The sequence below is a fragment of the Thalassophryne amazonica genome, chromosome 14 (genome assembly GCF_902500255.1).
Source record: "Thalassophryne amazonica chromosome 14, fThaAma1.1, whole genome shotgun sequence".
NCBI classification, from domain to species: domain Eukaryota; kingdom Metazoa; phylum Chordata; class Actinopteri; order Batrachoidiformes; family Batrachoididae; genus Thalassophryne; species Thalassophryne amazonica.
This window is the reverse complement of record NC_047116.1, coordinates 57,746,071-57,818,159: the sequence shown is the minus strand read 5'-3', so window position 1 is coordinate 57,818,159 and position 72,089 is coordinate 57,746,071. Positions and strand designations below refer to the sequence as shown.

Here is a 72,089-nt window from a genome sequence, read left to right as displayed (position 1 = left end):
CTTTTTGCTCTGTATGCACCACTCTGCATTTAATCATTAGTGATCGATCTCTGCTCCCCTCCACAGCATGTCTTTTTCCTGGTTCTCTCCCTCAGCCCCAACCAGTCCCAGCAGAAGACTGCCCCTCCCTGAGCCTGGTTCTGCTGGAGGTTTCTTCCTGTTAAAAGGGAGTTTTTCCTTCCCACTGTAGCCAAGTGCTTGCTCACAGGGGGTCGTTTTGACCGTTGGGGTTTTACATAATTATTGTATGGCCTTGCCTTACAATATAAAGCGCCTTGGGGCAACTATTTGTTGTGATTTGGCGCTATATTAAAAAAAAAATTGATTGATTGATTGATTGATTATCTTTATGAAATGAATACGTTCATCATGATTATACAGTTGTATTTATCAATAGCTCTGCAACCAAATAAAAGCTCATCATATTTTTATTCTATCATATATGTCTATTAGTGGATCCACAAAAAATATTCATAATTAATCTAGGAGCTCCATAAACAGTTTATAATTATACATACCTTATTACTTCACATGCAATTTCCCTTTTATCATATGGTCATAACAATAACCAAAGAAACTTGCATACTATTCTACATAATAACACTTCAATGAATTATATTGATAATAATAATCATCATCATCATCAGTAATCGCATTCTCTCATCATAACTGTAACTCTCTTACCACAGTCCATACTTACCAATACTTAGCATTTCCTTCAGTTTGTTTGTCAGGCTCTTTGTGTTGTTTCCTCAACACCCAGACACAGGTGTTGGTCACACATTAAAATGGATCCTGCAACAGAAACTTAACAACCGCATTAAGCAATGCCCCTCTCATAAGGACGTAATCTCGTTGTTATTGCACTTGTAATGACAATGACAATAAATCCATCCATCCATCCATAAGATTATATGAGTTATGAGTGAAACTTCCTGTTACCGTACCGTTCCCTTTATTGTCATTTTGTGCATTCCTTCCCATTTTGGCCTCTTCCCACAGATTTTGAATCATCCCACAAAAGTGGGATTTCCAGATTAGTACTGTCCTTCTCATAACGACTTCTCTCTGCACCCACCCTGCTCAGAGTGCCTCTCTCATTGGACCGACACCTCTGCTATTTTGGCATTGTGGGATAGCTCACCCACAGGTAGAGCTCGCCGGACTACTTTCGCCACCCTGCTCAGTGTGCTGCTCTCGTTGGAGCGACAACATACAGAACGTGTCTCTTCCCAGTTAGATCTCTTTCAGTGCAGCTTCTTGTTCTGTCTTTAACACTTTAAAGTTAACAACCCAGTCTTTCATCGCCAACTGTAAATGGCAATCAAACCATTCTAATCATATCTTTCTGAACTCTTCTGCATCAAACCCCATTGTGTCAATGTTTACAATGTACCCGAGCAATACAAGGTGACGTTGCTCATAAACTTCAAGTTTCTTAAATATTTATTACGGCCACTCTTAAAACTTCAGTTATCTTTATCATTTTATTACTGGTAAATTTTAGAATTGATTTAGATGAGATATACTCATTATCTCACAGGAATATATCACACTTATCTGGGAACTACTTTTTGCGCAGGAATTCATCAAGCACGTCACAGCATCCCCAGAAACTGAACAGTTGTTCAGCCATAACGAGAGTGCCCCCTTTTAGCTTGCCATAAGGTAAGCTAGTGGCACTCGTGAGAGTGTGCTCTGCACCTATTATTTGTTAATCACTTTCCTCTTCTGTTCTTTTAGCTGCTTTTAGCCACTACTTGCTCTCTGCTTTCCTCTTTCCCTTTTTAGCTCTCTCAAATACCTCCAGTTAAGGAGGTCCTCATATTGAGCTTTTTCCCAGTGCCATCTTTATTATTATTATTATTTCTTAATCTCTATTTTTTTATATTATTTTATTTATTTTCATTTTAATTTTTAGCACGTAACTGTTTATTTTATGTTTTATTAATTAAATTTCTTAATTTTAAGCACCCAGTGTCAGGCACGGCGGGTGCCAGGCACCCAATGTGTTAGGACCCATAATGCAAACTCTCAGACTAGGCTTGGATGTAGAAGAAATCATTGTCTTTAATTCAGGCTCTGGTTCGGTACACAGATGATCAATCGGCAAGGCAGAAACACAAACAGGGTCAGGCAACAATGCAGTCATGGGAAAGCAGGGTTCAAAGGCACGGGCAGACACGGACGAGGCAAAAGGCATAGTCAAAAAAAACAAAGCAGGATCTGGATACACTGCAAATCAAAAACAGGACTAGATACAGAGTTGATAAGAGTACAAAGACAACAAACAAGCAAGGGTGTGGTGGCTGGGTGGAGATTAAATAAGACAGGAGTTAACAAGGTGCACCTGAGGAAGAATCAAGAAGGGGGCGTGGCTAGTGAACAAAGATATTACATTGTGCGAGACAGAGAGGGAGGACAACACAAGGTGGAGTGAAGAAAAGACAAAGATATGTGAACAGGTGCGCAGAGCGTAAGCGAAAGGAAACACAAAGCAGACAGAGTTAAAGTGAGAGACAAAAACATGATGGGAGGTGCAAGGCAAGAGTACGGTGATCAGAGGGAGACTGATAACAATGAAGCTCAGTGTGAGAACTGAAATGAGTGCAGACAAAGACAGGATGAGACACACAGGTGTAAATTAGCAATGAAAAGAATTACTGACATGAACACTTATGATCAAATAAACATGAATTGGCAATACAGACTCAAACAGGACAGAAAAGCTAAATCAGAAGATAAACTTGATAAAAACTAATCAGAGAATTATACGAAATTAAACACAATGACAAAACTAAACTGGCACAGGCAGACATAAACTCTAGGTAGAATAGAATCTAAGGGCCCTGTCCCACTGGCGTTTAGGAGGATTTGCGTATGGATTGCGCCCAAAATTGGCCCATATTTGCCAAACATCTGCAATATCCATGTAACATGCCTGTATGAGTCGGCCGTCATCCGAACATGTCCATGATCATCCACAGAGGCACGCATGTCCGCAGCCAGGATGTTTGAGCTGTTCAAAAATCTGGATGCGGATAATATCCACCTTACATACTCCATATATACTCAATTCATACACAATACATACTCACTCTATGCGCTGTATATCTGCCGTTAACCGCTGATATCCGCAACTGACAGGGATTTGCGGCTTGGCAGCGGACTGGGACAGTGTGTAAAACAGATATATATCGTGCCTATCATGTCCACATCACAAACTAAAATATGTTGTAGCGAATGCATACAGTTTGGCCACAAAGCGTTTTTATTACATCTGCTTTGCAGCTGAGTTGCAGACAATCTGTGAATGCATAACAAACACGTCACGTAAACCCAAAGTATTATATGTGGCAGAAAGTGACATACCTGCCAGTCAGTGCCGGTCCGGCTGTGTAAATCCACAAAGACGTAGCTGCTGCAATCCAGGACTTTTATATTTAACAACAACAAAAGGAAGAGTTGCTGTTTAGCCACGACTCACGCTGAAGTCTGTTTTCTGTGACACTCTCAAAAAAAAAACAAAAAAAAACCATCTCACACCCTGAGCGGCTTCCCCCTCCCGCTCCCCAAACTCATGAACAGTTAACCCTCGCATGACAAAATGAACATTGACTCTGTGATCAACTTGTCCAAGTCCAGCAAATGCTCCAGAGGCTGTATTGTTGGTGTGAATAGTGATGCCGACGACCCGAGTGCGCTTCTTTTATGACCGCAATGCAGATGCCGTGCACGCACAACACATGCTGCCGTGATAATCTCAATGTGTCGGATCAGTTTCCTCACTACATATGTTATATAACCGTGATTGTTCATCATATACTCGCTATATATTATTAATATATCAGTAATTCATACTGGGACATTTGTCATTTTTGGCCATTTTTGTTGCGGACGACAACGAACGCCCGCAATTTGTATACTCAATTCATCCTCTCCCCAGTGGGACAGGGCCCTAAGTGATAACAAAACCTGACATTAAAGTGCTATTAATAATGAACAGAAATGAAAACAGCAAAAATAAGCCTGTTGTGTGGGCCGCTGAAGAGGAGGTACTGCTGGCCCACCACCACCAGAGGGCGCCCTGCCTGGAGTGCGGGCTCCAGGCACCAGAGGGCGCTGCCGCATCATGGGAGTAGCCTGGGTGACAGCTGTCACCCATCACCAGACACAGCTGTTCCACTCAGCACAGAGGTATATCAGGAGGACGGCGTCTCCACCTCAGTGCCGAGATATCGCCTAAGACTAAGGTAGTATTCTCTGCATTTATATATATTAACCAGCTAAACCTATTAAACCTTTTCAGGACTGGTGACTACAGATAGCTTCACTGTTTTGGATAAGTACTCACCTTCCTGCTGTTCTTTGAGAAGAGGTGGAGGCGGCTTCTCCCCTCTCCGTTACTGGGTGCGGTCATCCACGCCTGTGTGTTGTCGCTCTCTCCTGCCAGCAGTACCGGATCCGACGAGCGGAGGCAGTGGCCACCTGGGAATTCGGGACTTGGCGGTTCCAGTATTTCCAGGGTTCGGTGGCAGAGGAGATCTGGGTGGTTCCGGTTCGACTGAGACGGACGTCTCCTACCTTCGAGCCTGCCCACACGACACCAGCGGATTCGACCCCAAATTGTGTTTGTTATATTAATTGTGCCTGTTTCACAGAAGTAAATCTTGTTATTTACCTTCTCCATTGTCCGTTCATTGCGCCCCCTGTTGTGGGTCCGTGTTCCAACACTTTCACAACAAAGCCGATGATAACTAAATGATAAATTAATGAACAATAAGTGAAAACAACTGACTGAAGAAAACTGGAACAGAACAAAAAGGCCAAAATAAAAAGCAACAACATAACAGAGAATAAACCAGCATGAAAATAAGCAACTGATAACAAAACGGGTCGAACGAGAACAGAAAGGGGGAAAAAATGGGCACAATGCCCAGATTAGGCCAAAACCATGACACCCAATCCTTTCTAGGAATATAAACCTATTGTTTTTTTCAAACCAAATAAGATGTGCTTTTACTTACCTCACCGACAAAGGGCTGCAAACACCAAGTGCAAATGATACTACAGTGAGGAAAATAAGTATTTGAACACCCCACGGTTTTGCAAGTTCTCCACTTAGAAATGATGGAGGGGTCTGAAATTTTCATTTTAGGTGCATGTCCACTGTGAGAGACATTATCTAAAAAAAAAAAAAAAATCCGGAAATCACAATGTATGATTTTGTTTAATAATTTATTTGTATGTTGCTGCTGCAAATAAGTATTTGAACACCTACCAACCAGCAAGAATTCTGGCTCACACAGACCTGTTATTTTTTCTTTAAGAAGCCCTCTTATTCTGCACTCTTTACCTGTATTAATTGCACCTGTTTTAACTTACCTGTATAAAAGACACCTGTTCACAGACTCAATCAATCACACTCCAACCTGTCCACCATAGCCAAGACCAAAGAGCTGTCTAAGGACACCAGGGACAAAACTGTAGACCTGCACAAGGCTGGGATGGACTACAGGACAACAGGCAAGCAGCTTGGTAGAAGACAACAATTGTTATGATTATTTATTAGAAAGTGGAAGAAACACAAGATGACTGTCAGTCTCCCTCGGTCTGGGGTTCCATGCAAGATCTCACTTTGTGGGATAAGGATGATTCTGATAAAGCTCAGAACTACACTGAAGAGAGCTGGGGCCACAGTCACAAAGATTACATTAGTAACACGTGATGCTGTCATGGTTTAAAATCCTGCAGGGCAGCAAGGTCCCCCTGCTCAAGCCAGCACATGTCCAGGCCCGTTTGAAGTTCACCAGTGACCATCTGGATGATCCAGAGGAGGCATGGGAGAAGGTCATGTGGTCAGATGAGACCAGAATAGAGCTTTTTGGAATCAACTCCACTTACCATGTTTAGAGGATGAGAACATCCCCAAGAAGCCATCCCAACCGTGAAACATGGGGGTGGAAACATCATACTCTGGTGGTAATCTTCTGCAAAGGGGACAGGACAACTGCACCATATTGAAGGGAGGATGGATGGGGTCATGTATTGTGAGATTTTGGCAAACTACCTCCTTCCCTCAGTATAAGCATTGAAGATGGGTCATGGCTGGGTCTTCCAGCATGACAATGACCACCAACACACAGCCAGGGCAACTAAGGAGGGGCTCCGTAAGAAGCATTTCAAGGTCCTGGAGTGGCCTGGCCAGTCTCCAGACCTGAACTCAATAGAAAATCTTTGGAGGGAGCTGAAACTCCAAACCTGAAAGCTCTAGAGAAGATCTGTATGGAGGAGTGGACCAAAATGCCTGCTGCAGTGTGTGCAAACCTGGTGAAAAACTACAGGAAACGTTGTAGAGAAGCTTGAATCTTCAACTGGACTGGGTTGCTTGACGCGAGGACGTTTCACTTCAAATCACAGAAGCTTCCTCAGCTAAAATTCTTGCTCTGGTGGTCTGACTTCTGTCTTGACTCTTGTAGAGAAGAATAATCAAGAAGTCAGAAGAAGAAGAAGACTAAGCAACCTTTACACAAAAGGCTATACAAGCACCGCAGAGAGGGCGCCCAGTGGACCTCAGTCTGCAGTTCATCTCCACCTTAAAGACACTAACCACACATTTGAGGACAAGGAAGTTAAAATATTAGCAAGAGAGAAGAAATGGTTTGAGAGAGGGGTCAAGGAGGCACTCTTTGTGAAACGTTTGAAACCCAGCCTTAACCGGGGAGGGGGTCTGAGACACGTTTTATCCCCTGTTTACAATGGGGTACTCAGGTCAAAGCAGTTTCAGTCTTTTGTTCATGGTAATGAGTCATTCACGTCATCAGCAGAGTCGTCAAGGGAGCCATCAGGAGAGGGTCTGTCCCATCATTAGGAGGGACAGCTGCCCTGTCATTAGGAGGGTGCTAACTAGAGCACAATAGGTGCTAATTAAAGCTATTGTTTAGTCACTAGCCTATAGCAGTATGCCTTTCGGTAGGAGGGGTCTGGTTAGGTTTAAAACTCCAGCTTTTGTGACTTCTTGATTATTCTTCTCTACAAGAGTCAAGACAGAAGTCAGATCACCAGAGCAAGAATTTTAGCTGAGGAAGCTTCTGCGATTTGAAGCGAAACGTCCTCGCGTCAAGCAACCCAGTCCAGTCAAAGATTCAAGCTTCTCTACTATGGAAACCACCTGGACAACTGAGAGTCTACACAGATACAGGAAACGTTTGTCCTCTGTAATTGCAAACAAAGGCTACTGTACCAAATATTAACATTGATTTTCACAGGTGTTCAAATACGTATTTGCAGCAGTAACATACAAATAAATTATTAAAAAAAAACATGCATTGTGATTTCCGGATTTTTTTTTTTTTTAGATTATATCTGTCACAGTGGACATGCACCTAAGATGAAAATTTCAGACCCCTCCATGATTTCTAAGTGGGAGAACTTGCAAAACCGCAGGGTGTTCAAATACGTATTTTCCTCACTGTATATTGCCAAGAGATGGCAGCAGCTCATGCAATTGTTCAAGAAATTAAAATGGCGAGGAAGATGTCCTACGACACTTCTTGTTTTTGTTCTCACTGACGATGAAGTGTCCGAGGAAAAAGATTGTTGGTTATTTTTTCATGTGAATGTTTGTGACTTTACTGGGTCAGATATGGCTTACTTGCATGTGTGGCTTACTTATATATATAAATATATACAGTAGTGTTCAGAATAATAGTAGTGCTATGTGACTAAAAAGATTAATCTAGGTTTTGAGTATATTTCTTATTGTTACATGGGAAACAAGGTACCAGTAGATTCTCACAAACCCAACAAGACCAAGCAATCATGATATGCACACTCTTAAGGCTATGAAATTGGGCTATTCTCCATGTAATGTGGAGTTGCGTCAGGAAGGGCATCCGGCGTAAAACTTGTGCTAATTCAACATGCAGATCCACCTTGGATTTGCTGTGGCAACCCCGACTGCAAACAAGTGAGCAGCCGAAGGGACTTACTAGTAAAAAAAAGTAGAAAAGGGGGTGTTCACAATAACAGTAGCATCTGCTGTTGACGCTACAAACTCAAAACTATTATGTTCAAACTGCTTTCTAGCAATCCTGTGAATCACTAAACTAGTATTTAGTTGTATATAACCACAGTTTTCATGATTTCTTCACATCTGCGAGGCATTAATTTTGTTGGTTTGGAACCAAGATTGTGCTTATTGACTAGTGTGCTTGGGGTCATTGTCTTGTTGAAACACCTATTTCAAGGGCATGTCCTCTTCAGCATAAGGCAACATGACCTCTTCAAGTATTTTGACATATTCAAACTGATCCATGATACCTGATATGCGATATATAGGCCCAACACCATAGTAGGAGAAACATGCCTATGTCATGATGCTTGCACCACCATACTTCACTCTCTTCACTGTGAACTGTGGCTTGAATTTAGAGTTTGGGGGTCGTCTCACAAACTGTCTGTGGCCCTTGGACCCAAAAAGAACAATTTTACTCTCATCAGTCCACAAAATATTCCTCCATTTCTCTTTAGGCCAGTTGATGTGTTTTTTGGCAAATTGTAACCTCTTCTGCACGTCTTTTATTTAACAGAGGGACTTTGCGGGGGATTCTTGCAAATAAATTAGCTTCACAGAGGCGTCTTCTGTCACAGCACTTACAGGTAACTCCAAACTGTCTTTGATCATCCTGGAGCTGATCAGTGGGTGAGCCTTTGCCATTCTGGTTATTCTTCTATCCATTTTGATGGTTGTTTTCCATTTTCTTCCACGCGTCTTGTTTTTTTTTTTTTGTTTTTTTTTTTGTCCATTTTAAGGCATTGGAGATAATTGTAGATGAACAGCCTATAATGTTTTGCACCTGCGTGTAAGTTTTCCCCTCTCAAATCAACTTTTTAATCAAACTACGCTGTTCTTCTGAACAATGTCTTGAACGTCCCATTTTCCTTAGGCTTTCAAAGAGAAAAGCATGTTCAACAGGTGCTGGCTTCATCCTTAAAAAGGGGACACCTGATTCACACCTGTTTGTTCCACAAAATTGACGAACTCACTGACTGAATGCCACACTACTATTATTGTGAACACCCCCTTTTCTACTTTTTTTTACTAATAGCCCAATTTCATAGCCTTAAGAGTGTGCATATCATGAATGCTTGGTCTTGTTGGATTTGTGAGAATCTACTGGTACCTTGTTTCCCATGTAACAATAAGAAATATACTCAAAACCTGTATTAATCTTTTTAGTCACATAGCACTACTATTATTCTGAACACTACTGTATATGGGCAATTCCAGCGTTACTCACATTTACTGGAAGTTGCACTTGAATAAAGCTGACTCCCTGTTTTGTGATGGGACTGAACATTCTTATTTCTACACCATGGAAACCTTTAACCATTGCAGAGGTCCGCACATGATAACCTGAGGAAAATCTCTCTTAATTGTTCTTGTAGACCATTTTTTGTCAGCGTTACTCACGTTACGCAAAAGTCTCCAAGCATTTTTTCAAAGAGTCAAAGACTCAAAGAGCACATTTAGAAATGTGCTCTTTGATTCTCGTTGAACTACAAATGACAAAACAAAATTGATTAATAACATTTGAACCTTTATTACCTAACTATAACAGAACCAAGCTATAGACATAGGTCACTGACCTGTTGTCACAGGAGACACAAGGGAAAAAAGAGACACGTTACTCACGTTATATTACCTGTTGTGTGGGCCGCTGAAGAGGAGGTACTGCTGGCCCACCACCACCAGCTGGTGCCCTGCTTGGAGTGCGGGCTTCAAGCACGAGAGGGCGCCGGAGCCACTGGGAGTGACAGCTGTCACTCATCATCAGCACCAGCTGTCACTCAATCAACTCATCACCATCACCATAAAGGCCGGACTGCGACTCCACCTCCTCGCCGAGAAATCAGCTACCTTGGAGGTAATTTCTCTGCTGACTTACAACATTGAGTAATAATCAACTTCTTTGCAGCCGTTTTCCTGTGGTGTTTTCCTTATCTGTGGGATTGGCATTTGGTGTGATCAGCGACGGCTTCACTTCACACCCCAACCAGATAAGTGGTTAGACAGGAGCTGCACGAGTGTGTGACTGGAGGTGGAGGTGCTCCCTCCCAAAAGAACACAGACTGTGGGATTACTGAGTGTGCGTACTCACACTCACCTGTGCTGTTTCTGTTCTCTGCCGGCAGTACCAGGTCTGACAGCTGGAGACGGTGACCACCTGGGGACCCAGGACTTGGCGGCTCCGGTGTTCTTCAGATCCGTTGGCGGTGAGGGCCATGTGGGATCCGGCTTGGTTCTGGACGGGCGTCTCCTATCCTCAAGCCTGCCCACACGTCACCCAACGTGTAATTGACTATAGTCCCAAACTGATTGTTGTCTGTATTCCGTTGTGCACAATTTACAACATTAAATTGTTACTGTTTGGCTTATCCATTGCCCGTTCTTTTACCCCCCCTGTTGTGGGTCCGTGTACCTACACTTTCACAACATTACTTACGTTACAGGTACATGAATCACCTCATGTATAATAAGACTTCATCTTACCATGAGAATATCAGGTTTTTGTTCTAAAGAGTATCACTAATAATTATTTAGAGTTCTTGAGTACTACACATGCAAGATGCACTTACTAATCTTGGTTTAAGGTGCACTGACACTAGCTGCACGCACATCATTGTGATGATCTCACCTGCTGTGATCTCAGGTGGACACTGTGCTTTGTTCCACTGCCTGCCACGTGCTCTGTGCTGGATGCTGTGTATATAAAATAATTATTTAGTAGTGCATTAATCATTTTCTCTGCAAGTTGTCTGTTGAAAATGGCCCTAATCGCTTCCTGAATCACAGACGACCACTCCAGCAGCGCCGTTCACGTGAGCTGAATGAGCTGGAGAAAGCATTTGGAGCCGTCTAAAAAGATAATTATTTATAATGTTTACATTGTCATGGCTTGGTAAAACAGTTGCATGTTCCTTCCTTCTTGTCAGCAGGCGTTAAAGTATATTTATGATAGATTTAACATCTCCTTATAATCCTTCAGATGAGCTATGCTCTGATGCGATCCGCTGATGCAGCTACTTGCTCTGTTCATTTCTTCTTTACTCCACTTGATGAGCTGCACGTCGTGTTGGTGAGCAGATCGCGCCACATAGCACAACATTTCAAAATTCTCTTTGCACAGTTGCAAGTGCCGGCGCCCTTCTCATGTTCAGTTTGCATCCACCAGTGGCTCTGTGACTTTCTGGTAGAAGCTCCTGAGCTTCTCTCACAAAATCATTGAAGCACAGCAGGACAGACAGATCGTCACCTTTAAGTTTTGCATTGAACATACTGATTGTGTTTTCCACAGTGCTAATCTATACAATGAGAGCAGCGATCATGTCTTTCATCTGCTGGCTCTTCAGCTCCCCTTCCTTCTTTAGTGCAGCAATTCTGGTCACTTCCTCTTGCTGTAAAAACTGGTGAAGCATCTTGATTTCCTTCTTTATCACTTCCTCTGTGTGTTGGACTTGACTGTTAATTTCTTCTTCTATTTGGTATCAGTTATATTTTACAGCCCTGAAACCATTCAGTTTGTCATGTAAGGGCTTCAGGTACTAGGTCTGGAGTTTCATCCTGTAAATCTCAGCAGCTTCATCAATGGGTCTAAACTTGTGCATTCTGTGTTCCTCAGAGTCACTGCAGATTAGGCATACTGGCTTCTGGTGGTTTAGACAGAACAGTTTGAGTTTCTCAGTGTGAATGCTGCACACATTTGAGTTTCTCTCCAGCAGGAAGACCTCACACAGGTTTTTCAAAACCAAGTTGCAAGGCTGTTTATTGGTTACATAGACTCAGAATTACAGACTGGACACAGCAGGATGGGTTTTGTTCCCTGCCACTGCTGCAGACACGCATTAATGAAACTGTGGCTGCATGAAAGCAGGACAGGATCTTTGAAAATATCCTGACAGACAGGACAAAAATTATTCCCCCCTGATGACGCGGTTCATGGATTAACACCTCGTTTTTGCTTCAAACTGCTCTCCAGTCATCATCTATCTATCTCAGCGACAGATATCTGAAACTTTTGTACAACAATCATTTCCACATAAATTCAGCATTAGTTCATCATAAAAGATGGAGGAAACGATCAGAGCACCACGGCTAAACGAGCTGCTAGCTGATGTGTTCACTGCGCATCGGTCATTTCAAAGCATCACAGAATTTCAGAGTTTCTGCTTAAAATAGCCTCGTTTCTGCTTAAAACTGATTTTACAATGATTTAAAAGGTTTTACCTTTATCATCTGATGATTAATAATCCCATTAGTCCATTTGATTGCTTTGGGTGAAGAGCCTCTGTCTCAGACATGCTGCTGTGGTCTGAAATGACGCCTGCGCAGTGAAGGTGGATCGATTTGTGGGGGGGGGGACTATTCGGTCTGTGAAACCGGATCACCTCCAAAATTCAGTGGAGTCTTCCATTCCCTAATATCTATGCATGGTGCAAATTTGGTGAGAATCCTTAAAGTAGTTCAGAAGTAATACTTCAAAGCCTATATAAAGTGAAACTTGATCCTGAATCCAGATCTGGATCTGGATTACCTCCTAAATTTAATGGAGTCTTCCATGGCCTAATATGTATCTGTCTTGAAAATGTCATCAAAATCCATGGAGTAGTGTTGATATAATCCTGCTAAAAGTAATCTTTCAAAGCCTATATAAAGTGAAACTTGATCCAGAATCCAGATCCGGATCCGGATCACTTCCAAAATTTAATGGTTTCCTTCCTTGGCTTAAAATATATCTGTGGTGAAAATTTTGTCAAAAACGGTGCAGTAGGTTTGACGTAATCCTGCTAACAGTCAGACAGACAGACAAATAATTAAATAAATAAATGCCGATGAGAGCTGAGTAGGGGGGCAAAGCTCTCGATTTACCGACCGATCTACGTTCCGATCCTCACCTATGGTCATGAGATTTGGCTCATGACCGAAAGAACGCGATCGCGAGTACAAGCGGCCGAGATGAATTTCCTCCGCAGGGTAGCTAGGCACTCCCTTAGAGATAGGGTGAGGAGCTCGGTCACTCGGGAGGAGCTCGGAGACGAGCCGCTGCTCCTCCACGTGGAAAGGAGTCAGTTGAGGTGGCTTGGGCATCTTTTCTGGATGCCTCCTGGACGCCTCGCTGGAGAGGTGTTCCGGGCACGTCCCATTGGGCATGCTGGAGGGACTACATCTCTCGGCTGGCTTGGGAACACCTTGGGGTTCCCCCGGAGGAGCTGGGGGAGGTGTGTGTGGATCGGGAGGTCTGGGCGGCTTTGCTTGAGCTGCTGCCCCCGCGACCCGACTCTGGATAAAGCGGAAGAAAATGGATGGATGCCGATGATTTTATTACATCCTTGGCAACTAATAATTAATTTGATAGGCAGTTTTCTTCAGACAAGTCAGGAGATGGATACATGAACATTTCCAGGTCACTGAATATGGCTTGGACTTTATTTACATCAGTTATGAAGAAATACAAACAGTATGGCACTCTACATTGAAAAAAGAACCGACTTAATTACCTCCGCCAAGGATGTAATAAAATCATCTGCATATTTATCTATTTGTCTGTCTGTCTTTTAGCAGGATTATGTCAAAATTACTGCACAGATTTTGACAAAATTATCACCACAGATACATATTAGGGCATGGAAGACTCCACTGAATTTTGGAGGTGATCCGGATCTGTATTTTGAATCAAGATTTCACATTATATAGACTTATTATTACTTAATACTTTTTTGCCTCACTGTATATACTGTGTTGTATATACAGTGTACCATGTTCGAGCACAAGGGTGTCCATAAGTGCACGTGGCACCAGGACACCCTGAGCCGGAGGTCGATGATCGACTTTGTAGTCGTATCATCTGACCTTCGGCCATGTGTCTCGGACACTCGAGTGAAGAGAGCTGTCGACTGATCACCACCTGGTGGTGAGTTGGATCCACTGGGAGGGTAGGAAGCCGGTCAGACCTGGCAGGCCCAAACGTATTGTGAGGGTCTGCTGGGAACGACTGGTGGAACACTCTGTCAGCGAGGTCTTCAACTCCCACCTCCAGGAGAGCTTCTCCCAGATCCCGGGGGAGGTTGGAGACATGGAGTCCGAGTGGACCATGTTCTCCACCTCCACTGTCGATGCAGCAGCTCGTAGCTGTGGTCGCAAGGTCTCTGGTGCCTGTCGCAGCGGCAATCCCCAAACCCGGTGGTGGACACCGGAAGTAAGGGATGCCGTCAAGCTGAAGAAGGAGTCCTACTTATCTTTGTTGGTAGGTGGGACCCCAGAGGCAGCTGACAGGTACCGGCAGGCCAAGCGTGCCGCAGCCCGTGCAGTCGCAGAGGCAAAAACTCTGGTCTGGGGGGAGTTCAGGGAGGCTATGGAGGAGGACTATCGGTCGGCCTCGAAGAGATTCTGGCAAACCGTCCGACGCCTCAGGAGGCGGAAGCAGCTCTCTACCAGCACTGTTTACGGTGCAGGTAGGGAGCTGTTGACCCTGACCAGGATGTTGTCGGGAGGTGGAAGGAGTATTTCGAGGATCTCCTCAATCCCATCATCACGTCTTCCGAAGAGGAAGCAGAGACTGGGGACTCAGAGGCGGACTCATCCATTACCCAGGCCGAAGTCACCGAGGTGGCTAGAAAGCTCCTCGGTGGCAAGGCTCCTGGGGTGGATGAAATCCGTCCTGAGTACCTTAAGTCTCTGGATGTTGTGGGGCTGTCTTGTCTGACACGCCTCTGCAACATCGCGTGGCGATCGGGGACAGTGCCTCTGTCTTGGCAGACCGGGGTGGTGGTCCCTCTGTTTAAGAAGGGGGACCGGAGGGTGTGTTCCAACTATAGGGGGATCACACTCCTCAGCCTCCCCGGTAAGGTCTATTCCAGAGTACTGGAGAGGAGAATTCGACCGATGGTCGAACCTCGGATTCAGGAGGAGCAGTGTGGTTTTCGTCCTGGTCGCGGCACACTGGACCAGCTTTACACGCTGCACGTTGGCCTCCACCAGGGCTGCCCTTTGTCACTGGTTCTGTTCATTATTTTTATGGACAGAATTTCTAGGCGCAGCCAGGGTGTAGAGGGGGTCTGGTTTGGGAACCACAGAATCTCGTCTCTGCGTTTGCAGATGATGTGGTTCTGTTGGCTTCGTCAAATCAGGACCTTCAGCGTGCACTGGGGCGGTTTGCAGCCGAGTGTGAAGCGTCCGGGATGAAGATCAGCACCTCCAAATCCGAGGCCATGGTTCTCGACCGTAAAAAGGTGCTTTGCCCTCTTCAGGTCGGTGGAGTGTCCTTGCCTCAAGTGGAGGAGTTTAAGTATCTCGGGGTCTTGTTCACGAGTGAGGGACGAATGGAGCGTGAGATCGATAGACGGATCAGTGCAGCATCTGCAGTGATGCGGTCACTGTATCGGACCGTCGTGGTGAAGAGAGAGCTGAGTAGGGGGGCAAAGCTCTCGATTTACCGATCGATCTACGTTCCGATCCTCACCTATGGTCATGAGATTTGGCTCATGACCGAAAGAACGAGATCGCGAGTACAAGCGGCCGAGATGAGTTTCCTTCGCAGGGTGGCTGGGTGCTCCCTTAGAGATAGGGTGAGGAGCTCGGTCACTCGGGAGGAGCTCGGAGTCGAGCCGCTGCTCCTCCACGTCGAAAGGAGTCAGTTGAGGTGGCTCGGGCATCTTTTCCGGATGCCCCCTGGACGCCTCGCTGGAGAGGTGTTCCGGGCACGTCCCACTGGGAGGGGGCCCCGGGGAAGACCCAGGACACGCTGGAGGGACTACATCTCTCGGCTGGCTTGGGAACGCCTTGGGATTCCCCCAGAGGAGCTGGGGGAGGTGTGTGTGGATCGGGAGGTCTGGGCGGCTTTGCTTGAGCTCCTGCCCCCGCGACCCGACTCCGGATAAAGCGGAAGAAAATGGATGGATGGATGGATGGATGTATATACTGTGATCAAGACTGTCTGATCCCAGTGGAGAGTAACATTTTAGTGCCGTCTCCATGGAAACAGTTTGCGGCTGAGTGAAGTTGTAAAAGTGTCCCTTTAGGAAGGACGGAATTTTATGTTCTATTTGATTATGCTAAACTGGAAGATGTTGGATGTTACATTACCCGAGCCTTGTATCAGTTCCACTCAGTGACAGCAGAAATGTTGGTGGTAAAATAATTTCAATTTCTGAAATCATTACTCCCCCCAATTTTATAGATACATACACACATACATACATACATACATACAGGTCCATACGTATTTGGACACAGACACAGCAGTTTTTTTTTTTTTTTTTATATAATTTTGCCTCTGCATACCACAACAAAGGATTTGTGCTTGTGGTGCAGAGTTCCAGGTTTAATTGAAGGAGTCTAACAAAAATATTTCAGTTACCATGCAGGAATTACAACCATTTTTGTACAAAGGCCCTCCATTTTCAGAGGCCATAAGTAACTGGACAAAATAAATATAAGGATTATTTTCATTCAAATGAGCACTTAGTCATTGTAAGGACGCGATGGCTGAGAGCAGTGATTCCCAAAGTCTGGGCTGTGGCCCCGTGGTGGGCCATGAAGGCACTACTGATGAGTCAGGAGAGGTCATTAAAAATAAATAACTAAAAATTATGTGATAAAGTTTTAAATGACCAAAAATACTTATGATTTTAAAAAGGTAATCATAAAGACATATATAGTCTTCATTTAACTGACCAAATTTAATATACATATCTATGGAAATATTTCATCTTAGTATCATACATCAATCAAAATTGTAATTAAAGGTTTGGATTGGAAGATTTTCAGGTTTCAAAGTGGGCTGCAGCTTTCCTTAAGGTTTGAATGTCGGGCTGGTGATCAGGGGGATCCTGTTTGAGTCCCCATCAGACCAAAAAATCACAGAGCAACCTTTGAGCAAAGTACATAATCCCCAAGTCAGTCCAGGGGTGCAATTGAGCACCTTGCATGGCAGCATCCTAACATTCACGATTGTGTGTGTGTGTGAGAGCGAGAGAGACAGCGAGCACATCAGTCTTTAAGCATCTGCATCAGATGGACAAAGACATCCATAACTTTTACAGACAGTTTCCTTGAGACAAGTCAGGGGATGGATACATGAACATTTCCAAGTCACTGAATATGTCTTAGACTTTATTTATTGATTATGAAGAAATACAAACAGTATGGTAGACAGTTCTCAAAAACTGAGTGACTGTACAAGAAGGACACGAGTGAGGAGGAAAGCCACCATGAGACAACCCTGAAGAAGTTATTGGCTTCTGTGGCTGCAACTAGAGAAATTGCACATAGTGCAAGTTTTCAAATTTGCATCACCAGTGATACAGCTTCATGATGAAGTGGAGAAGGATTTAAACAAAGAGAAAACTTCAGCTACAATTTCACACAGAGATGCAATCCTGGATTTGATCTGTTTTGTTGAAAGAAAATTCTTCTCTGCTCCACTCCACTATGGATCTATGAGTGGTAATGCAAAATGCAAAACTTACACTATGCACAATTTCTTCAATCACAGCCACAGAAGTCTATAACTTTTTCAGACTCATCTGGGCGTCTTTCCTCACTCGTCTCCTTCTTGTACAGTCACTCAGTTTTTGAGAACTGTCAGCTCCACACAGATTTACCATAAGAGTTCCATACTGTTTGTATTTCTTCATAAGCAATGTAAATAAAGTCCAAGACATAATCACTGTCTTGGAAATGTTCATGTATCTATCCCCTGACTTGTCTGAAGAAGACTGAATGTAAAAGTGATGGTTTAGATGTGTTATAATAAAGGGTGCAATTACTTAGTCACACCACTATTTTGACAATTAGATTTTTATTTCTTTTAATTCATGATGTAGATATTACATTTTACTGTGAGTTTAAAGGGCATAAATTTAGAAATTTTAACATAAAAAGTATGAATTTTTGTTTTGTTTATTGATGTCCTAAAAAATTTCAAACATGTAAAAGCTGAAGGGGTTCACAAACCTTCAAGCAGCACGGTATAACGCTTTCAGAGCTGTCTTGGGTGTCTTGGAGGAATCCCTCATGCGCCTCCTTCTGGGATGGTCACAGTTTTTGAGAACTGCCTCCTCCAGACAGATTTGCCACACAGTACCATTTGTATTTCTTAATGATTGATGTAATGAAGCCCAAGACATTTGCATTATTAATAATCCTTATACAGTATTTACATTTTGTCATACAGCTTATAGCTTCTGAAAATATGAAGTATGTATAAAGATTGCTGTCATTGTAACAAGTCATGTATCATTAAGCAACAGTAAATTAGGTGTGTTAGCACTGATGCAACAACACACAAAAGACTGTGCACAGGAACATAGCTATAATTTTCAAAAGGGGAGTGGCACAACCAGCCAGTATGATTATGTAAGCATGATACAGTAGATATTATCACTTTGTAGCACCAGAGAATTTTGTCAGGCAGCCAAAAGAAGATCTAATACGAAATTATGCCCCCCTCCAAAAAAAAAAAAAAAAAAAAATGCATTCTGACATTCATTTTGTGTTTCAAGAAAGAAATTGAAGAAGCAAATCAATTATCAGATATTATTTTTTTATTTATGTGTGTATCTATCTATCTATTGCATGATCCCTTTAAAACCAGCAAACTGAATTTAAGCACTTCTATTATTTTTATTATTATTACTATTATTAATTTGCCTACTTCTGTTAAAGTTACAATAAATATGATGATGGAAATAACAATTATGACAATAAAGCTTTTCCGTTTCTCAGAAACGTTGGTTACAAATGGATAATTTGAAATAACTGTCCCTTTAAAAAAAAGGGGGGGGGGGGGGAATAAATAAAAATACCTTTGTCGTCCATAGAGGAATAGTCCACTTAACTACACGGGGTGGGGGGATTCTTTAATTTTTTTGCCATGATTTGAAGATTTTAAATTAGAAGTACCATTCTATGAGAAAATAAGCACATCATCATTAATTTTCTTCTACCTCTGATCACATATTCCACTAAAACAACCACATTTATTGATGCAATTTGGGAAGAAAAACGGCGCTCACCCCTTTGGGGACGTTCTATTAATAGCATCTGCTGTTGCAATACAAAGCTGCTCGCCGTATTGTTCGGCGGACGTGGAAAAGCAGAAACAGACAATCCCGTCTGTGGCGAAAGGGCGGCGGTGGCTTAAAGGAAAGAGATAAAGGGAGAGATGGTGTCGACGTGACGGCTTCATTCCGTGTTCACGGCCGCAAGGCTCGTTTCGGTAAGTCAGCTTTGCCGCCGGGAGGGAAGGCGTCGTGAATGCGGGGGTTTGTTACGACCGTCAGCACGGGAACCCCCCCCCCCAAAAAAACCCAACAACAAAAAACTATTTACCCCGTTGCACATCCGGGAACTCTGCCCGTGGGGTCTTAGCAATGTGCTTAGCAACGCCGACTGGTGTGTAAACAATCCATAGCGGACAATGTAAATTGATGCGTTTTTTTTTTTTTCATTTTCACCGCTTTTTATCCCAGAAGCCTTTGCGTGCTGGGGAGGGAGCCTTGATAATGGCTCAACTTAATGCTAACTTTAACATTGAAAATGCCATAGACATGCTAATGCGTTAGCATCGGTCCCGTTTTTAAGTTATAAAGTACATCTATCAACTGTTTCAGAAGACCATAACAGGTCGGTTTAACATGAAAAAGGTAAATATTACTCACAGACATATGCTCTTTAGGTGTTCAGCAGGGAAAAATTAAGATAAAGTGAAATAAAACAAAGAACCAATGAAGCAGCAGATTGAAGATCCAAAGTTCAAAGCAAAGCCTTGCTGCAGAAACGGTTGATGATACAGACCCACTGCAGGGTCTGTAATCAATGTAGAGAAATGATAATTTTCCTGACAACCACCCCCAAAAATAACAGGCACTTTGAAGGACTGATAAGGGGATCGTTAAGCCTAAAACTGAGTGGCTATACACCCAACCATTGGTTCAATAAAGTAAATACATGAGCATATAGAGGGTTTTCACGTGACGTATCGGCCACGTCATTTTGTGTCCTGCGGCCATTCTGGATTATGACGCGGTGGCCACTGTGATACGCTATGTGCATTTGGCGAACAATTGCAGAAGCTTCAACGTCTGTGTAAAGAAGCCTCACGTTACCGTGGTGCTGAGAGATCCGCTGCTACCAGAAATCCACTGCTCCCAGAATTTTATTTTATTTTATTCGGCAATAAAAGTATATAAGAATACATAAAAATACTGCTGAGGATAACACAAGAACGCTTCCAATACGGATGCTTATTTACATTGTGGTCCTTGAGCACCGAGCTGCTGATCCGCAAGCTGCCCTTCTAGTGCCCGGTGAGAGAAATCTCTCAGGACTTCAAGACGACCTCCGCTTTCAGAGCTCCGCCGTGATGCTCTGCAGGAGGCCGGCGAGGCTGACCTGTTCGGCTGCTTCCTAGTTCACAATATCGCAGTGTGACACTGTCGGACAGTTCGTTACATCACCACTAAATTCACTGTCTGGTATAAGATACGGATCCACTGAACCAACTGCTACACATCTATCACGATAATTAGCTTTATCTCGAGGGTTTAAAGCATTGTAATAACTGTACATTCTCTCCATTTTTCTATCATGCGCCAGCTCCTTGTAATCCAGAATGGAGACGGCACCTGTCCTGCAGCAAATTGGTCACGTGATTGAAAACCCTCTATACGCCCAACCACAACCAACCAATGAGTGCGCTTGTAAGTTCACTTATGGTTTCAATGTGGGGGGGGTGAGGGTGGATATTTTCATGCCGGCTGTGGGAGGGTTCGCAGTCCATGGAGGGGCTGTGATCTAAAGCAGTTCTGTTTGGCTCATCGCTGTGTCAAACTAACATCATCTTACAGGCAACAAGCAGCATTTTGTTCATAAAAAACATTTTGTCGTTGTTAACAGGCTTCCATTCAAAATGCTTGTGAAGTTTGTCTGCTTTCATCCATTGAGATTTTTTTTTTCACAGTAATTAAAGACGGTGCCATTAAATGTGTCAAACATACGCCACTTTTCACGCCGCAATAAAAAAGTGGTGTAAAAAAACATAGTTTAGATGCACAAAACGTGTCAAATACACGATCACAGTTGGGCAAATAAGGTAAGACATTATATTTATCTGCCCAACAGTTGGGCATGTAATGTTCAGTGTATGACTTACCTGCCCAATGGTTGGGCGAATAGCCTTTTGCCTAAGCAAACATGCTATTGATGTCGATGGATCAAATCATTTTTTAAGGATACCCGAAAAGAACTGGTTCCCGACATGCAACCCTAACAGCAACACTTTTTTTTTTTTTATGAAACTCACATTAAAGACTTACGATTATCTTAGTTAAACACCTAAATACATGTTTTGGTTGAACTCCCTCCATAACGACGCAGCATATCTGCGGCTTCCATGAATGCTTCTTTCACAATCTCACTATCCTTGAAAGATTTCTTTCCTTTTGCCAGAGCACGGCTGACATGATAAGAAGCTATGGTTGCAGCTTTACTTGTGGTATTTGGCCGGTTAAAAACAGCTTGTGCTGCAAGCTGGCTTTTCAACTCCTGCACTTTTCGGGCGCGAAGATTTAGCCGGGAAGCTAGTATCATAGCTCTTGTGGATCGTCTTAAAATGCTGCTCTAAATTCCCTTCCTTAGTAATGCCACATTTGCATTGCAGATAAGGCAGATGGATTTGCCATTCGAATAAATGAAAAAATAATCTTCCTCCTACTCTGGATGAAAATGATAAGTTTTGGATTTTTTCACCAGCGCCATTGTACTCTCGCTTCGCTCTTCACTGTAGCTCCTCATGACCTCTTGACGCTCCGCATGTGCAGATGGATAGAATCGCGTGAGATTTTTTTGTCCACCCCCAAGCGATCGACTGGAAGCCAACACGTGATCGATCGACCGGTTGGGCATGCCAGTATCATGCGTTAGTTTGGGGGAAATAATCAGCAGTTGGCCGCTCCTTCCAGCAGGGGCTCTCTCCCTCCTGGCGTAGACCAGCAATTCAGTGTATACGTGACGTAATTTATATAAAATACAAAAATACCCGGTGTGTCTGTGAGGTGGGAATAAATATCAGGATATTCATTGAGCATTTGGCCATTGTGTGGGATCATTTTTCCGTCGTCCAGCTTTAGTACAGACGAGATGCCGGTCCTGCTGCTGCTAATTTGGTTTTTATGTCATTCCCGGGAGATATTAGCCAAACCCTCTAAATAGTTTAAGGCCACACTAACGTCCCAACAACAGAAATCTAATGAAATTCAAACAAATAATTACTTAAATCTGGAATTGAAGAGCAAATACCACTCCCATATACACAGTGTATCTCTATGGTAAAAATGCAGCGGAGTTTCACACCAGCGCAGAAGTAAACTGGCATTGATGTGGCCGCGATCAAATCAATTTTTAAAGTCATGTAGCACTCTATGCACGAACAACTTGTAGCTGGCTAACTGTCATCATAATAATCCTCCAAACGATGGCGTTAAATGTTCTGTTAACGTTGGTGCTTTTTGCTCTAAATGTGAGAGGAAGATGAAACGACAGAGAATCTGTTATTCAGGGGCATTACTTTCTTCTTCTTTTTAAAACTATCACAAACACAGACCTCGTCTCTTCATGCCATTTTCTTTCTCTAACACAGATTTTCTTTTTCTACAGCACATTCATCTCAGGGCTGTTTCTCATATGCATACTTGGCCAGTGGTCAGGGAGAACAGAGAGATTCTTCATGCATTAAATCATAGGATGAGATCATTCAGAAGTACTGCACAAACATCTAGAGACCAATTGTTCTCTCACAAGTTTCTGGAAATGTCAAACGTTGAAGATGATGCCACTTACAAGTACAACGATGGTGAGTTATTATCGATTAAAGGATCAATCATCCAACCTTACGATATGGCTACACCGGTACGTGCGCTTTGATTTCTGGTCTAATATTTTGCCATATCAGACCATTACCATGACAATCGGTCCGGATCGCATGTCAGATTTGTGACTTTATTTCCAATTTTTATGGCGTGAAATAAAATGAAACAAAAAGCAAACAAAGAAAATGGAGGAATTAACAGCAAACCAGCTTGAAGTGGACATGCAAAATGAAGACCAACAAGATGAAAACACAGCTCCCAACAGTCAAGAACAGAGTGAAAACTTTGTTACTAACCAGAAAGCTAAAAACACGATTAGAAAAACCAAGTCGTGACATGAGCATACTCCATAAATACCTAAACCGCATTGGCAAAAACACAGAATGAAAGCTTACCAGCAGGTTTTTTAATGGAAAAGCGAATGGGTTTGACTACAAGCCCAACACCGTCAGCAGCTTTCATATGTGGCGATACGTGAAGGTTGCGTGTTTTTATATATATATATATATATATATATATATATATATATATATATATATATATATATATATATATATATATATATATATATATATATATATATATATATATATATATACACGAGGTCTGTTAGAAAAGTATTGGACTTTTTTATTTTTTTCAAAAACCATATGGATTTGAATCATGTGTGATTTCATCAGCCAAGCTTGAACCTTCTTGCGCATGCATGAGTTTTTTCACGCCTGTCTGTTGCGTCATTCGCCTGTGAGCAGGCTTTGAGTGAGCACTTGTCCACCCTTCTCGTCGTTAAGGAAATGGCGGAATGATTTGGAGCTTTGCTGCATCAATTTTTTTTCCTGAAACTGTGAGAGACCTCACAGACGCGCGGAATTCCTCCGCACGTCTGTCTCAATGTGCCGAAAAAAGTGCTGATGTCCATGTCTTCTGCAATTCCTATGCTCGTCAGACGACATACCGGATCAAGACAGCGTCCAGTTTAGAAATGAACAGTACATTCCACTGTTACAGGAGTTTTTGTCATGGAAAGAGGAGCGGAGGAATCCTGCGCGTCACGGCGGAGCTGCATGGCGCAAAGCAACGCCGTGATGAAGCCTCACAGGACATGTTGGGGCATGTCCAGCTCATGCTCAATTTCTCGGATATTCACACGACTGAAAGCAACCGGAAGCCGTCTGAAAGCCACCTGAAAGCTGTCCTGAGAGACCAACACGGAGGTGGTTTTGTGCCATGAGCGGCACGGTGGCGCATTCATCTGCTTCTTTTTCCATGAAAAAAACTCCTGTAACAGTAGAATGTGCCGAAAAAGTGCTGATGTCCATGCCTTCTGCCTTTTTGTGAAAGTCAGACGACGTCCTGGATCAACAAAGCCTTCATGTTGGAAATGATCTGGTTGTTTCAGCGGGGTTTGAGCCTGTCGATTGGCGCTCGGAGCGCGCCGCGCTCTCAGACGCTGTGGGCGGTCTTTAAACCGGCTGGAGCACTCCTTAATCTGTGTAATCCCCATAAAATCGTCCCTGAAAGCCATATTAATTTTCCAAATGGTGTCCACCTGGAGGTCTCTCACAGTTTCAAGAAAAAATTTGATGCAGCAAAGCTCCAAATCATTCCGCTATTTCCTTAACGACGAGAGGGGTGGACCAGTGATCACTCAAAGCCTGCTCACAGGCGAATGACACAACCGACAGGCGTGAAAAAACTCACGCATGCGCACGAAGGTTCAAGCTTGGCTGATGGTATCACACGTGATTCAAATCCATATGGTTTTTGAAAAAAATAGAAAGGTCCAATACTTTTCTAACAGACCGTGTATATATATATATATATATATATATATATATATATATATATATATATATATGTGTGTGTGTGTGTATGTATATACATATATTAATAGCCATATAATAAACAAATTACTAACCTCGCTATTGATGGGTATTGATAAGATTTTATCGATATCGATGTCTTTGATTTATAAATCTTTATCGATCTGATTCCTTATCAATTCCCTTATCAATACCTCCTGTGAATTTTCTGTGTACTAAAAGTAGGCTTTACAGGTTTTGTATGTCAGCAACATTTTATTGAGTCTCAAGTAAATAAATATGAAATTGGTCACTGGATCCTTGATCTCTGGACATAAATAAAATCTGTACATGGTGGATCCTAGATCTCTGGACATGAATAGAAATAAACAGAATCTGTAGTTTTTGTCATAACTTCAGATATTAATGACACAAATTTAATTCCATAGTCTCTGAGCTGAGCTCAGCTGGCTGCGCTGCATGTCAGGATGTAATTCATAAAACATGGACAATGCCTCATTTTGGGAGAAAAAAATGCTTTGATTTGTTGTCTGTATTACAGTGTTTGGAAAGAGGTGTCATTTGATTTAAAATGGCAATTCACTTTGACCAGACTTCATCTTTCTGACTTGAGTCCCAGTTAGTGACTTTAATCCGCACAAAAGTGACTCATGGTTGACATATTTTAATGGCTTTGAGAGGTGTTAAGAAGCGGACTTGCCGCTTCTGAAAAGCAGCGAAGCAGAGAACCAACGAAGCAGAGTGTTGGAGCACTACTTTGTTGTTTCAAGCTTCAAGCAGAGCCGCTGCAGAAGTGGTTGATTGCAGACCCACTGCAGGGTCTGCACTCAACATAAAGAAATGATAATTTTCTTGCTAAACACCCCCAAAAACAACGGCCGCTCTGAAGGACCGATAAGGGAATCGTTAAGCAAAAAGGCTATTGATGTCAGTGGATCAAATAATTTCCGAATGATTCTTGAAAAGAACCAGTTATTGCTACCTAACCGTACTTGCTACGCTCTGTCCGTACTGTACCTCAGCCTGATATTTTTCTGTACAGACCTTGCACTCAGTTAATAATCCTGTAATATCATTTAATATAATGTTAAGAAAATGGTAAGATGCCATTAGAGTTTGGCTGTATGTATGAATAGTTCCCATTGTAATTGTACAGACAGGTGATATGAGGGACAGACTAATGTAGACTCTTACTTAATTCTATTATTTTGTGTTTGTGACATTTCAGTATGTCAGGAGAGGGGGGAAAAAAAGATGTTTGTCGTGCTGGTGCAAGGTGAACTGTGTGCTGTGTATGAAATCCATTCTCTCAGTGCACATCTCGCTGCCTTCCCATCTTTGTTGAGAGGTACACTTGCACACCGTTGTGATAGACTGTTGTGCTGTCCAGGGTGTACCCCTCCTCACTCCCTATGACTGCTGGGATAGGCTCCAGCTCCCCCGTGACTCTTAATTGGGGTAAGTGATAGGGAAATGGATGGTACACTTACATAGTTCCACACTGCTAACTCTTGAAAAAATGGCAACGCCTTAGCGCTGAAGTGCCAGGAGGAATTTGAATTATTTTGGAAAAAGGAGTTCATTTGTGTTATGGTAGAGGATGTGGGGGAAATGGTGATTCAATTTTGTGAAGATTGTCAGTTTTGAGAGCAAGGTGGATATAATGTGCTGTATGCTTTGGACTGTAAAGTGCATTCTTTTGTGATATTGTTTTAACTTCTTTGGCTGGTCCCGTGATTTATAAATGAAAAAAATACTACATTATCATTTATGGCCACAACATGGCACCATCTACACTCATGACAAGCTGCTTCTGTATACTGATCTGAAAGTGGTACTGTGATTCACAATCCAGAGCAGACGTTAGTGTGAATGCACCATTAAGATGGGTGCCAACTGGTATTAGAATGAAGATCTGAATGAGAAGGATATGTTGGGTTTTACAGAATGAGTAAAATTAATAAATCACACTCTTGAATAAAGAGAGGGAATTACAGTGAAGAAAATAAGTATTTGAACACCCTGCGATTTTGCAAGTTCTCCCACTTAGAAATCATGGAGGGGTCTGAAATTTTCATCTTAGGTGCATGTCCACTGTGAGAGACATAATCTAAAAAAAAAAAAATCCAGAAATCACAATGTATGATTTTTAAAAAATAATTTATTTGTATGTTACTGCTGCAAATAAGTCTGAGATCTGACGGTATAAGGCTGACACAGAGCAGACCAGCTGCACCTTGTTTCCCATGTAACAATAAGAAATATACTCAAAACCTGGATTAATCTTTTTAGTCACATAGCACTACTATTATTCTGAACACTACTGTACCAGTAAAGTACACTGCTTACATTTAGGAACATAAAGGAGCAGGTATGTTTTTATACTGTTGGCAGTATTATCAGGCGTATGTCAAACATTTGCCACAAGTGTGTAAATGCTAGAGCGGGGTATACATCATGTTGATTAATGTTCAGCTTTGGTTTAATAAATGTTTTGTTGGCATACTGAGTTGTTTTATTATGTGGTAATTTTCACACTTGATTGATTTGGGTTAGTTTGTGGATTTTTATAATCACGAGAAAAACTGCCAAACCACTCAAGAATATACGTATCAAAACAAATAAATTTATACATAGTTATGTCCATTTAGTTGCAATTATACAACATAAAATTTGTTCCTCCTCCTTTAATGGATGTAATATATTTAAACTTGTATGAGATGTGAATTATATTCTGGCACCACATTTAAATTTTCAGTAAAATTAAGACCCCTATATCATGTCCTCTGAAACAGCACTGTAACAACCTAGTGGCAGTCAGCTCGCTATTGCATAAAATAAGAGATGTCACATTTTTAAGTAATATGTCTTTTTAAATAAAACTGAAAATCTTCTGGTTGTCAGGTTTAGTGTTGGCGTGGCTCAAACTGGGTGGACCCAAATGCAAACTCTCACAACTGATGGTGTAAGAAAAAAGGTTTAATGAGTAAACAGGCAGGGAGTCGGTACACGGGTGGTCCAGCAAAGGTAGCAGACATGAGGCTGAGGTGTGGTCCAAAAAACAGGCACAGGTCAAAATACACCGTGGCAGCATTCAGAGGCAAAGACAAACTCAAGGTCAAAAACAAGGCAAGGTCACAATACTGGCAGGCAAAAAACAGGACAAAATAGAGTTTGGAACAGAGACTGGAAAGTGACATGAAATCAACAATCTGGCAGGGAAGTGAGGGACTCTGAGGGCTTAAATAATGAGCTGGTTAATCAGGGCCTGATGTGGAACACATGTGAGGAAGGTTCTGGAAGGGGTGTGACTGAGAAACAAAGGCAGGTGCAAGAGGGTGCAGTGAAACAAAAAGCAAAGCAGACTAATGCAAGATAAATAAGTGACAGAAAAACCAATGGTGAAAAGCATGACATGCCCAAGACAAACAGTGATTAACATGAACAAAACAGAAAGGGGCAACACTAGGAAATAACATGACCAGCCTAAAAAGAGGATAACAAGAAAATGAATGACTACAACCAAAACTAGAACAGACCTGATACAGGCTAAGGCAGTGATTCTCAACCGGGGTGCCGCGGCACCCTAGGGTGCCGTGATCGATCGTCAGGGGTGCCATGGGTATTTTTCATATTCGCGATTATTTTTCATATTCGCGATTACCGTGAATTATTTATTTTATCCACAAAGCATAAAACGACAGAATCTGACGTCAAACGTGCTGCAGCCTCGCCCTCGTCTTAAGGCGGGACAATAACAAGGAGGCTGACGGCCGATTAAAACAGTGCCGTCTTCTTCAAAAGCCGTCTAAAATGCGGAGCTGTTGGTGTGTGTGTCTGTGCCTGTGTGTGCACGTGCGCAGAGTTAACAGGCTGCAGACTGCGAGGGAGGGGGTGGGTGAGGGAGATTCCTGAATGCAGGTTCAGTGCGCAGCGAGCGCGGAGCAGAGAGAGGATTTTAACCCGAGTGAACGTTAACAAAACGGAAACGTGAAGCTGCCTTTACTTCTCTCTGAACTTTCTCTAAAGGTGTGATTCTGCCGTTACCATCCTGTTCACACCATGTGCGCGTCGTATGCTGAATCTATGAGATCATGAGATGAAATAAATGGTCAAATATCTTTAAAAACATATTTAAAAAATGAGAATATATGAATGAACTGAACCACACAAAAAAAAAAACAATGCTCAGATGCACAGATCACAAAAAGCAGGTGAGAACTCTGAACTTTAACAGCTGTTATTTTCCAAAGGTATTTATTTGTTCAATCTTGAGCTTAATGCAGTGTTTAAGCACAAAACGTGACTGATAAGGAGAAACAATTTCAGAAATGCAGCAGAAACAACCACAATTCAGAAAAAGTTGGGACTGTATGTAAAATGAAGATAAAAATAAAAATGTTGCACCATTCACAGTTTCTCCACTCACAGAAGCGAAACGTTCTTCCAGAGTTGTGTAATTATACTACAATAGTAGAATATAAAGAAGGGGAAAAAAAGAAAAAAAAATAGACAATATATTCGTCAATCGCAATTATTTGTCTGACAATTAATCGTCTACAGAAATTCCTAATCGTGACAGCCCTACTTGAGATCAGAGCGCAAAATGCTTGAGGATTTTCGAAATGCGGTGTTTTCTGTATCGATTTTCTATTAATAATAATAATAATAATGATATTTGGGTTTTGCGCAAAACCAGAGGTAATAGCATTATAATATTTTGGTTGGTGGTGTGCCGCAGGATTTTGTAAATATAAAAAGGGTGCCGCGGCTCAAAAAAGGTTGAAAATCACTGGGCTAAGGTACAGTAGTGTTCAGAATAATAGTAGTGCTATGTGACTAAAAAGATTAATCCAGGTTTTGAGTATATTTCTTATTGTTACATGGGAAACAAGGTACCAGTAGATTCTCACAAATCCAACAAGACCAAGCATTCATGATATGCACACTCTTAAGGCTATGAAATTGGGCTATTAGTAAAAAAGTAGAAAAGGGGGTGTTCACAATAATAGTAGCATCTGCTGTTGATGCTACAAACGCAAAACTATTATGTTCAAACTGCTTTTTTAGCAATCCTGTGAATCACTAAACTAGTATTTAGTTGTATAACCACAGTTTTTAATGATTTCTTCACATCTGCGAGGCATTAATTTTGTTGGTTTGGAACCAAGATTTTGCTCATTTGCTAGTGTGCTTGGGGTCATTGTCTTGTTGAAACACCCATTTCAAGGGCATGTCCTCTTCAGCATAAGGCAGCATGACCTCTTCAAGTATTTTGACATATCCAAACTGATCCATGATATCTGGTATGTGGTATATAGGCCCAACACCATAGTAGGAGAAACATGCTCATATCATGATGCTTGCACCACCATGCTTCACTGTCTTCACTGTGAACTGTGGCTTGAATTCAGAGTTGGAGGGTCGTCTCACAAACTGTCTGCGGCCTTTGGACCCAAAAAGAACAATTTTACTCTCATCAGTCCACAGAATATTCCTCCATTTCTGTTTAGGCCAGTTGATGTGTTCTTTGGCAAATTGTAACCTCTTCTGCACATGTCTTTTATTTAACAGAGGGACTTTGCGGGGGATTCTTGCAAATAAATTAGCTTCACAGAGGCGTCTTCTGTCACAGCACTTACAGGTAACTCCAGACTGTCTTTGATCATCCTGGAGCTGATGAATGGGTGTGCCTTTGCCATTCTGGTTATTCTTCTATCCATTTTGATGGTTGTTTTCCATTTTCTTCCACGCGTCTCTGTTTTGTTTTGTCCATTTTGAAGCATTGGAGATCATTGTAGGTGAACAGCCTATAATTTTTTGCACCTGCGTATAAGTTTCCCCCTCTCCAATCAACTTTTTAATCAAACTGCGCTGTTCTTCTGAACAGTGTCTTGAACGTCCCATTTTCCTCAGGCTTTCAAAGAGAAAAGCATGTTCAACAGGTGCTGGCTTCATCCTTAAATAGGGGACACCTGATTTACACCTGTTTGTTCCACAAAACTGACAAACTCACTGACTGAATGCCACAGTACTATTATTGTGAACACCCCCTTTTCTACTATTTTTTTACTAATAGCCCAATTTCATACCTTTAAGAGTGTGCATATCATGAATGCTTGGTCTTATTGGATTTGTGAGAAGCTACTGAATCTACTGGTACCTTGTTTCCCATGTAACAATAAGAAATATACTCAAAACCTGGATTAATCTTTTTAGTCACATAGCACTTGTTGTGGGCTGGGGTGTTTGGCTGGCTTGGTTTTTGTTTTCTGTTTCTCCCACCAGGTGGTATGCATTCAGGACTGAGTGGCTGAGCATTAGGACCTCACCCTGAACACCTGAGGCTTGTTTTCACATGCAGGTCATCAGGACTCACAGCTGTGGTGTATTTTGTCTTGATCAGAGATTGCTGCATTTAAACCTTGAATGCACAGTGTGTGATTGCCAGAGACTCGACCTTGTGAGCAGACGTGTGAGATTGACGTCAGGAGAACAATCTCACCATCACGGACGCAGAGACTGCTCCAGGTTTGACGCCACAGTCTGTGAAGGAGGATTGGGTGAGGTCTCACGCTCTTCAGCACACTTCCTGAGGTAATTTGGTTTTTGGTGACTTTTATGAAGTAATGACAGTGGATTTGGTGTCCCTCACACCTTGTGTTAGTGAGCTGTCACGTTATGCTAATTGTCTAATCAGCTTCTGCTGCAGTGGAGATTTGAACTGAGTTGTTCTGTGCCTGCAGGGTGAGAAGCTGATGTATAGATGTAAGCCAGGAAGTGTTTGCTGATTGCGTGCACCTTTGAGTTGTGTCTCTCTGTGTGGAGTTGGACTCACCTCATGTTTTCTTTCTTCACAGACTCGGTTTGTTGCGGCCACCTGGGGGGTGTCGGCGGGGTCCCTGGGTCCGAACTGCTGTGGCTCCGGACCGTTTGCGCTGTCGAGAGCGCGCCGTGTTTCCACCTCACCAGACCGCGGACTTTTTAGTTGTTTAGCACCGCACCCACTGTTATGTTTATTAAATTCTGTTATCTTTTGAACCGTGCTCTGCTTATTTCGTGCTGGGTCCTTTCAAACGCTGGGTCGGTGCTCCGACCGCGTCCGAAACATAACAGCACTACTATTATTCTGAACACTACTGTATAAAAGTAAATGCAATAACCAATGATGGCAAAATAGACTACAGGCTAAACAGCAAATAAATGACAGAAAACAAAACCAGTGATGTTTAAAGAATACAGATGATGCAATGAAGGCCAACACAAAATAAATGGTAAACAGAGAATGCAATAAATAAATAAAGGAACATCACCACATTACAAGTACAAAGTGGGGGACAAATTGGTAGACAAGCAAATGGGTAACCGTGGTGTCTGGTGGGCAAATAGATAGATACACAATAAAACAACCTACCCATGAACAGAAAGAAAAACCAATGGTGCAGTGGGCCGAGGAAAAAATGGGTTCAGTAGGGAACAGCAAAAAGAAAGAAACCAACAAAATGAAAAGTTAAGAGGGTCATGAAAAATCAATAATTTAACAACATAACCACTAGGGGAGCAGAACTATGTGACAAGGGATAGGAAAAAAAAAACCCCAATGAAAACGGCTGAGGGAGCTGACAAGAAGGGACAAGCCACCAGATGAACAACAAAGGAGAAAAAACTGATCAATCAAAGCTTGCACACAGTGAAAATTTCCGTGAAACATATACAGGGCATAACCAAAAATTGAGGATTGTAAATGGAACGTGGGCGAGAACTTAACAAAACTAAAAAAGTGGGAGGTGGAGCAGTTTCAAACAAAAAAACATGAATGGTATACGGCCATGAGAAATAAAGGGAAACTGAAAAACAAAATAAAAGAAAATATTAACACCCTAGAGACATCATTCTGAGAAATCAATCAATCAATTTTTTTTATATATAGCGCCAAATCACAACAAACAGTTGCCCCAAGGCGCTTTATATTGTAAGGCAAGGCCATACAATAATTATGTAAAACCCCAACGGTCAAAACGACCCCGTGAGCAAGCACTTGGCTACAGTGGGAAGGAAAAACTCCCTTTTAACAGGAAGAAACCTCCAGCAGAACCAGGCTCAGGGAGGGGCAGTCTTCTGCTGGGACTGGTTGGGGCTGAGGGAGAGAACCAGGAAAAAGACATGCTGTGGAGGGGAGCAGAGATCGATCACTAATGATTAAATGCAGAGTGGTGCATACAGAGCAAAAAGAGAAAGAAACAGTGCATCATGGGAACCCCCAGCAGTCTACGTATATAGCAGCATAACTAAGGGATGGTTCAGGGTCACCTGATCCAGCCCTAACTATAAGCTTTAGCAAAAAGGAAAGTTTTAAGCCTAATCTTAAAAGTAGAGAGGGTGTCTGTCTCCCTGATCTGAATTGGGAGCTGGTTCCACAGGAGAGGAGCCTGAAAGCTGAAGGCTCTGCCTCCCATTCTACTCTTACAAACCCTAGGAACTACAAGTAAGCCTGCAGTCTGAGAGCGAAGCTCTCTGTTGGGGTGATATGGTACTATGAGGTCCCTAAGATGGGACCTGATTATTCAAAACCTTATAAGTAAGAAGAAGAATTTTAAATTCTATTCTAGAATTAACAGGAAGCCAATGAAGAGAGGCCAATATGGGTGAGATATGCTCTCTCCTTCTAGTCCCCGTTAGTACTCTAGCTGCAGCATTTTGAATTAACTGAAGGCTTTTTAGGGAACTTTTAGGACAACCTGATAATAATGAATTACAATAGTCCAGCCTAGAGGAAATAAATGCATGAATTAGTTTTTCAGCATCACTCTCAGACAAGACCTTTCTAATTTTAGAGATATTGTGTAAATGCAAAAAAGCAGTCCTACATATTTGTTTAATATGCGCTTTGAATGACATATCCTGATCAAAAATGACTCCAAGATTTCTCACAGGATTACTAGAGGTCAGGGTAATGCCATCCAGAGTAAGGATCTGGTTAGACACCATGTTTCTAAGATTTGTGGGCCAAGTACAATAACTTCAGTTTTATCTGAGTTTAAAAGCAGGAAATTAGAGGTCATCCATGTCTTTATGTCTGTAATACAATCCTGCAGTTTAGCTAATTGATGTGTGTCCTCTGGCTTCATGGATAGATAAAGCTGGCTATCATCTGCGTAACAATGAAAATTTAAGCAATACCGTCTAATAATACTGCCTAAGGGAAGCATGTATAAAGTGAATAAAATTGGTCCTAGCACAGAACCTTGTGGAACTCCATAATTAACTTTAGTCTGTGAAGAAGATTCCCCATTTACATGAACAAATTGTAATCTATTAGGCAAATATGATTCAAACCACCGCAGCGCAGTGCCTTTAATACCTATGGCATGCTCTAATCTCTGTAATAAAATTTTATGGTCAACAGTATCAAAAGCAGGACTGAGGTCTAACAGAACAAGCACAGAGATGAGTCCACTGTCCGAGGCCATAAGAAGATCATTTGCAACCTTCACTAATGCTGTTTCTGTACTATGATGAATTCTAAAACCTGACTGAAACTCGTCAAATAGACCATTCCTCTGCAGATGATCAGTTAGCTGTTTTACAACTACCCTTTCAAGAATTTTTGAGAGAAAAGGAAGGTTGGAGATTGGCCTATAATTAGCTAAGATAGCTGGGTCAAGTGATGGCTTTTTAAGTAATGGTTTAATTACTGCCACCTTAAAAGCCTGTGGTACATAGCCAACTAACAAAGCTAGATTGATCATATTTAAGATCGAAGCATTAATAATGGTAGGGCTTCCTTGAGCAGCCTGGTAGGAATGGGGTCTAATAAACATGTTGATGGTTTGGATGAAGTAACTAATGAAAATAACTCAGACAGGACAATCGGAGAGAAAGAGTCTAACCAAATACCGGCATCACTGAAAGCAGCCAAAGATAACGATATGTCTTTGGGATGGTTATGAGTAATTTTTTCTCTAATAGTTAAAATTTTGTTAGCAAAGAAAGTCATGAAGTCATTACTAGTTAAAGTTAATGGAATACTCAGCTCAATAGAGCTCTGACTCTTTGTCAACCTGGCTACAGTGCTGAAAGAAACCTGGGGTTCTTATTTTCTTCAATTAGTGATGAGTAGAAAGATGTCCTAGCTTTACGGAGGGCTTTTTTATAGAGCAACAGACTCTTTTTTCAGGCTAAGTGAAGATCTTCTAAATTAGTGAGACGCCATTTCCTCTCCAACTTACAGGTTATCTGCTTTAAGCTACGGGTTTGTGAGTTATACCACGGAGTCAGGCACTTCTGATTTAAAGCTCTCTTTTTCAGAGGAGCTACAGCATCCAAAGTTGTCTTCAATGAGGATGTAAAACTATTGACGAGATACTCTATCTCACTTACAGAGTTTAGGTAGCTACTCTGCACTGTGTTGGTATATGGCATTAGAGAACATAAAGAAGGAATCATATCCTTAAACCTAGTTACAGCGCTTTCTGAAAGACTTCTAGTGTAATGAAACTTATTCCCCACTGCTGGGTAGTCCATCAGAGTAAATGTAAATGTTATTAAGAAATGATCAGACAGAAGGGAGTTTTCAGGGAATACTGTTAAGTCTTCTATTTCTTTACCATAAGTCAGAACAAGATCTAAGATATGATTAAAGTGGTGGGTGGACTCATTTACATTTTGAGCAAAGCCAATAGAGTCTAATAATAGATTAAATGCAGTGTTGAGCCTGTCATTCTCAGCATCTGTGTGGATGTTAAAATCGCCCACTATAAGGAACTGACTAGAGAGGCAAAATTGCTTTCCTGGTGGACACAACAGGTGGAGAATTACTTGAAGAAACATTACAAAGCAAAAAAGCACACAAACTGTCCTACCAGCGGAGTTGTATGAGTCCTCCTTCTGGAATGGCACTGTCAAACTGGTGGAAAGTGGAGATACTGGTGATGCAGCCTTGGCTGGTTCTTCCATAGTTTTGCACAGTGCAGATGCTCCCACTGACACCTGTGATGACGCCAGAGGAGGTTGCGTTGCGAGCGATGTTGCACATGAAGCCGTGACATTTTCCATAAGTCCTTCTGGCAGCTCGGAAGATGTGGGCAGTGCTGGCAAATCAGGAGATGAATGTGTTCTGGAAGTTTCCAGTGGCGGGGATGCATTCAAGTGCTGAGGTGTGCAGTTTTTCACCGGTTCCGTGGACGAGAGCGGTGCCGAGGTTGATTCCTGGGGAGTGAGAACAGCTGAGAGTCGAGGAGATGTGAGCATCTTCACAGATCCTGCTGGTGGTTCAGTCGATGTGGGTCCTTCTGAAGAGCTGGCAGAATGCTCTGGCGAGAAGAGCCGCTCTGCGCCTTGTAGCACGCCGCGTGACTCATGACTGGCTACAGGTGGCGTGAGCTCCACTCCGGAGTGCTGTAGTGGCGTGACGTTCACCACAGGTTCTTCAGGAATCGTGGACAGCTCCACTTGGTTTCTGTTAAACTACATGACCCACAAACGCATTTAAAGCCTCAAACTCCCATGGTGCATTGCAGCACAATGTCCACTGTTTGCTGGTTAGAAATAATAGCTAATTGCTCAAAATGTGTTTGTCCTATCAACTTTACATTTTGACAGCGTTCATCCTTGACCCAAAATATATAAGCAAGCCAAACGGCAAATGTCAGCTCTCCTCAGTTTTGCCGTGATCGAAGCCGCATGCACGTACACACGCAGAGGCCACTTGACTATTATAATATAGATGTTTTTAGAACCTTAGATCTCAACAGTTTTTTTTTTTTTGAATAACTCATCCCTTTTATTTCCTTTTTAATTACGTATTTCTTTAATGTTAATTCACTGTCTTAGAATTTATAAATTGTTTAGGTTCTTGTTATCATATACACACTTATTTTATTTTATGTTCTATTTTAGCATTTGATTTTTACAACCCCAATTCCAGTGAAGTTGGGACATTGTGTAAAATGTAAATTTTATATATATATATATATATATATATATATATATATATAATATAATATTCATTGAATACACCACAAAGACAAGATATTTAATGTTCAAACTGATAAACTTTATTGTTTTTGTGCAAATATTTGCTCATTTTGAAATGATGCCTGCAACATGTTTCAAAAAAGCTGGGACAGTGGTATGTTTACCACTGTGTTAAATCACCTTTCCTTCTAACAACACTCAATAAGCATTTGGGAACTGAGGACACTAATTGTAGAAGCTTTGTAGGTGGAATTCTTTCCCATTCTTGCTTGATGTACACCTTCAGTTGTTCAACAGTCCGGGGTCTCCGTTGTTATATTTTGTGCTTATAATGCGCCACAACATTTTAATGGGCGATAAGTCTGGACTGCAGGCAGGCCAGTCTAGTACCCACACTCTTTTACTACGAAGCCATGCTGTTGTAACATCTCGGTTTTTAATGCAGTGCCGCCTGAGGGATCAATGTTCACGGGCATTAAATGTTGGTTTTCGGCCTTGCCGCTTATATGTAGAAAGTTCTCCAGATTCTCTGAATCTTCTGAGTATATTATGGACTGTAGATGATGGAATCCCTAAATTCCTTGCAGTTGAACGTTGAGAAACATTGTTCTTAAACTGTTGGACTATTTTTTCATGCAGTTGTTTACAAAGTGGTGATCCTTGCCCCATCTTTGCTTGTGAGCGGCTGAGACTTTTGGGGATGCTGCTTTTATACACAATCATGAGTGTCCTCAGTTCCCAAATGCTTATTGAGTGTTGTTAAAAGGAAAGGTGATGTAACAGTGGTAAACATACCACTGTCCCAGCTTTTTTGAAACATGTTGCAGGCATCCATTTCAAAATAAGCAAATATTTGCACAAAAACAAAAGGTTTATCAGTTTGAACATTAAATATCTTGTCTTTCTGGTGTGTTCAACTGAATATAGGTTGAAGAGGATTTACAAATCATTGTATTCTGTTTTTAATTTACATTTTACACAACGTCCCAACTTCATTGGAATTGGGGTTGTAAATGGACCACAATACAAATGATTGTTTTCACTTTCTTGTGTCATCCATGTATTTTTAATGAATTTAAAATTATATTATGTACTTACATTGAACTTACTAAATAGTAATCACACACTCCCGCTTTCAACCTGTTTTGCCCAACTGGCAACAATTATTGCCAAAGGGTATCACTGTCATTTTCTACTCACAATAAAACATCTCAAAGGTACTAATGCAACTTTTTCCACATATAAAAAAAAATGTGGGCATAAATGGGTTAATATATAGATAATTTACTGCCCCTGCTGGATTGGCATGTGAGCCCAGAATGTTAATATCAGTGTCCATTGCTCAGTGTTGTTAGCTAATATATGTAGCTTCTCTAAAACTATTAGTCCTATCAACATTTGGTTTTGGCACTGTTCACCCTTGACCCAAAATACACAAGATACCAAACAGCAAGTATTAGCTCTCCCCAGTTTGTGCATGATTAAAATTGCATGCATCACATACAAGTGTTTGTCTTTTCTGAATTCTGCTGTATGCAGGTGCTTTTAATTTGGCAAACAGAGACTGTGGCGGACGACATGAAAAGCAATACACATTTCACTCATGGTGCCAACATGACACTTAACTTACTCATAGTAAAAGCAGTATAACACTCAACAAAACTGACTAAACCAACTGAGCTACAGAAACACAATAAATCAGTAAAACTAAAACACTGTTAAACAAACATCCATCCATCCATTTTCTTCTGCTTTATCCGCAGTCTGGTCGCGGGGGCAGCAGCTCAAGCAAAGCCGTCCAGACCTCCCGATCCACACACACACCTCCCCCAGCTCCTCCCGGGGAACCCCAAGGCATTCCCAAGCCAGCCGAGAGATGTAGTCCCTCCAGTGTGTCCTGGGTCTTCCCCGGGGCCTCCTCCCAGTGGGACGTGCCCGGAACACCTCTCCAGCGAGGCGTCCAGGGGGCATCCAGAAAAGATGCCTGAGCCACCTCAACTGACTCCTTTCGACGTGGAGGAGCAGCGTCTCGACTCCGAGCTCCTCCCGAGTGACCGAGCTCCTCACCCTGTCTCTAAGGGAGCGCCTAGCCACCCTGCGGAGGAAACTCATCTCGGCCGCTTGTACTCGCGATCTCGTTCTTTCGGTCATGAGCCAAATCTCATGACCATAGGTGAGGATCGGAATGTAGATCGATCGGTAAATCGAGAGCTTTGCCCCCCTACTCAGCTCTCTCTTCACCACGACGCTCCGATACAGCGACCGCATCACTGCAGATGCTGCAGTGTGTGTGAGTATGTATGTATGAATGTGAGTAATCCTAGTCTAGATATTCTTTAATATATGATATACCTACTCATTGGTAAAACCTAGACATTAATGCAGGGGTCACCAACGTTTTCTCTGGGGGCCACATTGTTGGTCCTGACTTTGATGGGGAGCCGGGGTCGGGTCGGCCATATGGCCCAGACAAAATGATCACCAGCAGGTCTTATTGTGTACGAGAGAATATTAGCCTGGCACAGCCATCCCCACTATTATACCAACACTTGATTCCTGGCACGTATTTGTTTGTCTTTAATAGATGTTTAAAAAAAGTAGTAATAGTCTCCACACTTTGTTTTAATTTGAAATATCACAGATATTTCATTTATTTATTTTTCTAATTAAAATAACATCAAAGCTGTTAAGGTAATTGACACTGGCAAAGGTGATTGAAAAATTATAAATTAGGCCTGTTGATATTATTAATAATATTAATAATAGGGGCTCAATAGGTCAAATAAATAGGCCTATAAAATAAATACATAAAACAGTGAAATTATAATATGAGAAATAGATCAACTAGCCAACTCTTGCTCTTCAACTAGCCAACTCTTCCAATGCCTATCCATTTCAACATGTTCCGTTAACACTTTTTAGGTCAATGTGAAAATGAAGTGAGCAGTAGGCCATTTACAGGTCAAAACTAAAGCACAACAATACAGAGTAATGGGAATCAAAATCAGTAGTAGCCTATATGTAGGTGAGCTGGATTTGTACTTGATGAATTGTGCTGTCTTTTGGATGGGGCCATCAGCAGCAGGCTCCTGTCTTTACTTCAGGGTGCCTTTGGAGCCCTGCCATGGAGGAATGACAGATTGAACACAAGAAGCACCATATTCAGTAAATGACAAGACATGCTGCTGTCTGTTTTTCTCTGTAACATAATGTTTAGCAAATTAAAAGAACATTTATATTTCATATGCATTATTTTAAAATAAAATAATTAATTGTTAATTGTCAGTGTGCTTACCATATCAGTGTGAACTGTGTGCATGCTTCTGGTTGGTGAGAAGTTCAATGTCTGGTTGCAGTCTAGTGGTAGCCAGTCTTAAAGTAGACATGCATTGAAATAAATGCAGTCAGGTCTTTGGACCAAACAATGACTTATATTTACACATAAGATCCTTCTGAATGTAGTAAAGTAAATCTGCAAGCCCAGATCTGTCATTCAACGGATAAATTGTCATTTAAAAATGACAAATTTACAGCTAAAATTTAGCCCTCCGCAAAACTGTCATCACATCCGGGACGCTGCTGAGACATCAGGGAAAAGACCCTATCCCAGCATGCATTGCGCACGCCAACTAATTTGTAGATTTACGTCAGTTTGTATCTGCACCTTTTTCTTGTCTTATACGGAAGGATCTACTTTTTTTAAAACTTCATATTGTCTTGCGGCACGTTTGGTGAGTACACATTTCTTTTATTTGTGCTTGAAAATTATTTTGGGGCCTTTTTCATGCGCCCATTTGATTGAGTGGTGTCGCATTGAAAATCTACTGTCTTTCGCCTCCGGTGTTACCGTCGCGGGGTACGGAGGCAGGACCCGCAAAGAATCCAAGTCATTAAAAAGATATAAACCTCTCTCAACGGCCACGGAGCTCTGCGGCTCTGATTAGCGAGACGTGCAGCGCTGCGGAAAGTCTGTCCTTGCAGCTACAGGTGTCACCGGCCGCTCCGCATCAAAACAGCGAGCGTAGTCTCTGGACTTTTGCCAAGTTGGCTGCACCTCCATTGAGTAGACAGGGACGTGGTGCCGGCTGCACAGCAGACACGGGGGCGATGTGAGTGGCCCGCTTCAGCGTTTACTGAGCATGCAGACTCAGTAAGTGCAGCGGAGGCAGAGAGCAAGGCGTCGGGGAAGAACGTCGCCCGCTGTCGATGTCGCCGCTGATCTGAGCATGCAGAGCTGTATCTCACATTCATTGCAGCTTACTTTTGGATGCTGAAACCAGGACGTGTATAACAGTAACATTACTAACAGATAAAATTTATTTCAATGCGGGATCGGACTGAAGGTGGGAGCGCTCCGTCTTCTGCCGGACGTCACTGCAATGACCCGGATGTACAAACAGTTTTCGCTGAGGGCCAAATTTTAGCTGCAAATTTGTCATTTTTAAATGAAGATTTCTCCGCTGAATTACAAATTTGGGCTTGAAGATTTACTTTACTGCATTCATAAGGGTCTTACAAATACATATCAGCTATTTCTTTCTGAGATCTGATCACATTTATTTCAATGCAGGTCTACTTTAAGGTCTGATGCAAGTGTTCATCTGTGAGTCTGTTCCTTGTTGGGTTCTTGATTTTCTTAATGCGGGAAACGTTTTGCTCACAGATGTAGGTGCTACCAAAAACTGTTGACATCTGCATTGCATACCGTTTGATGTTTGGGTAGGTTTCCTCTGGGAGCGCAGCATAGAACTCAATGATACATTATGGCTTGAACGCATCTTTCAGGATATTGCAATTCTGCAGCTCGGCTAGGTCAAACTGAAGAGAGGGAAGGACATCATTAATTTTGGCAGCAAAAGGGTTCTGGAACATGCGTATTCCTTGCACTTTTTGACTGGGAACGGGACAGCTGGTTTTTCAGCGCAGTAGCTTTGGGTGGCAGGGAGATGCGTGAAGTCCAGCTTTTGGATATGTTGTGCAAGCAACACTAGTTTGACCTCAAACGATTTGATGTGAGAATACATGTCAGTTATCTTCCCTTTGCCTTGGACCTGCACGTTAAGGTGGTTCAACATTTCAGTCACGTCAGTTAAAAACGCGAGGTCCCATTTCCATTCTGGCTCGGTCAGCTCTTGTACCATTTCACCTTTAGATTGGAGGAAGGTGTTGATTTTGGGTAGCAGGTTGTAAAAATGGCGTAACATCCTGCCTCGACTTAGCCATCGGATTTCTGTATAATACAGTACATCCCCATAAGCAGACTCAAGCTCGGAGAGAAAGGCCTGGAACTGTCTGTATTTCAGCGCATTTTTCCGGATATAGTTAACAGTGCACAACCACCTTCATGACAGACACCCACCTCAGAACTTTGCAGCATAGCGCTTGCTGGTGAATCAGACAGTGGACTTGTAGTGGGGGGCTGACACCTCGTTCCTCGAATTCGCTATTCAAGCGCCCTACTAGCCCCCTTGTTTTGCCAATCATGCTAGGTGCACCATCCGTAGTGATGCTGGCCAAAGACCACTGTAGACCCAACTCTTCCATCGTTTTGCAAACTTGGACAAAAATATCCTCTCCTGTTGTAGTACCTTTGAGACTTTTTAGAGATGCCAGCTCCTCAGTGACTTCAAATCTTGCGCTAACCCCACGAATAAAAATGAGCAGCTGTGCTGTGTGTCCTGCACGTCATTGCTCTCATACATGGCCAACGCAAAAAACTCAAATTCTGACGCTTTCTCATTTAGCTGGTCATACATGTTGTCCCCCAAATCTTGAGTTCGCCTGATCATACTTGTTGCGGAGAGACACACCACGTTGAGCGCATCCTTCTTGTCGGGACACACTTCCTCAGCCACAGCAGCCATGCATACTTTAACGAAGTCTCCATCAGTAAACGGCTTTCCATGGGTAGCTAGTAGGTGAGCTACCTGGTTGATCTGGGTTTGGCGAAGGAATACATTTTGTTGTTCAGCCAGTCCCCCTTTCATCCTCCGAATCCTGTCTTCACTTGTTTGGCCTTGCAAGCTAGCATACTCTTTGTGGCGGGTTTCGTAGTGACGACGCAGATTATATTCTTTGAAAACCGACACACTTTCTTTACATATAAGACAAACTGCACGCTCTTTACACTGAATGAAAAAATAATCTGTGGTCCACTGTTCTTTGAAAACTCTGCACTCTCTATCAACTTTCGCTTACCGCTAGCCATTTTACCGTTCTCCTGAACAACACTGACAGTTCTCTCTATTTGCGTGCTGTCTGCTTGATCACGTGCATAGGGCTACAGTATGACATAAATTAGGAAAATATGAATAGTAGGGGTGTCGGAAAAAATTGATTCACGTCCGAATTGCGATTCTTATTTATTGCGATTCTGAATTGATCCAAAATGTCCAAGAATCGATTTTTAAAAAGCATTTTTTTTTTTTACATTTTCTTGCTTACTCGCTGTGTGTACTGTTTGTCAGGCAACGGCTTCCGTACTACAGCGTCCCCGCGAGGGGGGTCCTGCGTGCTTCAAACACTCGTGAGCTGCAGAGTTCAGTGGCTGCAGCTTAGCATGGTGGACGAAGAGCTAATTCAGCCAGCACCGTCTTTGCTGAAGGCAAATGTTTGGGCGCATTTTGGATTTTATTATTTGCTGCGTAAGGAGCTTGACATGACTTACGCAGTGTACAAAATCTGCAAAATGAAAGTCAGGTACTTCGGAAACACTTCAAATCCGCAAGCCCACATGCTACGCTAACACCTGGAGCTAAAAGAGCGGAGCAGCGGTATCTGCCGACTACTGACCAGCGCTTCGCTAAACTGCCAGCCAACAACGTACGAGCAAAGCAGATAAGTAAATTTACATCTAGACATAAACATTTTTAAGTAATATAACTTTCTCAGGGCTCTTTGAATCGAAAATCGATTCTGAATCGAATCGTCACCCCAAGAATCGGAATCGAATTGAATCATGAGTTGTACGATTCACATCTCTAATGAATAGCTAATTTTATGACTAAATATCAATTTTAATTGATAAAATAAACAAAATGCAAGATGCAGATGAGCTACTATTGGCCAAAAAATTTTTAAATTTTTTTGGGAGGGATTGCCTCATGGGGCCGGTTCAGGTGGTGGGGAGCAGGGGGGCTGGGGAGCCGGACGAGGGGGTGTGGCGGGCCGGAGTCAGCCTGCGGGCCGTAGTCTGGTGACCCCAGCGTTAATGTATTAACTACCGCTTGACCTGGGAAAACTAAAAATCTGGGGGAAAATGCTGCTATACTTAAAAATAATTCCAACTGTATGCTGGTGAATACAGCCTGAATTGATGAAATTGAGTTTCTTCTCTGTGGGTCTTTGGTAGAACAGTTTCTACACACAGCTAATTAAGAGCATGGCCTCATCCATATGTGTCACAATGTGGGAGCAAACCTCAGGCCTGTGCATGTGTGCAGTGTTCCACTGATTTCAGTCCTCGTGCATTTCCCAGTACTTGAGATTTTAAAAACAACCATGTGTACACATGGCCTTCTAAATCAGGTAAAAGTGCATATGCATATTTCTATTTGTGTGTTTGCAGACCTTTACTCTTAAGTTTTATACATGTGCCTTCAGTTCGTAGAATATTTGAGGGACCTGTTGATGCCTACACACAATATTCTCACAAAATGCAACCAGACCAGGGCACTATGACTTATGGGGTTTCATAGGCTCTTTGTGAATTTCTAACAAGCAGCTGGCCAAGGGGACAAATTATTTGTTTAATTTAAATCATCAGGATGTTAGTTTAGAAACTCTTTGCCCAGCGAGCCGACTGACTGCTGCAGCCTGGCTGATTCTGGCAAGGAAGGAAACTTCTTTCTTCCCTCCATTGTGCTGAGTAGGAAGGAACAGCCTGTAACCAGCTGCCAGCTGTTTCCTTGTAAATGGAGCAGGGGTTGTGTGATGAAGTTAAATGTTGGTAAAATTAATATATTTTAATCTTTATAAAACTGAAGGTTTCACAATACAATAGAACGTAGCAATTAAGTGTAAAATATTCCAATTAGGCCTATTGTAATAATATATCGACTTATTGTTTGATGTATAAAAATGTACAGGATAATTTTGCTGGCCTTGATATATCGCCTTTATATGCGTATTTGTTTCCATAAGTCACCAACATTGCAGCGAGTTGTGCTGCTCAAGTCCCTCTCCTCTCATGCTTTCTGCAGGAGGTGGAGTCAGCCTGTGCTGTGTGTGTGTGTGTGTGTGTGTGTGTGTGTGTGTGTGTGTGGTGTGTGTGTGTGTGTGTGTGTGTGTGTGGTGTGTGTGTGTGTGTGTGTGTGTGTGTGTGTGTGTGTGTGTGAGGCGATCAGAGGGAACAGCGAGCCAGTCAGTTGAAGTGTGATGACATTATTCCATCCAAAACCTCTGAAACCATGAATGGAATTGTTAATTTACTGTTTTCTCCAGTAATATGAACCTAAAAGTGAACAAATGTGCATTTGTGTTGAATCACTGTCCCCATATGGGATCAGAGCACTGCATGTGAGTTAAGACAGTCAGTGCCACCAACCTATGACAGAAGTTAATGTTTTATATGAATTGGTATACAATTTCACAGAGCTGGCTGCCGAAAGGCGACAGTGTACAGTAGGCCGTGACTGTCCATTGCTGCCGGCCTATCACCTGGAGGATGTTGTGGTTCAGCATGAAACATCTGGTTAATGATAGATGCCACTTGATGACGTCTTTTCCCGGCAGAAAGCTGTAGTCACAAGGAAGTGACCGAAGGCAGTGGCATCGAGAAGCATCTTAAAATATTTTTGTTGAAAGATCCGTCTTTCAGCTCCTGCAAATATTTAATGCAATAGTTCATATTTTCAACTCATCCAAGTATTGTTACCATTGCAGTATTTGTTTACTATCCAGCTATGTAGGTTTTTGTCCTTTTTTTAAACAAGCAACAGTGGCCACCAGAACCCTGCCATGAGCATGAAGGTTTCACAAGAATCGTAAAATGATATAATCTAATTATTAACACTAATAAATGATCCTAAACCTATAGATAAGTGTTCAAAGTCATTAGACTGTGAATTTTTGATACGCTTGAAAATATAGAGGAGCTCTATTCAGCGTGTTTATTTTTCAGATGATATCGCAATTCTTCAGTAAAGTTTTAAAAAGCAAACCACTGAATGGGTTTCATATTCACTCTGTCAATATTGAGGGAAGAGAGTATGTAGATGTATGCAGATGATTTATTTGTGTCCTTTCTGAGTGGATTAAATCCATTAGTGAATCTACTGTTATAATTTTGGATATTTTAAAAGTTTCCCAATCAACTGTTCAAAAATATTTTTAACCCTCTGGAGTCTAGGGATATTTTCTCAATGTTTAACTGTACATATTAGCACATGCAGGAAATATGCAGGAATGATGAAAGCTAGAAAAATCCCTTCAAGTTCTGTTGACGCAGCTAGGGATGCACTACAAAAACATTTAATAACTGATAGACACTTGAACTGATTTATCACAACCATTTTGCAATATGCTGAGTCAAAGATCATATCCTGAATAAAAACACTTAGTATCCACAGTAGAAATAATGCACATTACAGAAGAGAGACACTGATGCTGGTTCAGGCTGTAACCTGCAGGCGCCCACATTTTGGCCGCAGGAGTTCCCACTAAGTGATTCATAATTTAGATATATTTCTGGATCTCTAAATGACATACAGCTGGCTAAATTGTGATTACTTCAATCTTCTCTTTCCTTTTCCCTCTCAGACATGCACAGGCCAGAAGGTGCACTCTGCACTGTTTGATAGTTTGCATTAAGAAGCATATAGCTACAGTGCAAATCCTTGTTGTCTATACTAGTTTCTATCTCTTTAAAAATGTAGATTAAATAAGAAAACTGTCATAATCCACATTTGTCTTCTTGTCATTGCATTGTCTTTGCTTCTGTTTTGTCTGAAATTATTCTCATTTCTGGAGGCTTTGTGGTAATTTTTCCTTTGATTTATACTTTAGCCAATTTTTAGTTAATCTTTTTAATTAATCTTTAGTTTCTATGCACTAGTCTTTAGGGCTGGGTATCAATAAAAAATTTCGATACCGGTACCAATACAGATACCTTCACTTCGATACCCGTTCCTGAACAATACTTTTATTGATACCAATTTATAAGATCAGTTCTAACAAAAAGAAAGTTACATTACACATAGTACAAATCTTGAGTTTTATTTTTCAGTTTTGGTAATTTTCCACTCCAAGCATTTTTCTTACAGAAAAAAAAAAAGAAATAATTTCCAGTGCAAAAGAACACTTGAAAACACTTTGTAGTTTTTGTCAAAAGCATTTCCTTCCAGACATTTTGGCATGAATGTCACTCCATAGACTCTGAGCTGAACTCATTGCTGCATATCAGTGCAGGATGTCTCATTTTAGGAAGAAGAAAAACGCTTTGATCGATTGGAGTTTGTTTGTACTACACCGTTTGGAAAGAGGTGTCATTTGATTTAAATGGCGATTCGCTTTGAAACTATTAATTCCGACCGGTGTTGTGCCGAATTCAGAACCCCTGCCGCACAGCGTTTAGAGAGTGAGAACGGAACAGAAGACGATTCTCGTTACTTTCTCGCAACAAGACAGAAGTCCCAGTTACTGACTTTAATCTGCACAAAAGTGAGTCACGTTTGACATATTTTAATGGCTTTGAGAGGGGTTAAGAAGCGGAGTTGCTGCTTTGGAAAGCAGCAAAGCAAAGACCCAACAAAGCAGTGGGTCAGAGCAGTGCTTCATTTCTTCAAGCTTCAAAGTAATGCACGTATTAAGCTGCAGTTGAAGCAGGGTCTGGTGGTGGAGATTTTGAATCAGGCTGCTCGTGCTCTATAACGTCTGCAGGCGGACTTCAATCCTGAGAGGAGAATGGCTGCGGACCGCTCTTCTTGCACATGATAAGATGAGGCATGTTTCAATACTTTTACTGTTTCACTTTTCCATGCTATTTAAATGCCCACCTGTTAAAAATTTTCTAGTCTCACCCCGTAAACCTTTATTCACCTTATTACGACATCTGAAGGTGCATGTTGTCAGAAGAATGTCAGAGAGACACTTTATGGCATTCTTTTTGTTCTGAAAGTCATTAAAAGCAATCTGTAGGTGTACAGAAAGTAAAAATTTTCTTTTGGTTCCCCTCCCACACTCACCCTCTGAAACACCTTTGACATTCACCATGGCCGTGAAGAAAAAGTGTACAACTGTTTTTTGCTTCTTTTTTTAACTTGCAGCTTCTACTTATTTTTTATTATTTAAAAATAACAACAACAAAAAAAACTCTTACAATGTGGGCTTGAGTTGGGCAGTTATATGATTCACTCATCCATTGCCGAAATCAGTGTGGCGCAAACACACCACCACAGCCTGCCACACAAACTCTAATTTCTTTGTCCCTGCAGCCACTAAGGTGGCGTGCATCTTGGCCTCCAGTTTGAACACGGCACATAGTCGAAAAATTAATTCGAGATGTCTGGAGTAATGTGGACATGTGATGGGGCTCTGAATCAGGAAAAACAAAACAGTTTTCTGATTTTTGTTGAATTGAGAGAACTCAGCTCTTCTGAATGCAGCTACTAATGGTAAATAATGTAAAATTATGTGTAGACATTTCAAAGAGCATAAAATAAAGTACATCCCCATCCCTGACACCGCCAAAACGTGATTTTCTTACCTTAATGTCATTTTGTTTATTTATTTTCACCCACCACCCCCAAATTACAGGACTAAGTGTCCTTGCAGCTTTTCTGATTCAACTATATCATCGCCCGTTAACTGGCTTTATACAAAGTCAACAATTAGCTGTTTTGTGGCCATGTATCCCCACTTTGACCAGTGTACCTGAACAATACATTACAACGTTGCTTGATGTGGCAGTGTTCTCAGTATTATTCAGTTCAAGATGACACAAAACTGCAGTAATTGCATTCGCACGCCATTCCTGAACTCTTCTTCCCTTCATGTTGATCTGAGTTTTCTGTTGGGAAATGCTTTATTTCTGGAGAAAAAAGTCTTTGAGAACTAACTGCTATTTATATGCCTTTGCAAAAGAATCTTACTTTACTCTTAACTTTATAATCATGTGATGTGGGTGGAACTGATGGGTGATGAACTCTCCAGTTGAACCTGAAGACCAGGGGTCTTCAACTGCAGTCCTCAAAGGCTGATGTCCTGCAACTTTTAGATGTGCCACTGCTTCGGCACACCTGAGTCACTTAATGAGGTCATCAGCAGCACCCTGGAGAACCTGACTGCATACTGAGGAGGTAATTCAGCCAGTTGATTCAGGTGTGTTGGACCAGGGACACATCTAAAAGGTGCAGGACACTGGCTCTCGAGGACTGGGAAGACCCCTGCTGTAGGCCGTCTCTATGGTGATGTAAAAGCATTGCAACAAAATTTGACCCACTCCTCTCTCTTCCTCAATTGCTTTTTGGCTGACTTGTTTTCTTTCTTGTCTCCCTCACCATCCCTACCCCTTCTTCTTTTAGCCAGGTGTGTAGCAGCCTACTTCCCAACTTTCCTGTCATTACTGCAGCAGCCATGGCGACCAGTGCTGTGCCAAGTGACAACCTGCCAACATACAAGCTGGTGGTTGTGGGGGATGGTGGCGTTGGAAAGAGTGCCCTTACCATCCAGTTCTTCCAAAAGATCTTTGTGCCAGATTATGACCCCACAATAGAAGATTCGTATCTTAAGCACACAGAGATAGATGGACAGTGGGCAATACTGGATGGTGAGTACAGACGTGCGTGCTTTTGATGTTGACCACAAATTATCTGAGATTCTGTCTTTGTATAAACTTCAGAAATGGTTTTCTTTTACTTCTATTTGCAAATTTCTGTGATGACCAGTGTGTTTGAATGACTGTTAAAAAAGATACTATGAAAAGGAATGCATGTCTTGCAATTTAAGGCAAACCAGGACCCAGATCATTTTTAGTATTGTCTTTTAGAAGGATCCTGGATATGAATCTAGGTATACATCGCTATTTGTCATTAACCAAACGCCCATCCATCCAGAAGGAGTGGGAGAATCTTACAGATGGTAGTCAATGGAAAGTTGAGCCTCTGTGGAGCTTTGGGGTCTCAGAATGACTGACCTATATAATGAAATGTATTATGGTGTTTAGTGACATTCTTGTGGTTATTTTTACTGTGTGTTTGTACACTGTTGAAGAGCAGCGCCCTAAAAGAATGAAAACATTTAAAATTGGTAAGTTATGCATCTGTTTTTGCTGTGTGGTCATTCTTTCGCTACTTGTGTTTGAAATGTCCAGCTCTGGAAAGAAATGGGAAACTAGATGAAGTTAAGTTTTACAGTTTTTGTGTGTGTGTTATCAGTACCAGCCAAGACATTAAAGTCTGGGAAAAATTCCACGGTTGACCCTAATTCAGAGAACAAAAATCGTCACGTTCTGTGCAGTACGTCCTAAGGGCTGACTTGCATCTCTTTCCATACAAAATTCAGTGTCAGAGCGAACTAACTCCCCCCCCCGCAAATCGCAAGGAGACTTGAATTTGCTAGGTGGTTTTCTGGAAAACTGGAGATGGATGATTTGTTTCTTAGGAAACTTCAAACGAGAAAACATCAAAAAGGAAAGAATGAACTAAAAACTGTTCATTGGGGAGAAAAAAATGTCATGCTTCTGCCATATGGTCATGCAGAAAATGTCTGATAATATTGATTGATTTTTCTGTGCTGTCGAAATACTTTTGGGTATAGTGTGTGTTTGTGTGTGTGTGTGTGTGTGTGTATATATATATATATATGTGTGTGTGTGTGTGTGTATATATACACTGAGCAAAATATAAATGCAACACTTGTTTTTGCTCCCATTTTTCATGAGCTGAACTCAAACACATAAAACATTTTCTGTATACAACAAAGACCTATTTCTCTCAAATATTGTTCACAAATCTGTCTGAACCTGTCTACTTTGCTAAAATAATCCATCCCACCTCACAGGTGTGGCATATCAAGATGCTGATTAGACAGCATGACTATTGCACAGGTGTGCCTTAGGCTGGCCACAATAAAGGTCACTCTGAAATTCTGCAAACCGATTGCTGCAGTAGCTGACTGAGTGGCTGATCTTAGACGATCTTGGAGGAGAACATGCTGGATGTGAAGGTCCTGGAGTGGTTACATGTGGTCTGCGGTTGTGAGTCTGGTTGGATGTATTGCCAAATTCTCTGAAACACCTTTGGCTGTGGTGGACATTCCTGCAGTCAACATGCCAACTGGACGCTCCCTCAAAACTTGCGACACCTGTGGCATTGTGCTGTGTAATAAAACTGAACATTTCAGAGTTTACTGTGGCCAGCCTAAAGCACACCTGTGCAATAATCATGCTGTCTAAACAGCATCTTGATATGCCACACCTGTGAGGTGGGATGGATTATCTTGGCAAAGTAGAAGTGCTCACTAACACAGGTTTAGACAGATTTGTAAACGATATTTGGGAGAAATGGGTCTTTTGTGAAAGAAAATGTTTTAGATCTTTGAGTTCAGCTCATGAAAAATTTGAGCAAGAACAAAAGTATTGCATTTAGATTTTTGTTCTGTGTGTGTGTGTGTGTGTGTGTGTGTGTGTGTGTGTGTGTGTGTGTGTGTGTGTGTGTGTGTGTGTGTGTGTGTGTGTGTGTGTGTGTGTGTGTGTGTGTGTGTGTGTGTGTGTGTGTGTGTGAACGTATTTAATAAATACCCAGTTTTGTTGAATCTGATGGTACTTAATGGCTGTTTTTCCTTCTTGAGGTGTTTGAAAATAACTCATGTCTGGTACTAGTGTGCGTGTGTTTTAACAATTTGGCAGCATTCTTCTTTGTCATACTTGTCTTTCTGTCTTCTTAGTACTGGACACCGCTGGGCAGGAGGAGTTTAGTGCAATGAGAGAGCAATATATGAGGACTGGTGACGGCTTCCTCATTGTCTTTTCTGTGACGGACAAAGCCAGCTTTGAACATGTTGACAGATTCCATCAACTCATACTTCGTGTTAAAGACAGGTAGTTTGCAGTGGCTAAGCTGTGAAACACTGCGCAGAAAAAGCTTTTACACAGGAACCCTGACATATAATTTTAATTGAGGAGAGCAAACAGTACAATGAATATAAGCTTCATATATAAAGTGTTTTAAAGGATGTCACTCACTCACTCATCTTCATCCGCTTAGTTCAATTAAGGGTTGCGGGGGGCTGGAGCCTATCCCAGCAGTCATAGAGCGCGAGGAGACAGGATGTCATGCAATTTAATCTTCTCCTTTCATGTCGATGAAAGATACTACACAATTAGATATGTGTATTTTACTTGGGAACACACAAATAACTTCATATTTAACTGTATGTGATGTAGAACAAAGTGTATAAAATTTGTATTTTATAGAGTAGGTGTAGAGACACTACAAAGAATGCAAGTGCTTGAGTCTCTTGCCTAAGTAAGTATATGACAAGATGTATTTACCCTAGTGTGTTATTTTAACACTTTTTTTAAGTTATGAAGTCAGGAACACAAAAACATTAAAACAAACAAAAAAAAAATCATTGATACACTGCTGATTTTTTATTTTATTTTATTTTTTTATTTATTTTGTGAACTGATGATCGAAGAAATTATCATAACATCCGACAGATATAATCAACTGAAAATTGAAGAGGATGCTCTTGATTATACAGTGCAAAGTTTTCAGTGCTTCACTTTTTCAACATTTTGTTACAGCCTTATTCCAAAATGGAGTAAATTCATTTTTCCCCCTCAGAATTCCACTCACAATACCCCATGATGACAACATGAAAAAAAGTTTTTATTTTTTCTGTCTCCCTGTCTCAGATCAGGGAGACAAACACCCTCTCTACTTTTAAGATTAGGCTTAAAACTTTCCTTTTTGCTAAAGCTTATAGTTAGGGCTGGATCAGGTGACCCTGAACCATCCCTTAGTTATGCTGCTATAGACGTAGACTGCTGGGGGGTTCCCATGATGCACTGTTTCTTTCTCTTTTTGCTCTGTATGCACCACTCTGCATTTAATCATTAGTGATCGATCTCTGCTCCCCTCCACAGCATGTCTTTTTCCTGGTTCTCTCCCTCATGTTTCTTTTTTGTGGGTAAAAAAGATGGCGGACTTCGTCCATGCATTGATTACAGGGGACTGAACGAAATCACGGTTCGTAATCGATACCCGTTGCCCCTGTTGGATTCAGTGTTCACGCCCCTGCATGGAGCCCGAATCTTCACCAAGCTAGATCTTAGAAATGCGTATCACCTGGTTCGGATCCGGAAGGGAGACGAGTGGAAGACGGCATTTAACACCCCCTTAGGTCACTTTGAGTACCTGGTCATGCCGTTCGGTCTTACAAACGCCCCCGCGACGTTCCAAGCTTTGGTTAATGATGTCTTGCGGGATTTCCTGCACCGATTCGTCTTCGTGTACCTAGACGATATACTCATCTTTTCTCCGGATCCTGGGACCCATGTCCGACATGTACGTCAGGTCCTGCAGCGGTTGTTGGAGAACCGGCTGTTTGTGAAGGGCGAGAAGTGTGAGTTCCACCGCACGTCTTTGTCCTTCCTGGGATTTATCATCTCCTGTCGCTCCTGATCCGGCCAAGGTTGCGGCGGTGAGAGACTGGCCCCAACCCACAACCCGTAGGAAGCTGCAACAGTTCCTCGGCTTTGCTAATTTTTACAGGAGGTTCATTAAGGGCTACAGTCAGGTAGTTAGCCCCCTGACAGCCCTGACCTCACCAAAAGTCCCCTTCACCTGGTCGGATCGTTGCGATGCCGCGTTCAAGGAGTTGAAACGGCGCTTCTCGTCTGCACCCATTCTGGTGCAGCCCGATCCTAGCCGCCAGTTAGTGGTTGAAGTGGACGCCTCGGACTCAGGGATAGGAGTTGTGCTATCCCAGAGCGGGAAGACCGATAAGGTCCTTCACCCGTGTGCCTATTTTTCCTGCAGGTTGACCCCGGCCGAACGGAACTATGACGTCGGCAATCGAGAACTCCTTGCGGTGAAAGAGGCTCTTGAAGAGTGGAGACATCTGTTGGAGGGAACGTCCGTGCCATTCACGGTTTTCACTGACCACCGGAACCTGGAGTATATCAGGACCGCCAAGCGGCTGAATCCCAGGCAAGCCCGCTGGTCACTGTTCTTCGGCCGTTTTGACTTCCGGATCACCTACCGTCCCGGGACCAAAAACCAGAGATCGGATGCTTTGTCCCGGGTACATGAAGACGAAGTCAAAACGGAGTTGTCGGATCCACCGGAACCCATCATCCCGGAGTCCACTATCGTGGCCACCCTCACCTGGGACGTAGAGAGAACCGTCCGGGAGGCCCTGACACGAAGCCCGGACCCCGGAACTGGACCGAAGAACAGACTTTACGTCCCACCAGAAGCTAGGGCTGCAGTCCTGGACTTCTGTTCCACGTTTCAAGGATTAAGCCGCATCACACCTCACCCCTCTGCACTCCGGGTCCGACACCACCTCCTGCCCGGATCATCGATGGCGAGCCGGCTTGGACAGTGCGCCGGCTTTTGGATGTCCGACGGATGGGCCGGGGCTTCCAGTATTTGGTGGACTGGGAGGGGTACGGCCCCGAAGAACGCTCCTGGGTGAAGAAGAGCTTCATCCTGGACCCGGCCCTCCTGGCCGACTTCTACCGCCGCCACCCGGACAAGCCCCGTTGAGGGGGGGGGTCCTGTTGTGTGGGCCGCTGAAGAGGAGGTACTGCTGGCCCACCAACACCAGAGGGCGCCCTGCCTGGAGTGCGGGCTCCAGGCACCAGAGGGCGCTGCCTCCTCACAGGAGCAGCCGGGGTGACAGCTGTCACTTATCACCGGCGACAGCTGTCATCAGTCATCGGATCGACAGTGGTATATCAGCAAGACGGCATCTCCACCTCATTGCTGAGATATTGCTCTACCAAAGAGGTAACTTCTCAGCTGACTGTGTTTTTTGAATAACTGTTGCTTGTGTGAATTGGACCGCATTTATTCTGTTCCTTTTTTCGACGAGAGGTGGAGGTGGTTTCCCACCATACGTGTTGCTGGGTGCACACGCACCCACTTCTAACTGTGTTTGCTCATCGCCAGCAGTACCAGATCCGACACGCGGAGGCAGTGGCCACCTGGGAGTTCGGGACTTGGCGGCTCCAGTATTCCCGGGGTTTGGTGGCGGAGGAAATCGTGTGGTTCCGGTTCGACTTCGGACTGACGTCTCCTATCTTCGAGCCTGCCCACATGACATTTTGTATTTGAGCTTATCTAATATTGTAATCTGTTGTTGTTGTGCACTTTCACAACAGTAAAGTGTTGTATTTGGCTTTATCCATTGTCCGTTCATTTGCGCCCCCTGTTGTGGGTCCGTGCTCTCACACTTTCACAACACCTCAGCCCCAACCAGTCCCAGCAGAAGACTGCCCCTCTTTGAGCCTGGTTCTGCTGGAGGTTTCTTCCTGTTAAAAGGGAGTTTTTCCTTCCCACCGTAGCCAAGTGCTTGCTCACAGGGGGTCGTTTTGACCGTTGGGGTTTTACATAGTTATTGTATGGCCTTGCCTTACAATATAAAGCGCCTTGGGGCAACTGTTTGTTGTGATTTGGCGCTATATAAAAAAAAAATTGATTGATTTTTGCAAATTTATTAAAAATAAAAAAACTAAGAAAAGACATCTACATAAGTACTCCCACCCTTTGCTCAGTACTTTGTTGATGCACCTATCTTTGGGCAGTTTTGCTCATTCCTCTTTGCAGCACCTCTCAAGCTCCATCAGGTTGGATGGAGAGTGTCGGTGCACAGTCATTTTCAGATCTCTCCAGAGATATTCAATCGGATTCAGGTCTAGGCTCTGGCTGAGCCATATCGTTGCCTCAATCCTGACTCGTATCCCATTTCCTAGCACTAAAAACATCCCCACAGCATGATGCTGCCACCACCATGCTTCACTGTAGGCATGGCGCCTGATTTTCTCCAAACATGGCACCTGCCATTCACCCCACAAATTTCAATTTTCGCCTCATCAAACCAGAGAATTTTGTTTGTCATGTTCAGAGTCCTTCAGGTGCCTATTGGTAAACTCCAGATCGGCTGCCATGTGCCTTTTACTAAGGAGTGGCTTCTATCTGTCCACTCTACTATACAGGCCTGGTTGGTGGATTGCTGCAGAGATGATTGTCCTCTTTTCACAGATGAATGCTCGACCTCTGACAGAGTGACCATCTGGTTCTTGATCACCTCTCTGACTAAGGCCCTTTTCACACGATCGTTCAGTTTAGACAGGCAGTCAACTCTAGGAAGAGCCCTGATGAATCCGAACTTCTTCCATTTGTGGATGATGGAGGCCACTGTGCTCACTTGACCTTCAAAGCAGCAGAAATGTTTCTGTACCATTCCCCAGACTTGTGCCTTGAGACAGTCCTGTCTCAGAGGCCTACAGACAATTCCTTTGATTTCATGCTTGCTTTGTGCTCTGTCAGCTGTGGGATCTTATATGCAGACAGGTGTGTGCCTTTCCAAATCATGTCCAATCAACTGAATTTACCCCAGGTGGACTCCAATGAAACTGTAGAAACATCTCAACAATGATCAGTGGAAACAGGGTGCAACTGAGCTCAGTTTTGAGCTTCATAGCAAAGGCTGTGAATACTTATGCACATGTGATTTTTTGTTGTTGTTGTCGTTTTATATATATACAGTGAGGAAAATAAGTATTTGAACACCCTGTGATTTTGCAAGTTCTCCCACTTAGAAATCATGGAGGGGTTTGAAATTTTCTTCTTAGGTGCATGTCCACTGTGAGAGACATAATCTTTAAAAAAAAAAAAAAAATCCGGAAATCACAATGTATGATTTTTTTAAATAATTTATTTGTATGTTACTGCTGCAAATACGTATTTGAACACCTACCAACCAGCAAGAATTCTGGCTCTCACAGACCTGTTATTTTTTCTTTAAGAAGCCCTCTTATTCTGCACTCTTTACCTGTATTAATTGCACCCGTTTGAGCTTGTTACCTGTATAAAAGACACCTGTTCACACACTCAATCAATCACACTCCAACCTATCCACCATAGCCAAGACCAAAGAGCTGTCTAAGGACACCAGGGACAAAACTGTAGACCTGCACAAGGCTGGGATGGACTACAGAACAACAGGCAAGCAGCTTGGTAGAAGACAACAACTGTTATAATTATTTATTAGAAAGTGGAAGAAACACAAGATAACTGTCAATCTCCCTCGGTCTGGGATTCCATACAAGATCTCACTTTGTGGGGTAAGGATGATTCTGAGAAAGCTCAGAACTACACAGGAGGACCTGGTCAATGACCTGAAGAGAGCTGGGACCACAGTCACAAAGTTTACATTAGTAACACATGATGCTGTCATGGTTTAAAATCCTGCAGGGCAGCAAGGTCCCCCTGCTCAAGCCAGCACATGTCCAGGCCCGTTTGAAGTTCACCAGTGACCATCTGGATGATCCAGAGGAGGCATGGGAGAAGGTCATGTGGTCAGATGAGCCCAGAATAGAGCTTTTTGGAATCAACTCCACTTACCATGTTTAGAGGATAACAACAACCCCAAGAAAACCATCCCATCCATGAAGCATGGGGGTGGAAACATCATACTCTGGGGGTGCTCTTCTGCAAAGGGGACAGGACGACTGCACTGTATTGAAGGGAGGATGGATGGGGTCATGTATTGCGAGATTTTGGCAAACAACCTCCTTCCCTCAGTGAGAGCATTGAAGATGGGTCATGGCTGGGTCTTCCAGCATGACAATGAGCCCAAACAGACAGCCAGGGCAACTAAGGAGGGGCTCCGTAAGAAGCATTTCAAGGTCCTGGAGTGGCCTGGCCAGTCTCCAGACCTGAACTCAATAGAAAATCTTTGGAGGGAGCTGAAAATCCAAACCTGAAAGATTTGGAGAAGATCTGTATGGAGGAGTGGACCAAAATCCCTGCTGCAGTGTGTTCAAACCTGGTGAAAAACTACAGGAAACATTTTACCTCTGTAATTGCAAACAAAGGCTACTGTACCAAATATTAACATTGATTTTCACAGGTGTTCAAATACTTATCTGCAGCAGTAACGTACAAATGAATTATTAAAAAAATCATACATTGTGATTTCCGGAATTTTTTTATTTTTTTTTGATTATGTCTGTCACATTGGACATGCACCTAAGATGAAGATTTCAGACCCCTCCATGATTTCTAAGTGGGAGAACTTGCAAAATCGCAGGGTGTTCAAATACTTATTTTCCTCACTGTATATAAATTTGCAAAATTTCACAAAAAATTCACATTGTCATTATGGGGTATGTGTAGAAATTTGAGGTAAAAAATTAATTTCATCCATTTGGAATAAGGCTGTAACATATGTGGACAACGTGAAGCACTGTGAGTACTTTCCAGATGCACTGTATTCGCTACAAAAGCCAGTAACAACAGTGTCTTCAACTCTATGTTACATTTTAAGTTTGGATATAACTTTTGTTTTAAAATTCATTAAATGATGCATGTTCAGAATAATTACAAAATTTGATGCCATTTGACATTCTACGAATACAAAACTGCCTTAATTTTGTCATTTACATTTGTTTGGACCATTGGAAGGCTAAAAATTATTTTTAAATATGTTGAAAGCTTAAGTATTCCTTATACCTATTCCAGTGAACACCAGATTTCACCAAAATAATGCGTGTGTGTGTGTGTGTGGGGGGGGGGGGGGGGTAGAATGCAAGTATAGAAATATTGTAATTTCAAGAATTCTTGTGGAATCCACCTGAAGTTTTCCAGTCAGCAACTAATAAATATTTTATTTATTGTGAAATAAAAGGTTAATTATTTAATATGTTTGAAACTGTTTGATTGAACAAATTGTATTACATAACCCATAACAAATGATAAGCAAATGAAGGTCATATTGATTGTGATTTTGCTGACTCCGATGAGACATAAAGCCCAGAAAATACAGTAACTTAAACATTCAACTCCCCCCCCCCCCCCCCCCCCCCCCCAAAAAAAAAAAAAAACCTGTAGTGTAATGCTGACGTTATTCATTTGCACCATAATAGCACTTTGAACTGCTTCATTCAGCCCACTCAGGTAAAATTTACCTCCATCACCTCTGAAGGGGAAGCTGGATAATATTTAACTTCCATTTCGGGATCTGCAAGACTGCATGGAAGTTTTAAAAACAAAACAAAAAACAGCTATCTTTCTTTAAAAAGGTAATTGCCAAGTGTTCATAGGAATCAAAATGTCTGTTGTTGCTCCTGAGTATATTTTTGCAGAATTTCAGGAAATGGAATGGAAAAGTTCTAAATAATATTTTTGAGGTTGGACCAGCCACTTCGAAAGACTAAACTATGCGTGCACCACAATTGTGTTCCATCCCACATCCTTCTTATTTAATGTCAGTTTATTAATCTGTGATGAACTACAGAATGTATACAGAGGAAATACACTGACAGGAACAAAATCGCATTATTTCAAGAACAATCATGTGTTTGAAGAGATTGAATAGAGAAATTGTAGCTAACAAACACTCAAGTGTGAATGACAAATCTCTGTTTGTGTGTCTTTGTGTTTTAGGGAAGCCTTCCCCATGGTGTTAGTGGCCAACAAAGTAGATTTGGTTCATTTAAGAAAGGTCACCACTGAGCAGGGCCAAGAGATGGCTGCCAAACATAACGTATGTAATGAAACTTATTTTTCAGCAGTTGCCTTTTACTTATTATTTTTATCTGGTAATCTAATTTCCTCCATGTTGAAAAAAAGAAGTGAACTATCAGACATGAAGGTGTCTTTCAGGACCTAAAGTTCAGTCATAGTCTTGACTAAAATGTCATTTAGTCATAATTTAGTCATCTGAATTGTTTAAGGTTTAGGCTAGTTTTAATCGACTGAATATAAGATTTTACTAATTTAACTCCCCCTGTAGACTTAGTTGACTAAAACAATCCAGATGACTGATTTATGCCTAAAACTAATGTTTTACTCAAGACTGACTCTCTGGCTCATCTTTTCCTCCAGGTGCTGCGGGTTAACACGTGAGAAGTAAATTATCAGATTGACGGCAGTAATACAAAATGCCCAAAGTAAAGGTTGTTATTTTAAGTATTAGTTAGCTATGACACATAATCTGTTGGGAAGGTGTCGTAGCACGGACCCACAACAGGGGGCGCAAATGAACGGACAATGAGTAAGCCAAAAGGTAACAATTTAATGTTGTGACAACACACAACGTAACACACAGAATTTGTAAAGTCAATTAACACCAGGTGACGTGTGGGCAGGCTCGAAGATAGAAGACCCCGACGAGAGAGAGGCCGCGTCCCACACGGCCTCCACCACCAACGGTCTGAAGAACACCGGAGCCGCCAAGTCCCGAGTCCCCAGGTGACCTCTGTCTTCGGCTGTCGACCCTGGTACTGCTGGCAAAAAGCAGAGACAAGATGAATGAGTGTAAGTCCTTACACTCAGTGGTCCACAGTCTGTACACAGTCAGGAGGAGAACCTCCACCTCCGAATCACACTCGTGCAGCTCTTGTCTAACCACTTATCTGTTCAGAGAGTGTGGCGCAGTCGTCGTCACGCCACACGCCGAAGTCCCGGATAAGGCAACGTCCACAAGAATAAGGCTGCAAGAGAGATCTGGTTTAGTACACACAAAGTGTCAGATAGCAGAGAAAATACCTCTCGGTAGTCGATTTCTCGGCGGGGAGGTGGAGTTGCAGTCCGGCTTAAGTACTGGTGTAGATGAGTGACAGCTGGTGTGATGAGTGACAGCTGTCACTTCCTCTGGGTCTGGCGTCCTCTCGTGCTTGGAGCCCGCACTCCAAGCAGGGCGCCCTCTGGTGGTGGTGGGCCAGCAGTACCTCCTCTTCAGCGGCCCACACAACATAATCTGTTCATCATTCAGCCCTACTGTGTTTAATAATTCCATGAATGGCATGGTAATTAATCAGTCCCCAAATGCTCAATGTGACTTTGTAATAGTAGTGGGTAGTGTTATCTTTGTTCTTTTAGGGTGTACTCAGAATAGACCAAAGTTGCTTTGGTCCATGCCCAAGCATGATTCTTCACTTTCAGATTTGCATTGCCTCCTTCAAAATACAAGCTATGTGCAACAATTATAAGCCCTGTCATCAGTTTGGCTTGTATGATTGTATACACTTCCATATATCCATTTCTATTAAATGAACTACTGTATTTTGTGACATTCTCTCCAGACTACAGTTAGAATGGGCACATAAGCTCTAAGAGCATTCTATACACAAGTATAATAAGAGAGCTCTTTCATGTCCTACACTGAACATCTCCTCCATTGGCAATCAATTCATTCATTCCATTTGATCAGTTTGCTCTTGTAAGGTACGGGTGTGTATGTGTCTCAGGGATTGAAATATCATGTATTTCTGTAGTTTCATGGTGTAACCAATCACATTCAATCCATACAGATTCTCCAATCATATTGAAATGTATAACACATTATTTGTCTCATCATAAATATTCCAGAAAGGTATAGTTTGGACTCTCTATGACTGAATGTTATGGGGTAAATATAGCAAGAATGGTGACAAAGGTCAGTTTCAAATTTGTACAGGGGTCAAAAGTTAAAGATGCTCAAATTTTGTTAAAATGTGATGTGAATTACTGGTTCAGTTAATAGGGTTTTAAAAGAATAGTTTGCAAGATGTGTCATGCTCAGTTGTCACGTTACAGGTACATTATATGTTGCATGCCATAGAATTCAATGGACGTTGACATTGTTTTACATTTACTTTGGAAACCAAGCAGTCAACACAGTCAAAACTATTCCGTCCTTGAGATACATCTCAGGGATGATCAGTGGAAACAGGATGCACCTGAGCTCAATTTTGAAATTCATGGCAAAGGTTGTGAATACTTATATACATGCGGTTTCTTAGTAGTTTTTTTTTTTTTATAAATTTGCAAAAATCTCCAAAAAAAAAAACTTTTTCACATTGTAATTATGGGGTATTATATTTAGAATTTTGAAGAGAAAAATTAATTGGGGAAACACTGCCTTACAGTATTACCAAGAACAAGCGGAAGAGTGGGAGAGGGCTGCTGTGCACAAGGTTTTGCCTCACTAATGAAAACACTGCTTCATGCACACAGTGCTGCAAGTTTTCATTGATCTCTATTAAGGATTTGTAATAGTAATTGTCATGTAATGTAATGGGTGGCAGAAACGGTCAACAGAAACCAGCTGTTTTCCTTTGTCCTGCTTTGTCACTCATGTAATGTTTGAGAAATAGTGTTTTCAAGATGACTTTTTGCTAAACGCGATCAGTGTCTTTCATAGCGTTGGCTTTCCCATATTTCCTGACTCATTGTAAATGCATGACTGTTGGCAGCAGTTTTACTCTAGTTTTCCCTTCAGAGTGATTCATCTTTGCCACTCGCAGCCTGACACACTGCTGCTGAAAATCAAGTTGTTTCCCAGTACCACTTGAGACTCCGTTACATATGAGCTTTTGACCAATTTATCGTACTCAAATTGTATAGGTGTTGGTATCCCTGAGTTAGTGATATTGATGCCGGAGTTCATCGCTAGCATTAGTTCCACTGATTAAAATTTCCTGTGACCTTTCTCAGACTGGGTCATGCTTAAGGAAATTGGTGACTGTGCTGTCCAAATAGGAGCTACTGCTTCTCCATCATGCTTCTTTGAGTCGAGGGTAGAAAAGTATCATGACTTATTTTAATGCTGGTATTTGTCAACTAGTGATTGGCATTTGTTTTAATCACACACTTCATCTATAGTCTTCTATACTTGATAGTCATGAATCAAACTAGTATATTCATGTTTACAACGAACTCTAATTTGCCACAGATTGGGTCATGAAGTATGTTAAGTACACATTCTAATATCACTTTTGCATTCATTGAAGATGTTTTTCTTTTGAATTTTTTGTATTTATCTTTTCAGATAACCTATATTGAAACCAGTGCCAAGGATCCTCCAATGAATGTTGACAAAGCCTTTCATGAATTGGTCCGTGTTATAAGGTAATTTGTGGTCCTGTTTGTCAGATTAGTATTATTGTGTTCATCAATTAGTGAAAAAAAACATTTTTATTAAAAGCCAGAAAACATTGTGCAAGTTGCTAACTCATGAACACTTCTACAGGAATAGGCATTGATTTCAGCACTGCCATATAGTTATTATGAAAACACATCTAGAAAATGGTACAAGTTCCAGAGGCTTCTCTGAATATTTGTGTCGCTTTTTGAAAATAAATTTTGTGGGCATATGCTGTTGGAGGCCTCTTGGTAATTACTACCACTTGGTCATAGTGTTTTCAGATTTGAACAAAATGAGAACTGCTTTGTTTATACTTTCATGCAAAAAGACAAATATACCTGTTGAGGTTGTTCATACTAATTCTGCAAGTGGCTTACAAAACAGTGCTTTTGCATTCCTTTAGTGCCAAGTTTAAAAAAAATATTGGGCAACATTGCCCTCTTGTGGTTAAATTACACAGTCACACATGGGTTTAATAAAAGAAAAAAGAAAGAATAAAAATAAAGAATAGCACAAAATTGTGCTTTTCTTTCTTTTTAAATCAAATCAATTTCATTTATATAGCGCCAAATCACAACAAACAGTTGCCCCAAGGCGCTTCATATTGCAAGGCAAAGCCATACAATAATTACAGAAAAACCCCAACTGTCAAAACGACACCATGTGAGCAAGCACTTGGCGACAGTGGGAAGGAAAAACTCCCTTTTAACAGGAAGAAACCTCCAGCGGAACCAGGCTCAGGGAGGGGCAGTCTTCTGCTGGGACTGGTTGGGGCTGAGGGAGAGAACCAGGAAAAAGACATGCTGCGGAGGGGAGCAGAGATCAATCACTAATGATTAAATGCAGAGTGGTGCATACAAAGCAAAAAGAGAAACACTCAGTGCATCATGGGAACCCCCCAGCAGTCTAAGTCTATAGCAGCATAACTAAGGGATGGTTCAGGGTCACCTGATCCAGCCCTAACTATAAGCTTTAGTAAAAAGGAAAGTTTTAAGCCTAATCTTAAAAGTAGAGAGGGTGTCTGTCTCCCTGATCCGAATTGGGAGATGGTTCCAGAGGAGAGGAGCCTGAAAGCTGAAGGCTCTGCCTCCCATTCTACTCTTACAAACCCTAGGAACTACAAGTAAGCCTGCAGTCTGAGAGCGAAGCGCTCTATTGGGGTGATATGGTACTATGAGGTCCCTAAGATAAGATGGGACCTGATTATTCAAAACCTTATAAGTAAGAAGAAGAATTTTCAATTCTATTCTAGAATTAACAGGAAGCCAATGAAGAGAGGCCAATATGGGTGAGATATGCTCTGCCCTTCTAGTCCCTGTCAGTACTCTAGCTGCAGCATTTTGAATTAACTGAAGGCTTTTCAGGGAACTTTTAGGATAACCTGATAATAATGAATTACAGTAGTCCAGCCTAGAGGAAATAAATGCATGAATTAGTTTTTCAGCATCACTCTGAGACAAGACCTTTCTAATTTTAGAGATATTGCGCAAATGCAAAAAAGCAGTCCTACATATTTGTTTAATATGCGCATTGAATGACATATCCTGATCAAAAATGACTCCAAGATTTCTCACAGTATTACTAGAGGTCAGGGTAATGCCATTCAGAGTAAGGATCTGGTTAGACACCATGTTTCTAAGATTTGTGGGGCCAAGTACAATAACTTTTAAATAAAAATTGCCTTCAGCATTCCTTTATAAATGTTGACTAACAAATGAAACATGCTTCTAATTTGTTCTTAGCTCATTAGGCTGCCATTGAAATTGTGAATAGTTGCTGCCTGAATTATATATATTTGGTGGAAAAAACACAATGTTAAATGGGAAACATAAAATGGAAACACAGAAAAAGTGCATGCCTCAATTTACCACTCATCTAAAGTTTTAACTTTAGAAGTCATCTTTAACTGGCAGTTCTGACATTTTAAAAAGTGTTTCTGCTCTGATTTGGTGGTTACTAATTGTTACTCAGGGAGATTCTGTAGTATGATTTAGGCAGTACTAGCAGATGCTTTCAGAGATGGCCTGTCCATTGTGGTTGTATATTTTTCAATCTCCACAGACAACAGGTCCCAGAGAGAAACCAGAAGAAGAAAAAAAAGATGAAATGGAGAGCAGAACGTTCTACAGGCTCTCACAGGTTCCACTGCAGCATATTGTGACCTCCTCTATCCTGGTGATCATTCCAAACATGCGCGTACCTACACTTGTCCACGTACTTCTGGATGTCAGGGAATTCCCCAGCAGTATTTAACAACTGGAGCACAAACAGGAGGTGGGGATTTTGTTTTTTCTTCCCCTTTTTTCCAAAAAAAGGCTGGAGAACTGAACCCAAACTGTTACTCTCTGGCGCCATTACATCAAGTTTTGCCTTGGAATGGGCGTCATCCTTAATTTATGGTTCCATCCAAATGTTTTTATATCCCTACTTAACTGGTTCAACAGAGAACTACAACATCCCTAAACTTTAAGAATAAGTTTTAATCTTGTTTAATGTGAAATGAGGCACACGGATAAAGCGGTCAAAGATGGAGAACAAAGCAATCTCGATGCTGGACCTTCTTGGGGAAATGGAAGGAACACTGAGGACGTCACTCAAGATGGTACCTTTGTAATGGGGTTATGGAGATGAGTTTGTTTCATGGATTAACTTCACACTGCTGGTGACCACTATTTTGGCTTGAAGAAAAGCACCTGTGTGATGTTTATTCTTTTCTGTTTGTGGAGTGTATTATATCCTAATGGGCTAATGGATTGCTATGATGATGTTTGAGGGGGGGTGGATACCAGTGAAAGTAGATGTATTGTGGTGTTGTCAATGGGTAACCGCAGGTTTTGTGAGTGTACTGTGTACATTGTGGTCATGTGATGCTCTGTGGTTTTGCAACATCACAAAGGAAGAGTGTGTTGATGCTGATCATCTTGTAATCATGGCATCACATCACGTTGGTGAATCCTGTAAATGCCATTCACAAGGTGTAAAGGAGAGTAATAGTAGGTGCTTTACTGTATGTTGTTAAAGCCTAATTTAAAGCAACTAAGCTTTAATTTATCCTGCTATAACATGTTTACAAACACTTGTAAATTGAATATTTACCTTTTATAAAAAAAATACCATATAATCAAAGCCGCATTCCATCAGGTATTTGGGTAATGATTATGATTGAGTTAACTCTCAAGCCATTTCCAGTCCAGTGATGACTGCAGTCTTTGACCAGTGTTGTGAAAACAAAGGCCCCCAAAATTTTCCCCCCTGCCTCAACAGAGCCTTCAGAACAAATTACTTGTCATGTTTTTGTATGTTGACAACATATAAACCATTTGTGGTATTTGGAAAAATAATGTGACTTTACATGGCGGTGTACATAAATGTAGTGATATTTTAAAAAGTTTCTGAGAGTAGAAGTAGGCTTTACATGAGGGCTATATATTTTAAATCTGAACCTTGCTGGGGAAGGTTTTATCCTTTCAGTTTTGTTCTTCCTTTTTTTTTTTTGCACTGGCCGTAACCAAAACAATGTGATGTCAGTATGTTTCAGTTTCTTGGCTTTTTGCCTTGCACAGCTGAATTCAGGACAATGATCAAGTATGACATTGATAATAGCCCTTCCGAGTGGAAGCATTCTGTAGTTTTGAGAGTGGTCAGAGTTGGCTTGTCTTGTGAACAGGTTCAAAGCCAAATTTCAAATTTTTTTGTTTTTTTTTGGGGGGGGGGAACCACATAAAGCAGCGAGACATTCAGTATATTCGTGTTTGTAGTCTATTATGTGAATAGGAATGTACAATTTAATAATCTCTGCAATGGCATGTACTGTTAACGCACTAAAAAGACTTGGAGATTTTTTTCCTGTATGGATGAATGCTCTCTTGAAGGAATGTTTTTGCACTTTTAATTTCTGACTTTATTCTCTTCTCATCTTTTCTTATTTAAATGTACAAATTGAGGAGAAGGAACATCAGTGGTTTGAATGTAATCTCAAATAACAAAAGAATCAAATGGGCAAAGAGTGATGGTGGTGATCACAGTGAAGATTAAATTAAGTGGTATTGAACTGACCTAAAAAATTGATATTTCAGTTCTATTTGAAATATAAGACAGATGCATGTTAAGTTTATTTGGGCTGACAAAAATTTCCTGAAGTGGAAGCTTTATGTCATACAGCATTCACTATATGTGTGTTGTAAGGTTAAATGTTTTATCTTAGGACATGTTGAATTATTGGTCACTTTGCCAACGCACTTTGTGTTTCGGGGGGGTTAAATTTATAATATGTTGTATTTTGTATGTTTTGTGTGTTACAGACCTGGACCCCAGAAAAAGTTTCTCTTGGTCACTTACTGTACATCAGCTCCAAACCTATTGCTCGAGTCTCAATGGAATGAGACTAAGGGCCTGATTTACTAAAGGTTAGCCCATGTGCAAACACCGTTGCACTCATAGAAAAACATGCGTGCTGATTTACTAACTGCACAGAGGATTGCATCTTTCAAATGCACAAAATAGCCCTTACTGTCCACTTAGCGCATTTGTCAAAATGAATGCCATTTGCGGTTTGCTCACCCAAGTGAGCAAAATTGTGGGAGGGAACATGCAAATCAGTGATGTTTGCATATGTAACATGATTTATCAGGGTCAAAAGGAAATTTAGTGGGTGCTGCTAGTGTCTGTGTTTTGTGCATTTGAAACTTTACAGGTAACTTATTGTGCTTGACACTGCTGTTCCAGCAGCCAAGCCACTTGTACAGAGAATAAAAAAAACACAAAACAAAAAACCTTCATTGTAAATGTTGGCGATATTTAAAGAGTTAATTGTTTACTTTGTGCTGGTTTCTTTAGGACCTAAATAAATGTCTCCATACATAACAGGTGGACCACACACAGATGGACATATCAGTATTGTCGACATCACGGCTACGCATACATCGTGTGAACATGCTCAGGCACTGGTTATGACAAAAACAAATAACCTACTTCAGAAAACTGCACACAGCTCTGCGTTACACTTGCAGAACACAGCATAATTATTAATCTGTTATCTTAAATACCATGGTTAGAAGAATAACTGTCAGCGATTTTTTTTTTTTCAATTGCCAACACGTGAACATGCGTGGTAAAGTTTGCAATGCACAAAGGGCACAGATTGAATTTAATTTTGTGATTATACCCATTAACACGCAAAAACTGTCATTTACAGTTGTGTTCAAAATAATAGCAGTGTGTTTAAAAAGTGAATAAAGCTCAGAATCCTTAAAATGGCTTTTATTTCCATACATACAAATGTATTGGACCACTGCACATTCAATTTCAAATCAGAATGAAGAAAATTTTCATCAAATTTATTACTTTACAGAAAAAAAAAAAAAAGTAATATTAGGCTGTTCAAAAATTAGCAGTGTCTGCATTTTTCTTTCTGTGACCCTTATTACACCCTTACAAGTGGCTCTTGTTTAAGGACAAAGGCAGAAAATGTTGTACTTGCTGGTTGTAGTGCATTTCTCTATGACAATCTGAGTAAAATGGGTCATTCCAGACATTGTTTAGAAGAACATCATAAATTTTGATGAAAAAGTTGATTGGAGAGGGGAAAATGCAAAGAAGTGCAGAAAATGATAGGCTGCTCAGCTACAGTGATCTCAAATGCTTTAAAATGGCAACAAAACCAGAAAGATGTGGAAGAAAATGGAAAACCACCATTCAAGTGGATTGAGGAATAGCCAGAATAGCAAAGACTCAGCCAGTGATCAGCTCTAGGGTGATCAAAGAAGGTGTCAAATTACCTGTGCGTACTGTAACAATTAGAAGATGCCTATGTGAAGCCAAGCTATGGACAAGAAGCCCTCGCAAAGTCCCTTTCTTGGAAAAAAAAAAATGTGTGCTGAAGAGGTTATAATTTGTCAAAGAACACATTGCCTGCCCTAAAGAAAAATAATGCAACATTTTGTGGACTGATGAAAGAAAGAGGGTTCTTGTTGGGTCTAGGGGCCTCAGGCAGTTTGTCAGAAGACCCCCAAAAAACAAATTCAAGCCACAGTACACTGAAGACAGTGAAGCATTGTGGAGCAGGCATCATGATACGGGGATGTTTATCATAAAAAAAAAAAAAAAAATGTCTGGCCTATTTATCACATACCAGAGATCATGAATCAGTTTGAATACGTCAAAATACTTGAAGAGGTCATGTTGCCTTATGCTGAAGAGAAAATGCTCTTGAAATGGGTGTTTCAACAAGACAGTGCCCCCGAACACACCAGCAAGTGAGCAGCATCGGTTCAAGACCAACAAGATTAACATTATGGAGTGGCCAGCCCAATCCATGGACCTTAATCCAATAGAAAACTTGGAGGTATTGGAGGTAATCCAATAAAAAATGCAGAGGTATTGTGGAATGTTGTCCTGGGCTGGAATACTTGTTCACAGGTGCCAGACTCAATGCAACGCTTTTTTTTTTTTTTTTTTTTTTTTTGGAACAGCTTAATATTACTTTTTCTTCATTTTCTGTAAAGTAATAAATCTGATAAATTTTTCTTCATGCTTTGATTTGGAATAGACTGAAGGGTGCCCAGTGCATTTGCATGTATGGAACAAAAGCTATTACAGGGATTATGGGCTGCCATTACTTTGAACACAACTATATAGTAGTGTTCAGAATAATAGTAGTGCTATGTGACTAAAAAGATTAATCCAGGTTTTGAGTGTGAGGTTGCGTGTAAGCATTCATGATATGCACACTCTTAAGGCTATGAAATTGGGCTATTAGTAAAAAGAAGTAGAAAAGGGGTGTTCCCCTCTCCAATCAACTTTTTAATCAAACTACGCTGTTCTTCTGAACAATGTCTTGAATGCCCCATTTTCCTCAGACTTTCAAAGAGAAAAAAGCATGTTCAACAGGTGCTGGCTTCATCCTTACACCTGATTCACACCTGTTTGTTCCACAAAATTGAGGAACTCACTGACTGAATGCCACACTACTATTATTGTGAACACCCCCTTTTCTACTTTTTTTTACTAATAGCCCAATTTCATAGCCTTAAGAGTGTGCATATCATGAATGTTTGGTCTTGTTGGATTTGTGAGACTACTGAATCTACTGGTACCTTGTTTCCCATGTAACAATAAGAAATGCACTCAAAACCTGGATTAACCTTTTTAGTCACATAGCACTACTATTGTTCTGAACACTACTGTACATACTGCTGTTTGTCACATTATCACTCTACGAATTGTGCAAGTAGCTAGTGTGGAGAAACCAAACATACTCTGCTTGTTCCTTCAGCTATGTAAGTACCAAATTGTCTTAATTGGTGCTGAACTCAAGCGTCTGATTGCGAGTATGTGACTCACATATCTCTCTAAATATTTGTCACATCGGCCTCAACTTTCGGATATGGCTTGCACATAGCACGATGATGTGCATCTTTTATGATGTAAGATTTTGGAAATTTTCAAAACCTTTATTTTGTAACTTTGATTTGGTTAACATTGTAACATTCGTACTTCCAAGATGGCGTGATTCGCTGATGTTGCTGGTAGCAAAATTAAACATCAGGTAGTTCATGTGGCTTGCACCATTTCACAATAAAATGTTTAATGCCAGTGTCCCAGCAAATGCTTTTACTGTGAAACATATACTGTCAATGGTTCTTGAGACTGAGATTAACATGACAACACTGAGGGGACGTTAGCTAAAATCCATTTTTTGCTAATACCGACAAATTTTCCAGTATTTGTACAACATTTCAGTAAACATAAAAGATGCCTAAAATCTCATTTTCCCACAATTTGTACAGCATTTCTGTAAGTACACAAGCTAAATAAAATCTTATATTTGTGAGTTCAAGTTTAAATTAACTGTTTAGAAGGTGGGGTCCTAAGGATTTGCTGTTTGAAATATTCTAAATGTTCTGTTTAATTTGGTCTGACTTTCCAATAATCTGTTTTAATAGTAATCCTTTTTCATTTAATTGATAATAAACTGATTGTTTTAAAACAATATGAAATGCTATATTCAAATGATAAATGCTATATTCAAATGATAATATAACATCAGTACCCACCTTCAAACACAGCCTCATATGACCATCCATGACACATCTTCTTAAGGTCCCAATTTTCTATAGGAATACAAACTTCCTACGGGCACTGCACTAGTCTGGACAAATTGGAGATCAGGACAAATATGCCGGCCTCTGAGAGCCAATGCTGCATTTGAATACTTAGTATATGTACTAACGTTTTTAGGAACCATTTTAATTTTTCTGGAAAGTTCTTTAGTTAACGGCTCCAGCAGCATCATGGGATAGTGTCGTGTAGTCTGTTTGCACACTGTTGAGGTAGTAGACCATCCAGGTACTGCTTGGATACTAGTAAATGCACATCAAGTGTTCTGATACCCTATGGATTGTGTCTTATTGCTTTTTGCTTACTACACAGTAAAGTAGTATGAGTGCCTGGATGTGGACCACATCTACACCAAGATGGCAAAATCTGCAAACTTTCTGTGCAGACTGCCTCTCTAAGGAGGTATTAATTCTTCTGAACACAAAGGTGTTTGTTCAGCTTGTAACTTAGTGTTTTACAGTGATGAAGGTTTGCCAGGACTTTCCTGGTTTCCAGATGTGGGGCATACTACTATTTATATGCAACATGCAATGTTGACATGGTTCAGGTCAATAAATGACTATATTTTGATGCCAAGTTTCAATAGGCTGCACTACTAGCTGTATACTTACATGTGCTTTTCATTTCAATTAAAAAGCAGTTTCTTTCATCTGTGATGCGAGAGTGAATGTTACTTGAATAAAAAACCCATGTCACTTTGTTTTTAACTTTGCTGGTTATAAAGATGCACCATGCAATGTTAATATTCCGTAATCAAGACTTTGGCATTTAATTCAAATGGCAATTTATCCAACCTTCACAGGTTTCAATTGTGATGTTTGATTTAATTTGGAATAAATACACACAGAGACTTCTGACTCGTGAACCCTTGGACTAGTGAACCCTTCCCCATATATAAGGTGGTTAATGCTCATGTTGGCATCAACCACATTTGGTGCCAACTAACAGCTGACCACATATGATAAAGCTAACTACATTGATTATTTTCTTCAATATGGCCCACTCAATGCTTAGTGTTATAATATCTGATACAAAGTGCGGTATGCTGTTGACAGATGGCTAGTATACTAACCAGCTAAATTTTGGTGAGCAGGCTACCTAGCTCATAAAATGCTTTTCTTTCAAAACACAAATTTGCGCAGTGGAACATTTTTTGGTGCA

At 41.5% G+C, this 72,089-nt stretch overlaps 1 protein-coding gene across 1 annotated transcript; it reads left to right on the top strand.

The window, feature by feature from the left end:
* Positions 1-19,104: 19,104 nt before the first annotated feature.
* On the top strand, positions 19,105-65,847 carry LOC117524370 (ras-related protein M-Ras). Its single transcript, XM_034186131.1, has 6 exons — positions 19,105-19,280; positions 49,254-49,494; positions 51,612-51,765; positions 59,348-59,447; positions 62,715-62,794; positions 64,872-65,847. The coding sequence occupies exons 2-6, from the start codon at positions 49,302-49,304 to the stop codon at positions 64,969-64,971; spliced, it is 627 nt and encodes a 208-aa protein (XP_034042022.1). The 5' UTR covers positions 19,105-19,280; positions 49,254-49,301; the 3' UTR covers positions 64,972-65,847.
* Positions 65,848-72,089: the final 6,242 nt, after the last annotated feature.

Coding starts and splice junctions, on each gene's coding strand:
- LOC117524370 (XM_034186131.1), top strand. CDS start 49,302: ATGGCGACCAGTGCTGTGCCAAGTGACAACCTGCCAACATACAAGCTG. Junction 49,495..51,611: donor ACAGTGGGCAATACTGGATG/GTGAGTACAGAC, acceptor CTGTCTTCTTAG/TACTGGACACCGCTGGGCAG. Junction 51,766..59,347: donor ATACTTCGTGTTAAAGACAG/GTAGTTTGCAGT, acceptor TTTGTGTTTTAG/GGAAGCCTTCCCCATGGTGT.